Source organism: Perognathus longimembris, chromosome 6 (assembly GCF_023159225.1).
Source record: "Perognathus longimembris pacificus isolate PPM17 chromosome 6, ASM2315922v1, whole genome shotgun sequence".
Lineage (NCBI taxonomy): Eukaryota > Metazoa > Chordata > Mammalia > Rodentia > Heteromyidae > Perognathus > Perognathus longimembris.
In genome coordinates, this window is record NC_063166.1 from 15,079,961 (window position 1) to 15,138,727 (window position 58,767).

Sequence of the window (58,767 nt, forward strand, 5' to 3'; positions counted from 1 at the left end):
CTTCAGCTTCTTCCTCCAGTGTTTATAACTTTCACTGTAGAGGTCTTTTGTTTCCTTGGTTACATTAACTTCCAGGTTTAAAAATAATCGAGTGCGAATGAGATTGCTTTATTTCTTTTTCAGCAAGTTTATTATTAGTGTAAAAAAATTACTAATTTTTCAGCCTAGATGTTTCTCAGTGGGCAAATGGACCAAGAAAATGTGGTATATGTACACAATGGAATTTTACTCATCCATTGGAAAGGATGATATTGCACCATTTGTAAAGAAATCAAAAGACCTGGAAAAATTACGTTAAGTGAAGTAAATCAGGCTCTGAGAGATGAAGGATGCATGTTTCCCTTCTATGTGGAAGCTAGATTTAGTTTATAAACTTGTAAGTAAATACATTGGGTGGTATGCAAGCATATGCTAATGTATTAACTGAAATATGGCAGATTCAAAGGAGAACTCAAATAATATAATTCCTTAGAAAGGCAAAGTCAAAATTCAACAAAATAAACACCAGGAAGTGGGTACTTGAAAGAGATGGGGTGGGGTCAAGGGAAAAAGGGTAGACAAATGAAGAGAAGAGGGGGAGAATGCAGTCAAGATTTTAGTGTATATCCTACAAAATTAAGGGTGAGAGAAGGGTGGAGAGGGGAGGGATGGGTGAGAATGTTGAAAGCGGTGGCATTAATCAAGATACATTGTATTTATAAACCGCTTTGTTAAATGGCAACTCCTTTATAGAATTACTTATCGGTAATAAAGAAAATCAGCAAAAACACAGCTGTTTTTTGTGTACTGGTTTTGTTTTCTATAACGTTATTGAATTCATTCATCAGTTTGAGCACTCTGGTGAGGTTTTTAGGTTATTCCATGTATAGGATCTTACCATATGAAAATGAAGAATTTGATTTCTTTCCTTTATTATTTTTATGTTTTTTTGTTTCTTTCTCTTGTCTAGAACTTTCACTATAACGCTGATCAAGTTTTAGCATGTGGCCAGAAAAAAGTATGGCTATTAAGTAGCCATATCAGGGATCTGGCTGTTTCCTTCTTGTATGAGATCTCAGAAGTACAGTGAAGTAGATGCTGAACAGAATTGTCACTACAGGGACTTGTATTTACAGTTGTTATTTCCTTTTATTAATAATGATGAGCTTAAGTAATTGAGACTCCTGGAAGTAACAGAAGTATTCAATAGCCTCCTTTTAGTGGGTTAAGTGGGTGAACGTCTATAGGTGGTCATCCTCCTCCTAGTTCAGGTGTTGATGTTAGTCTTGAGCATCAGAAGGCTCACAAGAACCCCAGGAAAAGAATTCCTCAGAAAGAATAAGGAGCATCATTTCATATTATAATCCCCTTTGAACAATAGAAGTGTGATGTTCTTGGAAATGACGTCTTATCCTACATCTCATCATCATTAAAGCAGAATCAAATTACTTGCCAGCTGTGCAAATGAGCTACTGCCAGTTGTCATGGGCTTGGATTCATTGATGGTCGTATGAGATTGGTTGGTCATAGAGTGTTCTTGTGGAGATACAGGCTGATTAGGAGGGTGCACAAACAGGTAATAGTAAGTAGAGTGACAGCCTTGAATGAAAAATCCAAGTGAGAGTGTTAAGACCCTGAGTTCAAGCCCCAGGACCAACACAAAAAAACAGAATATTAATAAAACCATACCAAATAAACTAATCAAGTGGTAACAAGGCTATTGATGCAAAGATTAGAGCTTTATTTCCAGGTGGAACAAATAGCCTATTAGGATATTTGGGCTGTGCTTTACAATGCTTGAGGGAAAGATGCAGTGTAGGTACTGCCCTTAGTCAAGTTGTGGGTTAGAAACAAATTCTCAAACTATTTCGAAAAAGCTTCTCAAGCTTTGTTTGTTCTGAAAGGGAAAACTACATGCTCTCCTCCCCAATCAGAATCTACAAATCATGAAAATGTAAGTTGAGCATCGTTAAGGAAAATAGACTCAATTGGTAGAGGACTTCACTATTGTTATGGAAATTAGCAATTTGTTTTAATTAATATTACAACAATGAGTCTTCAATAGAGTATCATAAGGGACAAATAATTATGTGCTCACATCCCCAAAGTCATTAAAAATTCAGAACAAGCTGGCTGATTAGTAGAATACTATCAATATTTTAATTCATTTAATTCAATTGCAAAATATGAGTAACAATAACTTTCTAGAAATGTATCTTTTCATTATGTCTAACTGTAAGGTAAATAGAATTTGAATACTCACAATAAATTATTTTGGGTACTCAAAATAAATTATTACAAGCAAGCAATGAAATTAGTGAAAATTCTGAAATTTTATATTGAAGTTTAAAAACTATAATGCAAAAATGTATTGCACAAGTCAACAAGATGAATAATCAATAGGAAGAGCTGGGCAAAAAATATCAATAGCTAACTTACAGAAAACAATATTTGAATTCAGAATAGACATGCAAAAATGCTCTTATCAGAAAACCCAGATATACAAATATAAGCAATAAAATATCTGTCTTTGCCTATCAGAACTGCCATTGAACTAGAATAGAAAACACCATTAGTAGTGTTGATTAAAGCATAGAGGGGCAAGATCTTGTTCAGGGGAATTCTTTCTGTCAAGCAATTTTATTACACCAATTAAAACACTGAAGATGCATATACTTTAATTTAGCAATTCTGTTTTTATAAATGAATATTGCACAAATATTTTCTAAAACAGGTGAAGATGAATATGCAAGAGTATTAATTGCAGCAAGCATAGTAGCAACATAAAGAAAAGCAAGTTTGGGGCTGGGAGTATGGCCTAGTGGCAAGAGTGCTTGCCCCCTACACATGAAGCTCTCAGTTTGATTCCCCAGCACCACATATATGGAAAACGGTCAGAGGGGGCGCTGTGGCTCAGGTGGCAGAGTGCTAGCCTTGAGCAAGAAGAGGCCAGGGACAGTGCTCAGGCCCTGAGTCCAAGGCCCAGGACTGGCAAAAAAAAAAAAAAAAAAAAAAAAAAGAAAGAAAAGCAAGTTTTGCGTTTCCATTAATAAAGAGATATGTTAAATTAATGAAAACCATTGGAATATTAAATGACAATACACATGTTATGTGTCTTTTTTCCTCTTTCTCTGTCTCTCCTATATATTTTCCTGAGAAAGAAATGTTAAAATATACAGAAGTACACTGGCCATAAAAGAAATGCAAATCAAAACAGCATTGAGATTCCATCTCACCCCAGTAAGAATGTCCTATATCAAGAAAACTAACAATAACAACTGTTGGAGGGGATATGGCCAAAAGGGAACCCTACTTCATTGTTGGTGGGAATGTAAACTGGTTCAGCCACTCTGGCAAGCAGTATGGAGACTCCTCAGAAGGCTAAATATAGAACTCCCCTATGAGCCAGCAACCCCACTTTTGGGTATCTATCTGAAAAACCACAAACAAAATCACAGTAAAGCCACCAGCACAACAATGTTCATTGCAGTGCAATTTGTCATAGCGAGAATCTGGAACCAACCCAGATGCCCCTCAGTAGACGAATGGATCAGGAAAATGGGGTACATATACACAATGGAATTTTATGCCTCTATCAGAAAGAATGACATTGCCCCATTTGTAAGGAAATGGAAGGACTTGAAAAAAATTATACTAAGTGAAGTGAGCCAGACCCAAAGAAACATGGACTCTATGGTCTCCCTTATTGGGAATAATTAGTACAGGTTTAGGCAAGTCACAGCAGAGGATCACAAGAGCCCAATAGCTATACCCTTATGATCACATAAGATGATGCTAAGTGAAATGAACTCCATTTTATGGAAATGATTGTTGTATCACAGTTGTAACTACTTTCAACATCCCATGTGTATCTGTAGCTTCTACTATTGATGATGTTCTTGTATCACCTTCTTGTGATTCTATCCACACTATTGATGTAATCTTATCTGAGTATGTTGGAAACCGTGTATACAGGTATTAGAACTAGGAAGTTCAAAGGGAACACTAAATTGAGAGACACAGGGTAAAAAAGAGAAACAACTAAAAAAGCAATACTTGCAAAACTGTTTGGTGTAAGTGAACTGAACACCTCAGGGGGGGAAAGTGAAAGGGGGAGGTGGGAGGGGGGTATTAGGGACAAGGTAACAAAAGTACAAGAAATGTATCCAATGCCTAACGTATGAAACTGTAACCTCTCTGTACATCAGTTTTATAATAAAAACTTTAAAAAAAAAAGAAATCTTAAAATATACAGAAGTACACTGGCCATAAAAGAAATGCAAATCAAAACAGCATTGAGATTCCATCTCACTCCAGTAAGAAGGTCCTATATCAAGAAAACTAACAATAACAACTGTTGGAGGGGATATGGCCAAAAGGGAACCCTACTTCATTGTTGGTGGGAATGTAAACTGGTTCAGCCACTCTGGCAAGCAGTATGGAGATTCCTCAGAAGACTAAATATAGAACTTCCCTATGACCCAGCAGCCCCACTTTTGGGTATCTATCCAAAAGACCACAAACAAAATCACAGTAAAGCCACCAGCACAACAATGTTCATTGCAGTGCATTTTGTCATAGCGAGAATCTGGAACCAACCCAGATGCCCCTCAGTAGACGAATGGATCAGGAAAATGTGGTACTTATACACAACGGAATTTTATGCCTCTATCAGAGAGAATGACATTGCCCCATTTGTAAGGAAATGGAAGCACTTGGAAAAAATTATACTAAGTGAAGTGAGCCAGACCCAAAGAAACATGGACTCTATGGTCTCCCTTATTGGGAATAATTAGTACAGGTTTAGGCAAGTCACAGCAGAGGATCACAAGAGCCCAATAGCTATACCCTTATGAACACATAAGATGATGCTGAGTGAAATGAACTCCATGTTATGGAAACGATTGTTATATCACAGTTGTAACTACTTTCAACGTCCCATGTGTATCTGTAGCTTCTATTAGTGATGATGTTCTTGTATCACCTTCCTGTGGTTGTACCTACACTATCTCTCTAATCTTGAGTATATTGGAAACCATGTATACTTGTATTAGAACTAGGAAATTGAAAGGGAATACCAAAATTGAGAGACGCAGGGTAAAAAAAGACAAACAACTACAAAAGCAATACTTGCAAAACTGTTTGGTGTAAGTGAACTGAACAACTCATGGGGGGAAAGTGAAAGGGGGAGGAGGGAGGGAGGTATGAGGGACGAGGTAACACAGTACAAGAAAGGTATCCAATGCCTAATGTATGAAACTGTAACCTCTCTGTACATCAGTTTGATAATAAAAATTTGAAAAAAAAATACAGATGTAGTATAAAATATATGTTGAATATATTTAGTGTGATAGTGTTGGTTTTTTTTTTTTTTTCCAGTTGTGGAGCTTGAACTCAGGGCCTGAGTACTGACCCTGGCTTCTTTTTGCTCAAGGCTAGCACTCTACCACTTGAGCCACAGTGCTACTTCTGGCTTTTTACATATTTGTGGTGCTGAGGAATCAAACCCAGCGCTTCATGTAGAGGAGGCCACATTCCCAGTCCCTGCATTGTTGTTTTAATTTTATAGACATTTAGAAGGATAGACAGAGACTAATCTTACTTGTTTGTTTTGAGACAAGGTCTCATTCTGTAACCTATACTTCCCTGAAACTTTCTATATAGCCCTGAGTGGTCTTGAACTCATAATCCTCTTGTCTCAGCTTCTGAGTGCTAGGATTATAAATCTGTGTCGCCATACTCACCTAAATACACTAAACCGTACCCAAGGATTGATGTCAATGTTAACAGAAATCAAATTGTGGAAATAGAGTCTCACTTTGTGTTGTGGCTCATGTGTCCTTTATTTAGCTTCCTATGTATTAAAATAGTAGAGATGACAATAAATACTAACAAAGCAAAGGAAAAACCATTCACTGTAGTGAGGTACCAAAAGAAAAGAAATTTTGTATTAGGATGAAGCTAAATTATGTCTGCAAAGGATATGCTTTCTGTGGTAGTCAAACTTTTTGTTGATGGAACAAAATGCTTGAGCAAAACAATTTATGTGAGGTAAGATTAATTTTGCTCATAGGATTCAGTTCAGCCAGGATAGAGAGCAAGTGGTGGAACAGAGTTCTCACTTCATTGTGGACAGGAAGCAGAAAGAGATGGGGTCAGGGACCAGGTATAGCTTTCAGAAACAAGCCTCCAGTGACTCACATCCCCCAGCTACGCCCTGTCTCTTAAATCTATTATAAAGTCTAATGCAATTTACTCTGTAATGTGTATTCTTATCAATTCCAGAAGCACAAGAATTGCATATATCAGATTTTTTTTTAAACCTCAGAGGTGTTCTTGGTTTTTTCTTTTTTTTTTCCCCCCCAGATATGGGGCTTGAACTCAGGGTCTAAGCACTGTCCCTGGCTTCATTTTGCTCAAGGCTAGCACTCTACCACTTGAGGCACAGCACCACTTCTGGCTTTTTTCTATATGTGGTGCTGAGGAATTGAACCCAGGGCTTCATGTATGTTAAGTGAGCACTTTACCACTAGGCCATGTATGTTCCCAGCCTTCAGAGGTGTTCTTTATGTCTCTCTGAGGCATAGCTTCCTTTTGATGAACCTGTTTAAGGCACCCTTCACTTCCTTGTTCCTCAAAGTGTAGATCAGTGGATTTAGCACAGGAGTCACCACACTGTACATGAGGGCAATGATCCGGTCCTGGTCCATGGAGCTCCCTGAGGCAGGTCGGATGTAGGTGATGACAACAGGAGCAAAGAAAAGAATAACTACCATGAAGTGGGAGGCACATGTGGACAATGCTTTGTGCAGCATGCTGCAAGAGTGGGTCTTGAGGAAGAGATACATGATGATGTAGAAGTAGGAGAGCAGTGTCAGAAAGAAAGGGACTGAAGCAATGGTCCCTGTGACAGTATTGAGCAGCCACAGGTTGAACTCTGTGTTCTGACAGGCCAGCTCCAGCAAGGGTTTCACATCACAGAAGAAGTGACGGATCTGGTTGGAAGCACAGAAGTTCAAGCGAGACGTCATTACGGAGTGCAGCAGAGCATGGAGAAAAGCAATGGTCCAGGCAGTGACAGCCATCAGGGCACAGCGCTGAGGATTCATGATGACAGGGTAACGAAGCGGTATACAGATAGCTACAAAGCGGTCAAATGCCATCACAGCCAGCAGGAGGGACTCTGTGGTACCCAGGAAATGGAAGAAATGGAGCTGGCTTATGCATCCCAAGAAAGAAATGGCTTTGTCTGTAGAGATTAAGTTCTCCAGCATCTTTGGCAGTGTCACTGTGGAGTAGCAGATATCTAGACAAGCCAGGTTTCCCAGGAAGAAATACATAGGTAAGTGAAGTCTTGAATCAGAAATGACGACTGTCAAGATGGCTCCATTCCCAGCCACATTGACAAAGTAGATAGTGAGGAAAATTACAAAGAGAAAAGGCTGAGGCTCTTGTATGTCTGTTACTCCAAGGAGGATAAATTCAGTCACTGAGGTTTGATTCACCATCACTTGAGTCAAAATAATTTGTGCAACACTATCCTTCATGAAGGTCAATCTTTCTAGCCTGAGATTATTTTTTACACAATGAACCTCAGATCATATGTGATATTTGAGTGTCTACATTATTATTATTATCAGTTTTGACTCAACCACTTAAAAATCTGCTTCATCATGAATATTTCACTTTCTTTTAGGATTTAAAAGCAGTTGTCCATGTACTCTGTTCTTTGCCTATGACAATTTATATTCTCATATAACTTTTCTTTCATTTCATGAGACAATTTTATGAGGTGGTAATGTTTTTTACTTATTCCATCCCATTGTTATTTATTTTCCTAGTGGGAAATTACCTGAAGAATTTTAGCTTCAGAAAAATAATCTGGTATGAAGTCATTACATTGTAAAGTCCTTAAAAATATACAAACCCTAAGATAGTGTGAGTAGCTTTTCCTTAGAATGTATGTGCTTACTCATCTCTCCGCATCCTCATTAGTGGAAAAGTCAGGAAACCTATTTGGGTAGAAAATGAGACTACGTTAATCTGTATTAATCTGAAGTATTAGATGTTTTATCACTGCTATATTTAATGATAGGTTTAGTTTTTTCCTTTTAATCTAAGCCTTAAATGTTTCACAAATAGGATTTATCATTTAATGATAAATGCTATTGTGTCTAGTTGGTCTGGGAATATGTCTTTTCTTAGACCCCCAAATTCCTGGATCAGAAAATTTCTCCCTCCATTGAGTTCAAGTTGCTCCCTTATGTTACCAAATACTTACATATCTACGCCTTCCATCGTTTGAAATTTCTCTTATGACATATTTCAGGTCATTTTAGTGTCCAGAAAATAAATGCATTCCACAGCAATTAAGAAATGTTCTAGTGCTATATGAAAGGAGAAGGTCAGCATTTCCCTTGATAAGAATGGAAAGGCCCCAGGCCTGACAGCACACCTGCAGAGAAGGCATTGCCACCTACTTGGTGGCCTGTAACCACTGCTTTTTGTCCCTCAGTGGATGAATGGATCATGAAAATGTGGTATATATACACAATAGCATTCTACTCTTCCATCAGAAAAAATAATATTGTACCACTAGTAAGGAAATGGAAAGAAAGACTTGGAAAAAATTACATTAAACGAAGTAAGCTAGACCCCAGGAAACACAGGTTGTATGGTTTCCCTCATTTGTGGTAACTAGACTGTGCTTATAAATCTATAAGTAAACATACTGATGGTATCAGACAAAAAAATATACTGGGACATTCACACAGTGAGACCAAAAGAGGATATTTTTGGGGGAGAATCACAAAGGTTCAATAGCTATATGCATATGATCACATAAAATAATATTTATTGAAATGGATTCCCTGAAATGAAAACAGAGTCTTTTTTTCCCCCCAAAAGAAATGTTCTATCTTAAGAAAAATCTAGCTTCTGCACTTAGTGTTCTCTTAAAGTGTCACTGGGTGGTATGTCTTTTATGGTCAGTGGCTTGTCAGCTTCATGCCTCCAAAGTTGCTACAAGTTTCTATGTCTTCAGCTGTAAAATGCATTTTGTATACTTGGGTTTCATTTTCATTATACACATTCAAGTTTTTTTTAATGAAATAAGCAATAATTTTTATTTCTTTCATAGAATTGAAATTATGTTTTTGTTCAGTGAAAGTTAAATCTCTTGAGACATTGCAAATGAATTAATTACAATAAAATTTGACACTTGGCCAAAGGGTAAATTCTTTTGAATCTTTTTCTCCAACATTATTTGAAAAGTAAATGATATTTCTTCTTTTAGTGACACTGAAAGAAAAAGACACAATGGCAACAAATAACTTGCTTTGTATCCCTTTTACTAATAGAGGTAGTGGATTGCCTTTTGTACTTTAGCAGGGAAGAAATAAAAGCTTTGTGGGAAATTGTGAAAGTGAGAATTGCTGAGATATAATAAGAAGTGTAAGGAAATCTCTGAAGAGAGACAGACATAAAGGTGTTCTAAAAGTAACCTGTGGAATCATTGACGGTTTCAGCATTCATGAAAGAGAGAGAAATCAATTTCATATAATTTGAGTAAAAATATTCAATAAACAAAGGGAATCTTCTAATGAGCCATTGGGAATTTTGGCTTTATTGCTGGTGAAGATACTGAGAAATTAACCTTTACCTCCTGTCCAGGAGAACTACCATTAAGTAATTCAGAATATTCTTTGATAACCACAGACAGTATATTTAAGAAATCCATTTCCACTTGAAAAAATACAGATAATAAGCCGAATATTTTTATTCTTCTGCTCCAAATAAGAAAATTGTACCAGAACTCTATTTTGTAAAATATGCAACACTCCAAACAATAAATTAAAGAACACTTTCTCATGTTCCTCTGTGTGATGTGACTTTTTTTTAATCTGAACTTTTAATATTTGTTGGTTATAGATTGTTTCCTTAGAGAATGATGAAAGAACCAGTTAGACTTAATTGTGAATGAATATGGCAAATACAATATGAGAAGTAAAATGTTTTCATCATTGACTAGCACAATGAGAAGTCCGTTATAACACAGCAAACTGGACATGTACATTTGGGACATGTAGGTCATTCACTAGCAAGAAAAGTATGAGCAATTGCTGACCTGTGTCCAATTTCATCCTCTTACCTGTGTTTGTTTGTGTTCAGAATCACAGAGGAGGTCAGGTTACTTTTCAGGCTTAACCTCCTAGTGATTCTCAATAATAGGAACAATATTTGAGATGGTTGCTCATGTTAGGATTTCAGGTTGAGCTCTTCATCTTCCCTCAGCTTCTGAAAATCTGCTGCCTCTTAATGACTTGTATTTCCGTAGTCATAAAATCCTGAGAGAGGTTGTCCCTGGTGCCAAAAAGCATTGTTGTGAGAATAAACAGGGTATCTTTCCAGGAAGTAATCTTATAAAATTCCTCTGTGGAATCTCTTTGTTTCTTTTCTTATTACATTCTTATTTTCTTAGTACATCTTATTGCATTCTTATTTTCTTATTACATCTTATTACATTTTTATTTTCTCATTACACCTTATCATATCTGGTTTTTAATTTGAGAATCATGGGCAGAATAAGGTACAATACCTACTGTATTTCCTTACATAGTTTCCCTTTTAATCCTTAGGAAAATAGAGCTTTTATAGACTAGAGCTGGGTGCCAGTTGCTCATGCTTATAATCCTAGCTAATGAGGAGGCTGAGACCTGAGGATTGTGGTTCAAAGCCAGTGATGGGACTCATCTACAATTAAAAATCACCAGAAAAGTTGGAAATGGAGTTGTGGCTCAAGTGGTAGAGCCCTAGTCTTGAGCACAAAAGCTGAGGGATAGATAGCACGTGGGCCCTGAATTTAAGCCCCAGGACTGGCCAAAAAACAAAACAAAACAAAAAACAATAAAAAGTGACATAGATCTGTTTTCTTTTCTCCATTGTAAAATAATTTGAAGTTTAAAGTGGAAAAGAAAATTGGTGATGAAAAGTGGAAGCAGTATGCCTTTTTGATCATCACCAAAACAATTCTAATGCTCTACTTATTTATTACTATGGGTTTTAATGGATACCAAACAAAGAAGAATAAAGAGAATGTTTACTTTTTTTTTAAACTCTGAATTATTTTCTCTACTTTTAGGTGCAAAAGTAATATTATTCTGTTTAGGAGCATGATTATTTAAAAAATGTATACCCTTAATTCTTTCTATAGCCTTTAGATAAAAATTTTCTGTTTCACTGGACACTATGTTGAAACAGAACTAGACAACTTGGGGGAGAATGAGGTCAGAGGGAAAAACTGGGAGAAAAAGAGGGAAGAAGTGACACTGTTCAAAAGGAAATATACCTGACTTATGTAGCTGTAATCTCTCTGTACATCACTTTTACAATTAACAATTAAAAAATTGTCTGTCTGATAAACCCTTGTGGTAACTTTGTGGACCTTCCATCGGTGAAACGATTACAATAAAATAATATAATATATTTTGTTCATATTTTATTGAATTCTAATTCTTATTGTTTATGCTTTCATTTCATATGGATCACATTAACCACTCCTTGTTATTGTCTATGCAAACACAATACAAATCAATAACATTTGTTACATGTTGCTAATGTGTAGATTATTGTTCCAAGTTCCTAACATTTAATTCTCAGATAGCCCAATGACAATTTCTTTGCTCCAGTTCTACCGTATGAAAACTGAAGCTAGGAGGATTTAAATACATTTTGCTTTGTCTTGTGATGAATTATGAAACTACCATTCAAACTTTGTTTAGTTCTAGAAACTACTGAAATGCTTTCTTTCAACATATCACTCATCTAATTTCTCTCTTCTCACCTTCTGTTTCTCCCTCTCTTCAGCCCTTCCCTTTTTTCTCCCTTCTTTCCTAAACTGGTATAATAGACAATTGTCAATCAAGAAAAGGATAGAGATTACAAAGTAACCTAAGTTATCAGTTAAAAAAATACCTCGTATCTTCTGATAAGGTACAGCAGCACATATGAAAGAGTTTTCATTGCTTTTAAATAGACATAAAAGTGCCAAGATCCTGAGGAGACAGTAAGATTGCATGTTTTCTGTGATAATCACTACTTACATCTTGTTTGTTCTTTTGTGTTCCCCAGTTCTGGGGCTTGAACTCAGGGTCTGAGCACTGTCTCTGGCTTCTTTTTGCTCAAGCCCAGCACTCTACCACTTGAGCCACAGCGCCATTTCTGGCTTTTTTCTGTATATGTGGTGCTGAGGAATCCAACCCAGGGCTTCATGCATGCTAGGCAAGCACTCTACCACTAGGCCACATTCCCAGCCCCTCTTGTTTGTTCTTGACTCACTTAAAATAAATTTTTGTGCCACAGTCAGATTTATCTCTGAAGGCCTTTGTGAGTCACCATTAATCTTTCATCTTCCTTATTCAGTATTTAACCTTTTGTGCTTATCTCTTCCTTTGGCCTAAAAAATATGCCACAGTTGATCCTTTTCTTTCCTTTTAGTGTTTTTAACTCAGGTCCTTACAAGTATTAGGTAGGTACTCTACCACTTGAGTCATACTCCAACATTCCCATTGTTCCTTGAATCTGTTTTTCAGATATAGTCTTGTGCTTTTGCCTGTTTTGGCCTTGGGCTGTGATCCTCTTACCTCCAGCACTGACGGAATTATAGGCATCCATAAGTCTTAGGTTGGTTTTTTTTTGAAAGGTAGAAATGGGAGTCTTTATTGAAAAACCGGCCACTGTAGGTTGACTCTTGTCACAAAGACCTATAGCACCTTGAATACACTTAACACTGTTAGAAAACTGAGCCATGACAGAAGTAAAGCAAAGAAAGCAGAGAAACAATACTAACAAACCAGATCCACTCCAATGGAGAGCTGAAGTGGGATGACATGGTGACCAGAGGAGAGCCAGAAAACATAAGACATGAGTAATGGTGCCTGACCTGGTTTGGGCCTAAATAGCATCAGGGTCAGGGGGAAGGGTTCCAGGAAACTCAAGAGTCTCATGAGTCAGAAGCACAGGACTGAATGGTCCAGTAATTAGGTTGATTTTTGAGATAGGGCCTTGAATAAACATTTTTGCCTGGTGTGGCATTGAATCAAACTCTGATCCTTTTATCTCTGTCTTCTGAATAGTTGTGATTACAGGCACATGCTACTATGCCTGACATTTTAACTTTCATCCTTTCCTTTTCCTTGTCACTCTTTCTGCACCCCAAATTAAGCTCACTTTCTGTTCAAATGATACCATTGCTTTAACTTCTGAATGATTTTTTTTTTTTGCCTCTAGAAGAAGTTTCCAAGGAAGTTTTTGGATTAACTTTTCTAAAAAATAGCTCTATTTTTTTCTGTGTATACATACCCTCTTAAGTTAAATCCCTTAGCCATCATAATCTATATTCATACAAAGATGGTTGAATATTTACTGAATAAGCACAAGAACAATTTTAAAAATTGTTGGACAACAATTGTGCATGTTCATGGACATAATGTGAGTTTTCAATGTATGTATGGAAAGTGCAAGGGTCAGATCAGAGGAATATGCATATGAACAGATGTATCATTTCAGACATTCATTGTTTCTTTGTATTAGGAATATTGAAAAAAACCTCCACAATTTTGAAAAATGTAGTAAGTTAATATTAATTACATTCACCCTACTGTGAACATTGTACACAGTGTTCTTTTACTTATTTCACTCTGTTTTTGAACTTATTAACCAATCCTTTCCTACTTCATCTTACCTTTGACTTTCTCAGACTGTAGTAGCCACTATTCCTCTGTCTACTCATAAAGGTCAACTTCTTTATTTATGACATATAAGCAAGAACATGAAATATTTGGCTTGTTTAATTTTACATCACATCCTCTAATATCACAAATGACAGAATTTTGCCCCTTTCCATGGCTAAATCAAAATATTCCATTATCTAAATATGACACATTTTTCTTTTTTCTCCTTTTTAAATTATATACATTGATGAGTTTTAGTATGAAATTTTTATTCATGTACATAAAGCATTCATCTCTTGATGGACACTTAGGTTGATTCCATAACATAGCTCTTGAGAATAGCACTATAATAATCAGAGTACAGAAACCTCTTCATACAGATTTCCTTTCCTTTCAGTATATACATAATAATTAAATAATGGATTGTGTTTATTGGTTGACTAATATCCTCCATACTTAGGTAAATGCCACTGAATTATGAGGTGGACTTTTTTTTTGATGTGCTATTAGATACAGTTTTTTAGAGCAAAAGAGCTTTCTAATTAGTATGTGAGATTAGGGCAGACTTCTCTCTGACTAATAGATGTTTCTCACCCTATGTGAACATGAAGTGCTTCAAGTTTTAGGGAGGACTTATTTTGTTTATGTTAGCAGTTGGATGGAGGTATCAAGAAAAACATGATTAAAAGAGGACTGAATACAGGATTATAGGACCTCCATGAAGTAACCATGAGGAATCATTGAGGCCACTTGAGATTTTTTTTTCAACTCCCTGAAGCAGTGTGTCCTGGTCTCCAACTCTCAGAGCATAGCTAGGGATTTCTAGCTTTCATTAAGTATTTCTGATAGTATAAAAACGGCAAGGATAATGATTCTACCTCTCCATAAAACAAAATGGCCCAGAAAATAGCTCCTTATCAGGCTCCGAGAATTCAAAATCTATTGTCTATCCCTGTGCTCTCATTTCTATAATAGGCAAGTTGTTCTTTTTTCTTCCTCCTCTCCCTTGCTCCTCTTCTTGTGCTTTATCTTTTCAATTTACGATAGTCTTCAACTATGTTTTGGAAATTGTAAGATATGGTTGGGAAGAAAGTAAGCTCTGATGGAACTCTGGGAAATGGAAGCATTCAAAATGTCTGCTGTGGCTCTGGATATGTGGATCAGGCCACGTGTGTGTAAACTGTCCTTCAATGTGCTAACTTTTTGTTATAAGAAAGATGTCTGGCTTTCCAACATATTAGCTTCATCTGCTCTGATAATTATTTGAATGTTTAAAAACAGGAACAAAACTTTCAGTTTGTGGCAATGGAAGGTTAAAAAAGTTCCCCTGGATAATAGCATGTTGTGATATGCTTTGGTATAATGACAGCTATCTGTGTGTATGAGGAAAAATTAAAAATCAATGTATCTGTGTAGTTTGGAGAGTCAGCACTTCACAAAGTCAAATCTATTATGGTAAAGTGGGAGCAAATATTACTTACAGTAGGAGACCAAATGTATGAAGCAATTACAATGACAACCATTTTGTTGTTATTATGTACCACACACAAGGCTAAGTAGTCAGTGACCCCATCTGACAGTCACATTATTTTAATTTAGGGAGGAGGAGTTTTGCAGTTTGTTAGTGGCCACTAAGTAACAGTTGGAGTGGGTGGAGAAATTGTAGGTTTTTTAGTGTTGATATGGCTAGTAGATAGAAGAGTTCTGAGTTTAACCATCCTTCCAGCAGTTAAGATTAAGTGTTCTAACTCTTGGACTCATCTAAAGATGGAATGATCTATTTTTGCAGGGTTTGTGCTATCTGTTCACAGAGCACTCAGAGATGGACTGAAATGCCAGCAGAGCAACTGCATGGGGGAATTTTAGTGGCTGGTCTAGATTTTTTTTTGGCAAGATTCTTCCAAATTGCAATAGTCAGTTCCTCAAGTTTAAGTTCTATGAGCGATGGTGTGATGAACAATGTCGGGCAGGCAATCTATGCCATAAACACCCATGGCTAGTATTGCATCAGAATTCAGATGCTGGAGATTGGGAAAGAGATGAAAGCCTTAAAGGCAGGGTCTTTAGGTTTTCTGTCTCATCTATGATTGTTTTCTTCAATTTGCATGTGTAATATTGTTAATTCTAGAGAATTCACTGAGAATGGGAAGTACTTTGTCACAGACTTTTGTTTACCTGTTAGTCTGAATATTCTGTGAAATCACAGTGGGTCAGACAACCAAAGTAGAACCACTCTCAGGAATGGGGCTTCAGTATTCATATATACGAGTTGAATTAAATTTCTCCTTTTCGTGTTGGTTTTCTGGAGGCCAGTTTACGCTTTGTTTTAGTATTTGGTGTAAACTTTTGGATATACTATTTCTTTGGAATTTCCATAAATTCTCCACCAAAATAGAATTCAGGTAAGAACTAAAGCTTAAATGAACTCAGGAGGGTTTTCCTTCATGGAAAGCTTTATACATGGCTACTGCAAAGTTATTCAAACTGCTGTGAAGTTACCCTGCAATCTTAAAAATTGTCATTCTTAGTCTTAATATTTCCTCCATTGTTCTTCTTGCATTTGACCATTTGTAGGTAATTGGTTTTGTATGTGTAATACAAAACCCAACAAGTATTCTGACTAAGTTAGAAAGTAGTTTTAATTAAAAACACGATCTTACCCAACTCAACAAACTGATAATTAGTTTGCAGGAACACTAAGTACCCTGGAAACTTGGAGTATGGAGGAAGGCTATCAACTATAGATGACTTGATGCCCATTTCATGAAGATTACGGAGGTTGTTATGTAATTAAGAGTTTGAGTCAGCACAAATCTTCTATTGTTTTGACTGGTTTTGTTTGCCACTGATGGTTTTGCACTCCTCATTGGGAAGGAGGCAAATAGTTTTGAATGGAGGGGGAAGTAATGTGGGGTGGCGATTTGGAATACCTGGTTTGAGTTGGGCCTACGCTCTTGAAAGAAGTATTTTTGAAGGAGTTCAAGTATATATAGTGAAGAACTAGAGAAGGATTTTCAAAAGGTAGAAATTTACTGGCCACATAATCAGCATCCAGAGGCCAAAGTAGGCACTGGTAACCTTGACTTTAAAACAATTTCCTCTGATATATTTATTCCTAGATGTAAAATAGCATCTGATGCTGCATAAAGTTGTGGCATACATTTGTACTGGCTTTGTGCACTCTCTTTTCCTAAGCGAATCTATAGCCTTACTATTTTTTTTTTTTTTAGCACTGTTTCAGGTAGCTCTGCCCTTTGATCATACCTTGCATTTTTGATGAAATTTGCTTTCCATATTAGATAATAGAAAGAACACAGGGTGGGGAAGGCTGCTTGGGCTAAGATGAAACAATCTTTAATATGTGATGTCACCAAACCTGGAAGTTAAATATGTGACTTTTCTTAAGCGTTCTCTCCCTGACAGAAGTGGTTGCATCAAAAAATCCCATTGATGGTATCCTCAGTACCAAGTTCAAAATCACGCAAGGCAGGCATGTGTGTCCCACGACATGTACTGGCATTTATTTTATTAAGTCTGTTGAAGGCTATGGTTCCACATTCTGGCATTACATTGCTTTTCACATGTTTCCTTTCTCCTCAACCATCTTCTCCACAATGCCTAATAGATGATATTAAAATACAAAAAGTAATCATTAAGAAGAGAGATTCAAATAACTATGAATTTTACTATTGTGATCTTTATCCATCATCTCTGAGACACAATGGGCGTGAAGGGAGGGCCCATCACTGCATTTTACACACATTTCTGACATTGCATGTGAACTCACTAGTCACGTTTCCCCATGAAGTTTCTCGTATTTCTTATAAGTTGTATCCCATAGGAAATATTAAAAATACTTAAATGTGAAGATTGTTGCATTCTGCCAGGATTTGTCATGGAGGATAAAAGCTATAGATAATGGCCATGTTACTTACAATAGTTATATTTTCTTTTTGTATTAGCTTAAATTTGCTCTACAAGATTTCATGTTGGCATGTCCAAATGTGCAATACACCTTTATTGGACTCATCCCCTCTATCCTTTTCCCTTGTTCCATACTTCTCTAATTGATCTCAGTAAGCTCACTGTTATATTTTTGCATATATGACAGCTGCATTTTCTTGTGTTTTTTAGAGTATTATTCTGCTAGCCTATGAATACTGCAATTGGTGCTGCTTCTTTCTTAGTCTTCAAGATTAAACATCATGGAAGGAGAAAACCAAACCTCTTTCTCTGCCTTCATCATCATGGGGTTCTCCAATCTAAATAATTTGCAATTTTTACTCTTTACCACTTTTCTTATGATCTATCTCTGTACCCTTGGAGGAAATATCTTCATTATTTTGATGACACTGATTGACTCTCGACTACATACCCCCATGTATTTTTTCCTGAGGAATTTGGCTTTTCTAGACATTTGCTATACCACCACCAATGTCCCCCAAATGATGGTGCATCTCCTCTCAGAGAAGAAAAGCATTTCCTTTGGGAGCTGTGTAACTCAGTTTTTTGCATTCCTTTCCTTGGTGGGCGTAGAGTGCCTTTTGCTGGCAGCAATGGCCTATGACCGTTACATTGCAATCTGCAAACCCTTGCGGTATTCGGTCATCATGCACAAGGCCCTGTACAGCCAGCTGGCGGCCTCCTGCTGGGTTTGTGGTTTCCTGAACTCGGTGGTACACACAGTAATGACATTCCGTCTGCCCTTTTGTGGCAACAACAGGATCAATTATTTCTTTTGTGACATCCCACCACTGTTGGTCTTGTCTTGTGGGGACACTTCTATCAATGAGTTGGTAATACTCTTCCTTGGAGTTTTCATTGGATGGGCTCCTTTCCTGGGCATCATCCTTTCCTACCTCTACATCATCTCTACCATCTTGAAAATTCGTTCTTCCAAAGGGAGGAAAAAGGCTTTTTCTACATGTGCCTCCCACCTGCTCATTGTCCTTCTCTACTTTGGCAGCGCCATCTTCACCTATGGAAGACCCATCTCATCTTACTCACTGGCTAAAGACAGGCTGATCTCAGTATTGTACAGTGTTGTCACCCCCATGCTAAACCCCATCATTTATACTCTGAGGAATAAGGACATCAGAAAGGCATTGAGAACTGTGACAGAAAAAATTGCTACCTTCAAATCTAATTTCCCTTGAAATGTAGTATCAGGAAAGTTTGTTTATGGTTGGATAAATAATATAATAAAATTATTTAGTTTATTAATACTACCTAGTTGATTATAGCAACAAATTCCTATGAATTAAAAGTTAATTTCAATGACAAAATAAATGTGGCAAAACATTAATGATAGATGAATTTAGGTGAAGACTACCTAGTACCATTGCTGTTTTATTCTTGAGATTCTGTATGTTTTCAAATATTTCTAAAAGATAAAGTTAAAAAATGAATCAGAAACTTAAGTATATATGATACTCTTGTTTCTGCATGTGCTGAAGGCATTGGTTAACTTATCTGTTTTTCTTAATATTGCTTCTTCTATGGTGAACTATGTACTAAACGTATCTACTTAAGGAGATAAGAATGATTTTTGAATGAGCAAGTCATATTTAAGAATGATTTTAAATAAACAAAACAATAAGAGAGAGCTATGGTTGATTTGATTTTTGGTGGAATTAGTCTTTCTCTGTCAAAATCAATTGCACTATTTTCTTGAGTGCAACATGCAAAAGCTTTGCAATTACCATTAAGATATGACTCTTAGCTGGGCGCCAGAGGCCCATTCCTGTAATCCTAGCTGCTCAGGAGGTTGAGATTTGAGGACTGCAATTCAAAGCCAGCCAGGGCAAGAAAATCTGTGAGACTTTCATCACAACTTGGAGAAGAGGGTATTCAGGGAGGGGGTGAAATGGGAGAAAATGAAGGAGGGGCTAACACTATTCAAAAAGAAATGCACACTTTACTTTACTTATGTAACTAACTCCTCTGTACATTACCTTTATAATAAAATTTAAGTCTAAAAAAAGAAACAGGCAGAAACAGTGCTGTGGCTTAAGTGGTAGAGCGCTAGACTTGAGCAAAAAGAAGCTCAGAGACAGTGCCCAGGCCCAGAGGTTAAGCCACAGGACAGGCAAAAAAAAAAAAAAAAAAAAAAAAAAAAAAATATATATATATATATATATGACTCTTTCTCATTTTTTTCTTTTTTCTGTGTGTGTGTGTGTGTGTGTGTGTGTGTGTGTGTGTGTGTGTGTGTTTATGATGGTCCTGGCTCTTGATTGAATTTAGAACCTGGGCTGCGCTCAAAGTCAGCTCTCTACCACTGAGCCTTAGGTCCACTTCTGGCTTTTTGGTGTTACCTAACCACTTCCCACAGCTGAGCCCACTTCTTATTTTTCACTTACCACCTTCTACTTCTACAACCATAGGTAACTTACTTCATTCTATCATGTTTTTCTCTCTTCCCATTGAGTCTTCCAACATATTTCTCTCTTTTCTTCTCCCCATGAATTTTTTTTTTTTTTTTTGCCAGTCCTGGGCCTTGAACTCAGGGCCTGAGCACTGTCCCTGGCTTCTTCCCGCTCAAGGCTAGCACTCTGCCACTTGAGCCACAGCGTCGCTTCTGGCCGTTTTCTGTATATGTGGTGCTGGGGAATCGAACCTAGGGCCTCGTGTATCCGAGGCAGGCACTCTTGCCACTAGGCCATATCCCCAACCCCCCATGAATATTTTTAAAAATACTTTAGATGTAAATTTAAAAATCATTTCTTAAAGAAAGTCTTGATCTAGGTATATCACTGTTGTAGTTATTGTCAAACATGCCACGTGAAACCATACGCTTTCTTTTCTTCTTGGGTTTTTTTTTTTTTTTTCCTATTCCCTTCCCATGGTTTTACCCCTGATATCCTTGTAACTCATTTTAGTATCCTGGATACTGTATATACGTGTATTGGAACAAAGGAAGGGAAAGGGAATACCAAAATAGAGAGACAAAGGATAAAAAGACAAGCCAATGCAACAGTAATATCTACAAAACTATATGGTGTAAACCAACTGTACAACTCCTGAAGGGGGAGATGGAAATGTGGAGGGGAAAGGTGGGGGAGGGGGGAAATGAGGAAGAGGTAACAAGTTGGATAAGAAATGTACTCACTCCCTTACATATGAAACTGTAACCCCTCTGTACTTCGCTTTGACAATAAAAATTAAAAAAAACAAAACAAAAACAAACAACAAAAAGAATAACTGCTTTATTGTTATTGTCTGCTAATTCTTTCTGTGTGAGTGTGTGGTGATCCTGAGACATAAACTCAGGGCCTGAGCACTGTCCCTAAGCTTTTTTTTGCTCAAGGCTAGCACTCTACCTCTTGAGCCACAGCTCTACTCCAGCTGTTTTTGTGGTTAGTGGGACAAAAGAGTCTCATGGATGGTCCTTCCTTGACTAGCTTTGAACCATGATCCTCAGATGTCAGCCTCCTGAGTAGTTGGAATTACTGGCATGAGCTACTAGTGACCATTGGATATAACAATATTTCTGAAGCTAACTTTTGCAAATGGCATCAACAATTTACATACACTTGTATTTTGATGCAGACTTATTCTCTAGGAATTTATTCTAGGTAGGTAATACACATGCTTTCAAAAATATATTTTCAAGGATTAAAAAATATGACTTATAAAAGCAAAAGAATGGCAGCCATCTAAATGCTACAACAAATGTAATATTGGTAGCTATGGATGATAAAGCTATGGATGATGAGTCAGGTAATAATGCCATGGGTTGTAAGGGGAGAAGAAAATGTAACCCCCGAGGCAAAGCTAGGAGGAACCCAGTAAGGATTCTTTGTACACATAGAGAAAAGGTGACTAAGCAAGGTTTAGGAGAGTATGGGATGGGACCAGGGAATTTTTCTTCCTGGGCCATGTTGACTCATCTTCTACTGATTCTCTGTGGTGGTTATGACTCTGAATCCCACTAAATGCAAAGGACCTTATTTCACTATCCCAGAACTCTATGAGATGAAGCTCCTAAGATCAGAGCTCAGAAGGACATCAAGGGGTCAAGGGATTTCAGCGTCCCAACCAAAATGATAGCCCATCATTCAGCACGATCTGATAATCATCCAGCCTAACTAGACACTGAAGAACTAGTAAAGAGTGCAAATAAGATCCTGCTAGTGAGACCCTTGCACTATCTTGAGGGAGAGGCACATTCAGTAGAAGTCACAACTACTGAGCTAAGTGCTGTGAGAACAACTTTATCAAAATCATGAAAGCAGAGAACCAGGAGAACTTACAGCTCCATCGACCTATATTCTCAGTATCTAAAACATGTGCAAAAGATAAGAAATAAAAGGAGAAAGATAGAAGCAGAATCTTATAAAATTATATATCAGAATAACAAAAATAACTCTTGGAAATTTAAGAAATCAAGAATTCAATAGATAAGTTGGAAGACTCAAATCATATTATCATGGAGGTGTACACATGAATAAAATTAGAAAGCAAATTGGAGGAATAGTAAGGACACAAGTCCCCTCCCCCTAAAAATGCTCTTTGTTGTTACTGTTTTTAGTGGACTATGTGAAGTTATTTCCCCCCCCCCCCATGGTTTATTCCTTGTCACTGTATTTGATTTTGGTACCCTGTGTCTTGTATATATGTTTATTTGGGGAAGGGAAGGAGAACAATGAAATGATGAAACGGAGGACAAAGAGTGAACCAATGCAACAGTGATACCCACAAGACACTATGTTGGAATTGAATTTTACATCTTGGGGAGGGGTTTGTGGGGGAGGGAAAGTGGGAGAAAAAGGAGGGAGGGGGTAACAATGTTTGACAAGAAATATACTCACTACCTTACATATGTAACTGTAACCCCTCTGTACCTCACCCTGACAATAATATTGAACTAAAAAACAATGATTTGAAAAATCTCAAAAAATTTGTGAGTTAACTTACAAAAATGTACATTTTTTAATGGCCTGAACCAGGCATTTAATGCTCTTACCATGGTAGATGCAGAAAACAGATCCACATCAAGACATATTACAATGAAATTTGAGGAAGTGAAGGGGAAAGAGAGGCCTTTGAGACCCCAAAGGCAGAAAAATAGCTTTGGAAGCTGGCAAACAAACCTAGTATGGAAGGCAAAACTTTGGCAGCAATTCTATTTTTATTTTATTTATTTATTTATTTATTTATTGCCAGTCCTGGGCCGTGAACTCAGGGCCTGAGCACTGTCCCTGGCTTCTTTTTTGCTCAAGGCTAGCACTCTGCCACTTGAGCCACAGCACCACTTCTGGCCATTTTCTGTATATGTGGTGCTGAGAAATCGAACCCAGGGCTTCATGTATACGAGGCAAGCACTCTTGCCACTAGGCCATATTCCCAGCCCTGGCAGCAATTCTAACAAAACATAAAATTGATTTTGTTAGTTGTTGATGAAGTGGCATACCTATGTAGGGAAATAATTTCTCTATTTAAATTTAGAAACACTACTAATCATAATAGTACAAGCACTGACTTTAGTCAGATGCTTTGCCAGATTCCAGTAGCCTTATTACAGTGCATTAATACATATATGAAGTTGCTTCTGCAGTCTCTAAATACCAATTCTGTATATGTAAGTTAAGAAAACTTATTTCCACTGTTAAGTCTTCTGTTTTATCGTAATTTGTCCAAATCTATCCACTTAAAAAGTTTGTAATTGATTATTTCAAGTTTTTTTAATGTTGCTCTAAATTATCTTTTTGCATTCACTAAACAGATTTCTCGCAAGTACAAAATGTGGTTTCTCCATATGCTCTCTTCTCATTTCTGACAAAGCACTCTGCCAAGACTGATTATTTTTAATAGCTCTGTAATGCCTTAACAAGAACAAAAAAAGAAAGGAATACATAAAATGATACTTATGGGAAGAGAAATAGGGAAAGAATAAAGCCTTGGGGAGGAAAATCCCAAGATCACAATGCCCATCATGCCTCTTGGGAGATTTTCTGCCTGTTTCTTCTCTCTGTCCAAAATAAGAAATGAGATTTTCTGAGGTTCAATATTACACATAGATATAAGCTACTTGCAACCAAGACACATATGGGGCTTTGAGCATTCAGAACTCTGTTAATTTTGTTCAAGGAGACAAAAAAATAAATTGGGTCTCAGATTTTTGGATAACCATTTTGTGTGGAAAGTTATGCTCATTTCTAAGGTATGTGCAGAGAAGAGTGAAGGCCAAATTAAACAGACAAAAATGATCTATCATAGTAAGTTTTTTTCTAATGAAATGGTATTGAGATCACAGGATTGAATGAGTTAGGCACCATTTGTTTTAAAGACACAGTTTTGATAGGGATAAGGTCAAAACTAGCCTTGGAATGCCATTGTTTTTGCCTTAGCCTCTGGAATGATAAGATCAAAGGCATGTGCCACAATACTCAGTTGCTGGGGAACTTTTTTGAATTAATTCTGTGAAAAGGAGGATGGGATTGAATAATATATGGGCTCAGGGTACAACTCATTAGTTCAGAAAGCCTCCAATTTGATAATGCATTAATGTTTTTGAGAGTTTTGGGCTAGTTGTCTGTGAGATTAGGTATATATGTATGTTGTAATTAAATATCTGATTGTGTCTGAGTCTTCAGAGGAGAAAATGATGGATTGAGAATGAGTGGGTTGTGTTACAAAGAGAGAAAAGGTAAAGGGAAGAGGGAAGTGAAGTGATGAGAAAACAGGTAAGATATTATTTATTTATTTGTTTATTTATTTAGTGTCAATCCCGAGCTTGAATTTAGATCTCAGGCACTGTCCCTCAGCTTTTTAGCTCAAAGCCAGCGCTCTACCACTTGAGTTACTGCTCTACTTCTGGCTTTTCTTTCTTTCTTTCTTTTTTTTTTTTTGTGGTTAGTTGGAGATAAGAATCTCACAGTTTCCTGCCTGGGCTGGCTTTGAACTATCCTCAGATCTCCGCCTCCTCAGTAGTGAATATTATGGGTGTGAGACACCAGAGCCTGTCCAGAGGGAAAACTTTTATGATTTAAGATAGGGAGGAGAGTATGAGGGACAAGGTAACAAACAGTACAAGAAATGTATCCAATGCCTAACGTATGAAACTGTAACCTCTCTGTACACTAGTTTGATAATAAAAATTTGAAAAAAAAAAGATAGGGAGGAGATAACAATTGGAGAGTTGTTCACAACTCAAGTGGAAGAGTAATCTTCATATGTAATATGTATTTAATATAATTGGCATAGTAGCAGGAAAACCTATCAGCAGAAAATACGTAGATATTCTCTTCTGTCTGACATTATTAATATTTATTTTTTATTTTTTATATTTTGGCCAGTCCTGGGGCTTGGACTCAGGGCCTGAGCACTGTCCCTGGCTTCTTCTTGCTCAAGGCTAGCACTCTGCCACTTGAGCCACAGCGCCCCTTCTGGCCATTTTGTGTATATGTGGTGCTGGGGAATCGAACCCAGGGCCTCATGTATACGAGGCAAGCACTCTTGCCACTAGGCCATATCCCCAGCCCCTGACATTATTATTTTAAGATTTTAAGAAGTCATGTGGGGTTGGGAATATGGCCTAGTGGTAAAAGTGCTTGCCTCGTGTACAAGAAGCCCTAGGTTCAATTCCCCAGCACCACATATATAGAAAATGGCCAGAAGTGGCGCTGTGGCTAAAAGTGGCAGAGTGCTAGCCTTGAGCAAAAAGAAGCCAAGGACAGTGCTCAGGGCCCGAGTCCAAGGCTCAGGACTGGAAAAAAAAAAAAAAAAGAGAGAAGTCATGTGATGCCTAAGAGAGAAAAGGAATGAAGAGAGACATGGGCTAAAAAGACAGTGAAAAACATAGTTGTTTGAAATTCCCAAGATTCCCACGATCTTTCTAGCTTCATCAGGATCTATGTATTTGGAGAAATAGGCATTTAATTTAACATTTGAAGATTGGCTCTCACATGGAAACATCTTCAGTCGGGTCATCCAGGGATTTTTGGCAAGCAATGTGTTGTGTCCTGCTATGTCTTGCTGCTAGCCTTCCCAGACAGGCCTGTTTGGGGTCTGAGTGAGCAGGTGATTCGCCTGGTACCTCAGTCCATAATATCTCCAAAATTTCACTGCAGATGAGAATGAATGAATTTAAATCTGAACGAATGTGCATATATACTTCCCTTTACTCATGCTTATCAGTGAAGTATAGATGCACATTAAGTAGTCTTTATTTATTTTTTAAAGGATTTTCCAGGTGAGGACATGAAGCACAAATTGGCCTAGGGAATGGAAGGACGCATTCCAAGAGCTATCTTTCTTCTTTTTTTTTTTTTTTCAAATTTTTATTATCAAACTGATGTACAGAGAGGTTACAGTTTCATACGTTAGGCATTGGATACATTTCTTGTACTGTTTGTTACCTCGTCCCTCATACCCCCCTCCCTCCTCTCCCTTTCCCTTTCCCCCCATGAGGTGTTCAGTTCACTTACACCAAACAGTTTTGCAAGTATTGCTTTTGTAGTTGTTTGTCTTTTTTTACCCTGTGTCTCTCAATTTTGATATTCCCTTTCAATTTCCTAGTTCTAATACCAGTATACACGGTTTCCAATATACTCAGATAAGATTACAGAGATAGTGTAGGTACAACCACAGGAAGGTGATACAAGAACCTCATCAATAATAGAAGCTACAGATATACATGGGATGTTGAAAGTAGTTACAACTGTGATATAACAATCGTTTCCATAACATGGAGTTCATTTCACTTAGCATCATCTTATGTGTTCATAAGGCTTTTTAAAAATATTTTGGGGCTGGGGATATAGCCTAGTGGCAAGAGTGCCTGCCTCGGTATACCCGAGGCCCTAGGTTCGATTCCCCAGCACCACATATACAGAAAACGGCCAGAAGCGGCGCTGTGGCTCAAGTGGCAGAGTGCTAGCCTTGAGCGGGAAGAAGCCAGGGACAGTGCTTAAGCCCTGAGTCCAAGGCCCAGGTCTGGCCAAAAAAAAAAAAAAAATTTTTATTTATATGATACTGAGGAATTGAACCAAGGGCTTCATGTATGCTAGGAAAACAATCTACCACTAAGCCACATTCCCGGACTGCAAGAGAGCTGTCTTAACCCTTATTGTTCATGGGGCTTGAGAAGAGTAGGGGAAATGGCAGTGCATGACAATAGTGAGGGATAAATAAAAAGGTTACTTGATTATAGAAGCTGAAGATTTAAGAGCTACAGTGTCGGAAAGAGAAAGATAGAAAGTCACCTGATGGTAGTTTGAATCTCAGATGTGTGGTATTGATGTTATCGAGTCTTAAAATTATTTCTTTGAGGGTACAAGGTTGAATAAAGGGCCTTACACCTTTGATTGGCTTTCTTGCTCCTCAGTGGATTGTTACCAGTGGTAACACTTTGATGATTAACTAGAGATAAGAGTCTTTCAGTCTTTTCTGCTTGGGGTTGTCTTCAAACCTAACTCCTTCAAATGTTAGCCTCTTGGGTGACTAGGATTACAGATGACCTATTTGCATCCAGAGACTTAAAATGATTAATAATGACAAAGTTCAAGGTAAGAATTGGAGAAAGTGGCTAAGGAAAAATGGGTCCTAACACTCTGAGATAACCTTAGACTAAAAGGACAAGCAGTGTGTGTGTGTGTGTGTGTGTGTGTGTGTGTGTGTGTGTGTGTGACATTCTTAGGGCTTGAACTAGGGCCTGGGTACTGTCCCTGAGCTTTTTTGCTCAAGGCTAGTGTTCTACCACTTGAGCCACGGCGCCACTTCTGGCCTCGGAAATAATAGTCTCACAGATATTCCTGCCTGGGCTTGCTTTGAACCATGATCCTCAGAACTTAGCCCTTTTAGTAGCAAGGATAACAGGTGTGAGCCATGGGTGCCTGGCTCTAATAAGTATATATTATATTAATTACCTTTCAAATATTAAATTAACTTTTGTCCTAAAATACATTTCATTTTGTTGTGACTTTCCTTTTAGATATTGCTTGTTCTTATTCATTTATATTTATGTTGTGTATGTATGTATGAATATATATTTCCTATATTTAAGGATTTTTTGCATGTACTTCATGAGATAAATTAGACTGATTTTTCTTCCTGGTAAGTACTTTCTTAAGAGTAGATGTAAAGACCATGCTAGCCTTACACGAGAAATGAAGAAATGTGTACTTCTTTCTTTGGAGAAGTTTTATGTAAGTTATGGTTGTTTTCTGGTAGACTTCACCATGAAAACCTGTAACCATTGATTTTTGTGTGTCTTTTTTCCCCTTCAGGCTTTAGGGATTGAACTCAGGGCCTTCTACTTTCACTCAGCTTGTCTGCTCACTGCTGGATTACCCTGCCACTTGAGCCATACCTCCAGCCTGGCTTTTTGTTAATTAACCACATGTTGGCTTCAGACAGTGACCCTCCGATCTCAGCTTCCTAAGGAACTAGGATTACAGGCATCAGCTACCAGCATCCAGACCTTTTTTTTGAGAAAGTTTTAAATAATGGCTTTAGTTTTTATACAAATATCAAATAATTCAAATTTTCTTTCTCTAACCCAGAGATTTTTAAGAGTTGCTTGGGATTGAGGTAATTTTTAAATTTAATTATCAAATTCATTGACAAAAATAGTTTCTAATGATGTTACAATTTTTGACATTGATAGAATCTGATATTATCTTTAATTTGGTAATGTATATTTTACTGCATTTATCACTTTTGTAAACTTTTTCAGTACATGTTTTAACTTGAACTTTATTGCAGTTTTGTATTCTATTTAATGATTCCAATTATTTTCATCATTTACATCTGGCTTTTTAAGTAAAAATAGTAATTTACCTATTTATGAGGTATATGATGTGTTGATAAATGTATATATTGTGAATGATAGAATTTAGGTAATTAGCATATCTGTCACTTAAATATATATTTGTCATTTCTTTGTGGTTTTCCATGTCCTCTTTTCTAACATAGGTCAATGAATATGGTCTATAATTTTCCTGTTTATTCCTTTGGCTATGTGTCAAAAGTTTTAGTGTGTTTTATATTTTTAATCATTCAACATATGTTCTAATTTGTATTTAGATTTATGCTGTTATCCAGGAATTATAAAAGTGTGCACTGCCTGAAGGATTTAGTGAGTTTTAAGGAAGACATCTTTTTCTTATTCTTTTCTAAATCTGTTGTGGCAAAAGAATACTGTTTGAATGATTCAACCCTTTGAAACTTTTAAAAAAGACTCACTTTATTTTTGATTTTGTGTTTATTGGGTAATTGGCAATATCAGGAATTCTTTTCATGTTGAGTTTGATGTTCTTTATATATTAAACAAATTTGTGAAATAGCTTCAGGTTTTTAGATCATTACTGATTTTCTGGCTGATACTAGTTATAAAGGGATATGTTAAAATTTCTCATTATGATTGCAAATTTGACCATTCTTCCTTTCAACTATAAAACTGGCCACAACTTATTACTAGTTCAGAGTTCTCTCAACTAAACCCAAATAGTCCCACTGCCATCTAATGCAAATTTTACTATATCTTCCCTCTATTTACACAATATTTGAAATTTGTGGGTTTTATGTCTCTGAGTTTCCTCAATGTTTTAGGTTGTCAATATGAATGTGTGGCTTTCCTGTTGAGTCTTAACATCTCAAGAAAAATGATAAAAATTAAGGATTCGCCAGGACTACATCTGTATTACTATCAGAGTCTAAAAACCACAAGTTGGCTAACCATTCCCTTTGTATGTTTTGGAGTTGTCTAAACCCTAATCCTAATGCCATATTTGAAAGTTATGCTCAGGTCCAACTATTCTACCTATAAAAATTACTCTTTACCTATACACACTGCTTTCATTAATTGAATGCCATTTTACTGACTCAGAATTGATCAATACATTGGTTTTCCTTGATTTTGTCAAGAGTAAATTAACTTTACTGTTCCTAAACATTCTTTATATTACAGCTCACCCTTAAACTGCTCTAAATAGTAAACTTGTTTCACTTAATACCAAGGTGAAAGAAAAAAAATCAGAAAATACACCTCATTGCTATTTTTACATTTGCTCCTCAAAATGATGGAGAACGTTACCATGGTGAATGAATTTTTTTTACTTGGCCTGACCAGCATTCAGGAGTTACAGTCGGTCTTCTTTGTGATATTCTTGATTATTTACCTGATAAATATGGTTGGAAATGCAGCTATATTAATAATTGTTATTTTGGAACCCAAACTCCATTCCCCTATGTATTTTTTCCTGGGAAACCTTTCATGCCTGGATATTTGTTATTCTTCTGTAACCTTGCCCAAGGTGCTTGTAAACCTCCTCTCCCAACACAAGACCATATCTTTCCTAGGCTGCATCACTCAGCTACATTTCTTCCATTTTCTGGGAAGTACAGAAGCCATCTTGCTGGCTATCATGGCCTTCGATCGCTTCGTGGCCATTTGCAACCCTCTGCGCTACACTATCATCATGAACCCTCAGCTGTGCGTTCTGTTGGCAGCTGTGGCCTGGATCACGAGCTTCTTTTATGCTCTGATGCATTCTGTCATGACAGCACGCCTGAACTTCTGTCACTCGTGGAAGCTCAATCACTTCTTCTGTGATGTCAAGCCCCTCTTGGAACTTGCCTGTAACAACACAGAACTCAATCAGTGGCTTCTTTCTGTTGTCACAGGCAGCATATCCATGGGAGCTTTCTTCCTCACGCTCCTCTCCTACTTCTATATTATTAGCTACCTTCTCTTCAAGAACCGGTCCTGCAGAATACTTCAGAAAGCTCTCTCCACTTGTGCCTCACATTTCATGGTGGTATGTCTTTTCTATGGACCTGTGGGTTTTACATACATTCGTCCTGCCTCAGCCACATCCATGAGTGAGGACCGGATGGTGGCCATCATATATAGTGCAGTCACCCCAGTGCTGAATCCACTAATATACACACTTAGGAATAAAGAAGTGATGTTGGCGCTGAAGAAATATTTGATAAAATTCATTAAAGGCTGCTTACAGCACCAAGAGGACAAAGGAGACATCGCTGCATTGCATTAACACATTCATTTACTTTAGTGTAATAAATGATTCGTTTACATGAGTTCTATTTTTTTCTCTTAGAAATTTTGAGCCTATCAGGTTGTGCAGTGGTTCAAGAAATGCAGGAACGAGGGAAACAAATTCCATAGTCTCATAAAACTTAAAGTTTAGTATGGTGGTGGGGTACACAATAAATAAACCCCTAGTGTATATATACACACACATATATATGTGTCCGGGTAATATATGTATCAGGGTAATAAACTTTTATGGAGAGCAGAAAGAAGGTAGAGATTATTGACAGAGATGAAAGAACTTAATACACAGTAAAAACTCATCATGTTTTTGTCTTAGTTTCCTGGCGGGGAGCTGCTATGATCATCAAAATTTCTCAAATGACCAAAGTATTTTGGTAATTCATGAACCATTTAGATAATGCTTGAGTCTATGTTCATGACAAGAACCATATGGGCTCCAAAATGTCATAAAGAGGTTAGGGGCTTTGAGCCTTGGTGATAGTTGCCTGACCTTCATGAAGGGAAGGAGGCTAGAGATTGATTTCAACTACTTAACCAATAATTAAAATCAGCTATACTTATGTAAGGAAGCCTCAGCTTAAGCTTGATGTCAAAGCTCCGGTAGGCTTCCTCAGTTGGCAAAACTGCCCATATTTCCTGAATGTCAGTGTTCTGGATGATTATATATCTTGAAGACAAAAGAGCTTTGTGTTCAGGCCCTCACAGAACTTGCTTATATATCTTTCCACTTGACTCAAGTGTGTATGATTTTCTATGACCAAGCTTAATCATACCACTTCCCTGAGTTTTGAGTCATTCTCACAAAACATAAAATTTCAGAGGTTACCTGGAATCCTTACATTCGTAGCCAGATGTTCAAGATTGAGGTTGAGTACTTCTGGCTTCCAAACTTGCAGATGACATATGGAATGAGAGCTATCTTGTGAAAGACTAAGCATGTATCCTGTGAAACTTAGTTTAATTCCAAGTAGTTGATGTCAGAAGTCATGATACTCTTGTCTACACACACACACACACACACACACTCTTCTCCAACTTCAACCCTAAACCATTTTGATAATATAAAGATTGTGCCTTATTGGCACTAGAGACATTATTTCCTCAGGTATGTGATTATGTCTTATCTGTCAGCAATAGAGTGAATAAAATTATTGCAACAGGAAGCAAAATTGTAATGCCAATCAGGGAATCTTGATCTAGGCCTATGCTAATGGAAAATTGGCCATGGCCCAAGAACAATATAAACACATACAGATATTGATTTCTTGGTATGTATCAGAACTGGATGAACTGAAATCTAGTAAGCTGCCTTGTTCAGTTTTCAGAACTGAGCTAAGATTTAAATAATAAAATTAGAGAAAAGAGGTGATATTAAAATAACCATCAGCGGTTGGGAATATGATGGCCTAGTGGCAAGAGTGCTTGCCTCGTATACACGAAGCCCTGGGTTCAATTCCCCAGCACCATGTATATAGAAAATGGCTGGAAGTGGTGCTGTGGCTCAAGTGGCAGAGTGCTAGCCTTGAGCACAGAGAAGCCAGGGACAGTGCTCAGGCCCTGAGTCCAAGCCCCAGGACTGGCAAAAAACCCAAACCCAAACCCAAACCAAAAACAAACCATCAATGAACTACAGATAATCATGAGTGAATACTTTGAAAACATACTCAAATAAGTTGGAAAATCTATAAGAAATGACTAAATTTCTGGATGCATTTGATTTATCAAAATTGAAGAATGTAAGTCATATAAATGGATCCATAATAAGCAATAAGATTGAAGCAGTAATAAAAATTTCTCCAACAAAGAAAAGCCTAGGATTTGATGGGATGACTACCAAATTCTATCAGATATTCTAAGAAGAATTAGCACCATTATTTCTCAAACTTTTCCATGAAATAGAAATTGAAGGAACACTAACAAATTTATTCTATGAAGCCCTTTATTACATTCATTCTAAAACCTGATAAGAACACAACAAATGAAGAGAGCTATAAACAGGATGAACAAAGTTCTTTCAAGCTGAATACTACATGATTAAAGGATCAAACTACAAAAAGGTCCATAGCACAAGTTTTGTTCTAGTAATGCAAAGATGTTTGACATACATAAACTAATTATAGCACATAAACAGAATCAAGGAAAAATGATGTAATCATTTCAACGGATACACAAAAATCATTTGATAAAAATTCATAATCTTTATGATAAAAGCTCTGATGAACAAAGGAGGAATAGAAGCAATGGACCTTGCTATAATAAAGACTATATATAACAAACCTGCCATATAGCCAACATCTGGAATGGGAAAAAGTTTATACTCTCCTTACGCTTACTCCATATACAGTAGTGCTGGAATTCCTAGCCAAAGCAATAAGACAAGACAAACAAAAGGAATTCAAATCAAAAAGGAAAAATTGAAATTATCCTTATTTGCAGATGATTGTAGTGATTATGTGCTTAGAAGACCATGATTCTGATCTTATACCTGATAAACAGTTGACAATGTAGCAGGGTATAAGATCAACATATAAAAATCAGTAGCTTTCCTATATATCAACAATGACTAATAAGTTGAGAAAGAAATCAGAACAATTCCATTCATACTAGCTAGGTAAAGACTGAACCCCTGAGATTTAAGGCCTTTATAATGAAAAGTACAAAGCTTTGAAGAAACAAACTGAAGACTCCAGAAAAGGCATTTTTGAATTTTAGAAATTTTCTCCGTGATTTTTAAATTTTTATTTTGTGATAGAGAAGTTTGTTACCTTTGCCCAGGCAGATCTCAAACTCATGATCCTCTTGCCTCTATGTCCTTAGCTGGAACTACAGGTTTAGATGACCACACTAATTAAATCATACAATTTTTATGTGCCTAGAAACTTCAGAGTAAAGGTATCTCTTTTTGGTTTTCCCTGTTTCTGTAAGTGATGATCTATTGTGTAAGTACCAACTGTTATATTCCCCAAGGGGAGGTAAGATCCTTTCCTTTATGCACATTCTCTTCCCATGTACTTTCAGAGAACAGCAACAAAAAAAGGCTGTGCACAAGTAATTAAATATAACAAAGTCTTCTGGTAAGTATAAGATTAAAACAAATATTTATGATGACAGAAATGTAGAACTAACGAGACCTTTGAGAGAAGATCCCAAGATAGCCATGCCTGGGACACCATCATGAAGAGTCACAAGGGATTCAGTGTGTTTATTTCCCAGTCAGAATAGAAACAAAGGCAAGTCTTCTGTCATTCGTTCTTACACTTAGATATATGAAGGTTGTTCTATGAGGCTTTACATGACACAAAGTCTCTATTAATTTTATTAAAAGAGATAACCAATGTATCAAAACTTAATTCTTCAACGTTTCTATGAAAATAGATATATTCCTTCCAAGGTATACAAGGATAAAATCAGTAGGATAAATTGCCATAGATAGCAGCAGATAGATAAAAAAGAGATTAGATTAAAAACAGTTTTCATGGGAAATGTTGTTTGTTGGAAACAGAAGTACCTGAAAAATGTCTTTGACTATAAATTGTGAAAATTATAGGATGGAAGAACAAGTTGGCTTATGGAATATTCATTAGCTGGAAAAAACTTGGAATTTCCTAGTCTAGTGAATATATTTTTAAAAGTAACCTAAATAGTATAATAATAATCTAAATAGTATAATCTAAATAAGTAGTTGCATTTACATATGTGTTTGTAAGTTAAATATCATAAATGTGCTACGTAACATATACATAATTGTACCATTCATTTGAACACTTTGTGTGACATTTAAATGAGGTTAACATATTTATCTCCTAAAGTATTCACAGTTCTTTAAGGCAGAACTTTAAAGATACCTTCGTTTATCTTTTTGAAATGTATAGAATGTAATTGTTATCTATAGTTATTCTAGTGTATAATAATAATAATACACCTGACCTTCATGTTCCTGTGACTTTGTGCCCTTGCATCCCTATCTTTCATTTCTTTGTGTGTATGTGTGTGCATGTGCATGAGTGCGTGTGTGTGTGTGTTTTCTTAAAATTTGCTTTTAATCTGTAAGACTTTAATTTTAGGTTGAACACAGTATGTGTATCCTTTTTACTTTGATGTGTTAAATATCAAACTGGTCCAGAATTTAACATATATTATTGTTTTCTTTAATCATGCTGTAAATAAATTTAATTCTGCCATTCCTAATCATGCTGTTTACCATAGATCATCCTTCTACCATTTGAGATGCACTTGCTTCATTTCATGTTTTTTTAAAAAAATTTTTATTGTCAAACTGATGTACAGAGATGTTACAGTTTCATACGTTAGGCATTGGATACATTTCTTTATATATACTTTTTTATTATCAAACTGAATTACAGAGAGGTTACAGTTTTATACATTAGGCATTGGATACATTTCTTGTACTGTTTGTTACCTTGTCCCTCATTCCTCCCTCCTCCCTCCCCCTTTCCCTCCCCCCATGAGTTGTTCAGTTCATTTACACCAAACAGTTTTGCAAGCATTGCTTTTGTAGTTGTTTGTCTTTTTTTACCCTGTGTCTCTCAATTTTGGGATTCCCTTTCAATTTCCTAGTTCTAATACCAGTATACACGGTTTCCAATATACTCAGATAAGATACAGAGATAGTGTAGGTACAACCACAGGAAGGTGATACAAGAAGATCATCACTAATAGAAGCTACAGATACACATGGGATGTTGAAAGTAGTTACAACTGTGATATAACAATCGTTTCCATAACATGGAGTTTATTTCACTTAGCATTGTCTTATGTGTTCATAAGGGTATAGGTATTGGGCTCCTGTGATCCTCTGCTGTGACTTGCCTAAACCTGGGCTAATTATTCCCTATAAGGAGACTATAGAGTCCATGTTTCTTTGGGTCTGGCTCACTTCACTTAGTATAACTTTTTTGGATACATTTCTTTTTTTTTTTTTGGCCAGTCCTAGGCGGTGAACTCAGGGCCTGAGCACTGTCCCTGGCTTCTTTTTTGCTCAAGGCTAGCACTCTGCCACTTGAGCCACAGCGCCACTTCTGGCCATTTTCTGTATATGTGGTGCTGAGGAATCGAACCCAGGGCCTCATGTATACTACACAAGCACTCTTGCCACTAGGCCATATTCCCAGCCCTGGATACATTTCTTGTACTGTTTGTTACCTCCTTGCTTCATTTTATCTTATATCATATACCAGAACATATTTACTACCTGTGATAGTCAATAATTTTATTAATTTTAGTAAACAGTAGATTTCAATGTGACATTTTCATACTTGTATATTTATCTTACATAATTCTTGCATATTCACCTCCCTATTAATCTTTTGTTCTATTCTTCCTTCTCTCTGGAATAACCTCCTTTCTGCTTTCATGTCTTTTTTTTTTTTGGTTAAAATTCTAGATTATACATTTAAGACAATTTTTGTTACTTTTCTTTCTGAGCTGGGCTTATTTTGCTTAATGTGATAATCTTTAGTTGCATCCATTTCTCGTAATTTTGCTTTTCTTTAGGACTAATATACCATTGTGCATGTATCACATATATGTGATATATATCTACATACTTATATCATGTTTTATTTTATTTTATTTTTTTATTTTATTTATTTTTTTGCCAGTCCTGGGCCTTGGACTCAGGGCCTGAGCACTGTCCCTGGCTTCTTTTTGCTCAAGGCTAGCACTCTGCCACTTGAGCCACAGCGCCACTTCTGGCCGTTTTCTGTATATGTGGTGCTGGGGAATCGAACCCAGGGCCTCATGTATATGAGGCAGGCACTCTTGCCACTAGGCCATATCCCCAGCCCTCATGTTTTATTTTTTTTATACATTTGTTGTTAGGTCTCTAGGTCGACATGACTTGCCTGTTGTGAATAGTGTTTCAATAAGTATATGTGTTCAGATACTTGTATTTGCAAGCTGAATTGCAATCTGATTACTCTTGACTGCCAATTAAGTAGATTGAGAAGTATCTAGGATAGCAAAGCTACCTCTGGATATGTCTGTGAAGGTGTTTACTGAGAGAATTAATTAAGGGGGAAGACTTAACCTGACTGTCACAAGAGTGATTCTATAGGTCTGCGGTCCCAGATAGTATAAAAGTAGAAAATAAGTCTATTCTTTTTTTCTATGCAGTTAGTGCATAGGTGTATTTCTTTGCTTTCTCCCTGCCAGTATGGACTAAAACTTTGGAAGCAATGAGACAAAATCAATCTTTCTTTCATAAGTTGATTATGCCAAGTGTTTTGTTGTAGGGATACAAAGTCTGCTGAAAACATTAACTGTCCCCATTTTCTTTTCTCCCCAAATCAAAGGAGAATCTAACCACAGTGAATGAATTTCTTTTGCTGGGATTGACCTACATTCAAGAGCTACAGCCTGTAATCTTTATGGTTTTCTTCATTTTATATGTGATAAATCTACTTGGAAATGGGGCCATTGTAGTCGTTGTCATCTCAGAGCCAAGACTGCACTCCCCCATGTACTTCTTCTTGGGCAATCTTTCTTGTCTGGATATTTGCTATGCTTCAGTGATACTGCCCAAGCTAATGTCCACCATCCTTTCTAGTCACAGGACCATATCTTTCCTAGGCTGCATCACTCAGCTACACTTCTTTCATTTTCTGGGCTGTACCGAGTCCCTTTTACTAGCCATTATGGGATTTGATCGCTTCATAGCCATCTGCAACCCACTTCGCTACCCTCTCATCATGAACTTCCAGCTCTGCATTCTGTTGGCAGTTGTGGCCTGGATCACCAGCTTTTTCTATGCTCTGATGCATTCTGTGATGACTGCACGTCTGTCTTTCTGTCACTCTCGGAAACTCAATTACTACTTCTGTGATGTCAAACCCCTCTTAGAATTGGCATGTGGTGACATAAGGATCAATCAATGGCTCATTTCCATTGTCACTTGCATCATAGCCATGGCGGCATGTTTACTCACTTTCCTTTCCTACTTCTATATTATCGGCTTTCTTCTGTTGAAGAACCGGTCCTGTAATGCTCTCCGGAAGGCGATGTCCACGTGTGCATCCCATTTTATGGTAGTATCTCTCTTTTATGGCACTGTGGGGCTCACCTACATACCTCCTACTGCTGCTGCCTCTTTTATAGAGCAACGGTTAGTGGGCATTGTCCACACAACTATCACTCCAGTGCTGAATCCTCTAATCTATACCCTTAGAAATAAAGAAGTGATGTTGGCTCTGGACAGAGTCTTTAGGAGGAAGCTGAAACTGTTTGCCTAAAGCAAATCATTCATAACACTCAAACGAAAAAAACAGGTACCATGTCATGTTATGATTTATTTTCTTATAAATACATCTCTTATATTTTATTATAGCAATTTTGTTGTTAACTAGGTTTTCACTCATCTGACTCCAGTTAAGACTTTATCACTATTCATTCACTGAGAAATTATCTATCAATCAATTAATCAATCTATCTACCTATCTATCTATCATCTATATTATCTATTGAGAAAATAGTAAGTTGTAGAATATACAACAGTATAAAGAATCCCTGAGGCCATTCATAAGGATGTGATTCAGATAAGAGGTCAGATAATAAACAGATGAATAATTAAATACCTCTTGCTGAGGTAATACATATCATGGAAGATAAAAATAGGCAGTGTGAGCAATATTTATATGATTTTATTAGAAAAAGGGGTTTCCACCAAGTGGCACTTGACCAGGACAAGGAAGGAAATGCGGGAAATGTGAGATATAGCATATATTTGCAGAAACAATATCAGGTAATGAGCAACAAGAGAGAATGCTTGCCCAGAGAGAAAAAGGATGCATGTTTCCCCTTATATGTGGAAGCTAGATTTAGATGATAAATTTATAAGTATATATGTTGAGTGGTCTACAAGTATGTGCACATGTATTAACTGAAATATGGTAGAGTCAAGGAAGAACAAAGGCAAAGTCAAGGTTCAGCAAGAGAAAACACCAGGAAGCAGGTACTCAAAAGGGGTGGAGGAGGTCAAGGGGGAAAGGGTAGATGAATGAAAAGAGAAAAATAAAGAAAAGGAGAAGGGTGGGGGGAGAATGCAGTCAAGAATTCAATAAATATCTTACAGCTTAGGAAGAATAAGGAAAGGGGTGGGTAAAGAAGGGATGGGTGAGAGTATTGAAAGGGGTGACATTGATTAAGCTATATTGTCTTTGTAAACTGCTTTGTTAAATGACAACTCCTTTGTACATTTACTAAGATAATAAAAAATAAAAAAATCAGAGAGTGTACTTGTTGTTCATTACTGAAGCAAGATTGTCTATATATCTTGAGTTCATTGGCTAATGGAGAGAATGGCAGATGAGTGCAGAGAATGGGGAAGGCTGAGGCATGACTTCTTGGCCTTTCATATATAGAAAACGGCCAGAAGTGGTGCTGTGGCTCAAGTGGTAGAGTGCTAGCCTTGAGCAAAAAGAAGCCAGGGACAGTGCTCAGGCCCTGAGTCCAAGGCCCAGGACTGGCATAAAAACAAACAAACAAAAAAACCAAAAAAAAACTTTGGGATTTACTCTGCTTGGGAATGATAGGAGATAAATTGTCTTGTCGTTTGTTCTGTGCTGAAAGGAACACAGTGAGTTCCATGTTGCAAATAGAGAGTAGGGGAGAGAGATTGAAAATAGGATCCCCCTAATTTTTTTAGGTAAGAATTGAAGATGACTCAGGCCAAGATGACAATGACAGAAATACAATTAAGGACATTCTTGAATTTTGATCAGAGAACTTAAAAAATTTGCTAAGAGCTTAGATATGTGGTATGAAAATAAGATACAACATAGACCATTTTCCTTTATTAACTCCAGAGAAATAGCTATGGTGTGAAGGTAGTGGGCTGTTACCATATCAAAAGTGTGATACAGATTTGAATATTTCTTCATAATGAGGATAATTTGTAATAAATCTTACCTTCTGTTAATGAATTCCCTTTGTGTCAAAATCAGCATATATGTAAGATAATAAATTCAAGATTAATGTAAAGTTTAATTCCTTTAAAACATCAAGTCTTTACTATCAAATTGTCAATTTAAGGAAATTATCTTTTCTGAGCATAATGTAATTCAATTTTAAGGTAATAAGTAAAAATAACATTCAGTTTTCAATTCTGAGGAGTTTATAATTTACTAAGGTGAATAAAGTAAGAACAGAAATAACTACCCAAAATAAAAGAGAACATAACAGGAGATTATATCATAGAGAACAGTAGGAAAAAAATCTAGAATAATTTGAATTTTTTTCATCGGCAGTAGAAGCAATAGTCTATTTTATCTTTGACATTATTTGCCACAAAATTATAACAGCCTAATAATGCAAGCCCACATTATTAATGATGTGAAAGTCACCAGTAAATCAGGAATAATGGAAAATCTCCAAACGTCTTGTCTTCAAGCAGTTCTTAGATACATGATTACATATTTATACATATTCACACAGTTAAGTACTTCATGTCAATATAGCAGTTCTTTGTATCTAGTACAAAATTACAAGGTGAGCTGATATTTTTCCAGTATATTTATTGTTGTGCATAAGTATGTGGCCATCACGAATATCATGGTCTTCTGATGTCTTGTTTTGATTCTAACTTCTCCCTCTCTTTCTCATTGACCTCATTTATTTTCACAAGTTACAATCTTAATTTCTGTTAATAGTTTTATGTAGATATTTGTCAATCCATAGAAATATAATTTGTAGACACATGTGGAGGCTTGCATAGTTTTATATACATAAGCTGCAGTGGTAAGGAAAAGTTCAAATCCAGTATTGAACATAAGAAATAATAATGCTAAGAACTTGACCTTTAAATGGGCAAGGACTTTTTAGGGAACTTTGAAATGCATAACCCACAGTCTGAGAAATTGCAGATTTTCTTTCACAACAAAGATAAATGATTTTCTTGTCATAGTCAACCCATCTCCAATAGTACAAAAATTACGTTATAAGAATGTGTTTGCAAAAACTAAAACTGACTAATAAAGTCTAATACAAATAAGAAATATCCTGTGAGTGTATTAGGAAAAGGACAGATTTTGGAGGTGTTCAAAATTGCTAGCAATCTGAGTAATGTAAAACAAAGTACTACTTTGTGCTAATGCAAAACAAAGTTTCTACTTTGTATATGTCAGACAAAACTTCAGAAAGCCAAATTGTGTCAAATTAACAAGGAAATATGCACACTCCACTGTTGGTAGCACAGGTACAATTGGGGAAGATGTGATGTTTTGATTATATTTATACATTTTAAAATATGCTGAACTCTGGTGCTTCTTTCTCTTCACATTATTATTATTATTTTTAGAAAGGCTTTTCTGAGTTTCATCCCTTCCAGCCCTGGCAGTAGTCACGGAAATCAAGGTCACCGAGTTATGCATAGCTTACAAAGACATATATTTAGGAGAATGATTCCGTGGATGATGAAGTTTTCTTTGGTAAGAATGAGTGTACTAGAATGATGGGTAGGAAAATCCAGTCATTGTATTCAATGTATATTATGTAAAAATTGAACTACATATCTTTTTTTTTTTTTTTTTGGCCAGTCCTGGTGCTTGGACTCAGGGCCTGAGCACTGTCCCTGGCTTCTTTTTGCTCAAGGCTAGCACTCTGCCACTTGAGCCACAGCACCACATCTGGCCGTTTTCTGTATATGTGGTGCTGGGGAATCGAACCCAGGGCCTCATGTATACGAGGCAAGCACTCTTGCCACTAGGCCATATCCCCAGCCCCTGAACTACATATCTTGAGGGTAGGGATTGTGTGGTTTGCCAAAAGGAGACTGTCACACGCTTGTTAAGGCTTAAGAGTTTATTAGCAGAACTGAACGACTGGTTTGTATGAGATGGAATGTGCAGACTTATGGCAGGGAGAAAGGTTCTACAGGGAGAGGGCATGGAGATGTCTGGCTGTAGTGAAGGGTGGGAGGTGTGGCCACAAGAAATGTGGAAATGACCTCAGAGTTTGGGGGGACCTCCCACCTCTCCCAGGTGTGGCCAGTTACCTGGGTTACAGGTGCTAAGTGGGGGACATCTAGAGAGGAACATGTGTGCACAGGGGAGAGCAAAGAGTAGAACCTACTCTGGGAAAAGCATGGAAGGGGTAACATGAATCAAGATGCACTGTATTCATAATCTGACTCTGGGAATTGAAGCCCTTTTGTAGAACTACTCAACAACAACATCAACAACAACAACTGCACTGTTTAAGTTTCCTCACCTCCAGAAGGCAAAAAGATACTTCCCATTGATTTAATTTGAGACAGAACTATAAAGCATTAAAAAGAGCATGACTTTCAGCCCCAGAATTTTAGAATCTGAAGAATATGGAGAAACTGGAGAGTGACATTTCCTGCCTGTAGCATTGAAGAAAGGATGTAGATTGTTTTCTTCAGTCAGTGGTAGGCCCAGTGATCATGGTCCACATGGAGTAATTTTGATCCATGGGAATCATTATGGTGCTAGAGGAGCTGGAGGACACCCAAAAGCTCAACAGAAACTAGAAGGATCAAGGTCAGAACCATTGAGCTCAGAGACCACAGAAGTGTGTCTCCAGGGGCTTGGAAAGTTTCCCACAAGATGTCTGCAGTGAAAGGGCATTGTCCTTGCCCACTGCAATCTCACACAAGCCTTCATTAAGTGAGGAGACTCTTAGCCTTCAGATATTGAGTTTGCCAACACAAATTCTCCAGGGAGCATTCCTTTGCACTTCTTCATAAGAGCAGGTTCTAGGCATCAGTGTGGTAATCTTAGCTATACTGTTTTGACCACAGGTAAGTGAGTAAATAATTTTTTAAATTGCTTAGTGATGTATTCACTATTCTCAGATACAAACCCTTCAGCCCTTCTCTTTGGATGAGAGATTAAGGATGTAAATAATGAATGTGTAAGGACAGGAGTGGTTGCCAAGGAAGAAGTGGCCTGAGTAGCTTTAGTATAAGTGGAGAAGGGAACTCCCTTCATTTCAGTTCATTTCTATAGCACTCAAAATGGACCTCTCCCCACTAGTAATTCTTCATTTAATAAAAGACAGTGCCTTTATTGCATAAAGAAGAGAACCACCACAGAGTTGCAGAAAATAGCCTCAGGACAATACCTCATATGACTTTCTCATTAGAAACTATCTTGTGCTGTTCTAAAATTGCTGCATGCTAGCTCATGTTTTTAGTACCTTTAAAAAAATACAGTTGCTGTGTGATGTCAGTGAAAAATGAGGGATGTGGCAATGTATTTCTGACAATCCTTTCTAGTTCATGATTTGGAATTGCTAAGGTCCTGTTTTGAGAATATTCTTTAATAAAGAGCAACTGGATTCAACAGAAGTAAACCCCAAGATGAGCTTCCTGGTGACATTTCCTTGTGGCATCTAGCTTTCTTAATGTCTTCTTACTGTGATGCAATGCCTGAAAACATTTTCTTTTTCTACCATGTATACGATTTCAGGTTCTTTGATCTTGCATAAGGGAATAGAGAGCTATTTTCCTGTACTAGTATATGAAATAGCTGCACTTCCTATAGTGAATTATGACACATTGGCTCTTTAGTGCTTGAGCCAATATAGTTCCATAACATAGAAAGCTATATAAAAATTTCAGTGCCACATATAGAATATTGTTCCAGGTATAGAAGTGGAATTTTTTTCTTTAGTTTTAGTTATACTACTTGCTATGTGTGTGACCTTATGAATAATCCTTTGTAGAGCTGTGTGTAATGGCTGATGTCTGTAATCCCAGGTACTAGGAAGATAGTGCTTCAAGGCCTGCCCTGGCAAAGTAAAAGTTTTATCTTAATAAATATACTAGATATAGTGGTGGACACCTGTAATTCTATATGTGTGGCAGGTATTCTTATGAGGATGGTCTTTGGCTGACACTGAGTCAAAATGTGATCCCTTATCCAAATAATAACTAAGATTAAAAATAACTGGTTCCTTGCTCAGCAATTGCAAGGCTCAGAATTTAAACCTCAGCACTGCTCCTCTAACCAAAAGTAACAATCCTTTGTAACCTTTAGCTACCGAACTATTCACCATATTCCTGTTATGGAAGTAATAACATGGCAGGCATGAAGTTTTTCCTAAAATTTGTAGCATTATGAATATGTGCAAAAGAAAAGTGTAAGTTTTTTCCTTAACAAAAACATGTGATGTTCCAACAGGAATGAACTGAGATGTTAAACTACAAATATTTATTATTTCACTTAGGAATACTTAAAGAAGGAAGAGCTAAAATTTTATGGCAAAGTATGTGATTAAATAAATATGTGGCATATACATGCTACCATTGAAATAAAAACAAAGGACCCTAGAGTTCCCAAGAAGAGACATCATTTTCAATTGAAGAGAAAAGTGGCATTAAATTTGAGCTTGGGCCAAATAAGGACTGGCAGACAGAAATGGCAACAGGAAGAAAAACATTTATACAGGTCAAGTGGGTATAAGTAACTAAAATCAAGAAGCATATTCTGAAACAAAAATGTATTCTTGTTTCAAGGCAAATAAAATTTAGTGTGGAATAAGACACTAATTGCTTAAATTATTTATCATTTGGCAGCTTCTTCATGGATGGGGACATGGGAAAGGCATGATTGGAGTGAGGAAAAGTGATCTCAAAGCATAGAGACCTGGGTGGGATATTAGGTGGTGAATCAAAAGCACCAGCCTATTCCTGGGAGAAAGAGACTTACAAGGGTGATGGAGCTGAAAAACCCAGTGTTTCCTTTATCCCTAATGTGATAGTTGGACTGTCAACATGACTTAATGCTTTTGTTCATGATGGAGACATTTATCAGCAGGTTTAGTCTTATGAGGAATAATGGAACAAGACAATTGGGCATGCTTGTGTTTATAAATAACTATGTTTGCACCACATTCTATTTTTAAATTTATTTTTATTGTAAAGGTGATGTGTAGAGAGGTTACAGTTACTTGAGTCAGGTAATGAGTACATTTCTTTTTGAACAGTGTCACCTCTTCCCTTGTTTTCTCCCAGTTTTTCCCTCCTGACCCTCTGTCCCCCATAAATTGTACAGTTCATTTTCAATATAGTGTCTAGTGAGTACTACTGCTGCATATGTTTATTCCTTGTCCCACCATTTCTGAGCTTCCCTTACCCTCCCACAACAGATAAACTTAGATACAAGACAAAAGGTGCAGATTTTAAAAACAGTGACAAAAGAGGAAAACAAAATAAAAACAAAAAGCAAAATAACAAAAATCCTGTTGTTTCCATTTCTTGGAGTTCATTTTGATAAACATCATTTTATTTTATGATAGACACATAGCTTTGAGCCTTTGTGATCCTCTCCTAAGAATGTTCACCTTTTGTCTCACTGTGTGAATGTTTATAGAGTCTTGTTTAATTTATCTTGTCCAAGTGTATTTTTTGTCTTTTATCATCCATTGTATTTACTTGTAGATTTATAGGCACATTCTACAAATGAGGGAAAAACATACCACCTATGTTTCTTTGGTTCTGACTTACTTGATTAATATATATATATATATATATATATATATATTTAACCAAGTCTTTCCATTTCCTTACAAATGGGTTGCACCACATTTATACCATAACTGTGATTTAGTGCTTCTTTCATTTAGTCTCGCTATTATTTTGACTCCTCTAAGTCTTTTTCCAACTATTCATGTGAAAACTTAATTCTTGAGATCTTAAAAATAAAGCTTAGGTCTGATCCTTTTATGTCAATTGGTTATCTTTAATTTGCCCCTATTCCTTATTCTACACGAAAAGTTTAAAGATCACATTTCCTAATGTCATTATCCTGAGTAGCTAGTATTATTGGTGTGAGCTACTGGTACCCATTAAAAATCCTGTATTCTTAAACCATTTCTTTTTTTTTTCTTAAACCATTTCTAATCTTGAAAAAGAAGAGTAATTAGAGTATTAAATGTAGATAACATGGGGTAAAAAGCGTTTTTGTTTGGTTTTGTTCTTTTACCAGTCCTGGTGCTTGAACTTAGGGCCTGAGCACTGTCCCTGGCTTCTTTTTGCTCAAGGCTAGCACTCTGCCACTTGAGCCATAGTGCCACTTCTGGCTTTTTCTATATATGTGGTGCCGAGGAATCGAACCCAGGGCTTCATGTATATGAGATGAACACTTTACCACTAGGCCATCCTCCAAGCTCCTAAAAAGAGTTTTTTTTAGTATCCCTAGACCTATATATCTCTATACATATCTCTATACATATATATGTATATACACATTATATTATATATGTATATATACAACTTTCATGTTTCAGAATTTTATTAGCACAGGAAATTATTAAAATTTGATGCTTAAACTAACTATATATACATGCTTCCTCATTCAGATTTTGAATACCTATGCATAGAAAAATTGATTAGAGTTACATACATAAAGCCATTAGCACAAGTTTTTTTGCTCTGGTGAATACCAACAATTATTATCATTTGAACTTTTTTCTTTTCCCCCACATGTTCTAAAATAAAAGAAAATATTACTGTAATAAAAAATAAATAAAAATTAAAGATAATAAGGAGAAAATAATGGCCTTAAGCCTCATCATAGAATGAGAGATTGTTACGGAAATGCTATTCTGCAATGCTCATCCACACATCACCAAGAGAACCCAGCCCTTGGTGACAGGGAATCTTAGCATTCATGGTACTCTTTGGGGGAACTTTTTAACTAAAAATGGTCAGATATTTGGCTTTTGAGTGAAGTATTTGTACATGCCTTGGGCTGTAGGTATGGCCTGGGGTTTTGCAAAAACAATTCTCTCACACTTTGGTAACTGATATAGATTTTTATGATTTTATTTGTAAAACGTTTGTTTTCTTGTTTTGCAGACCATTGCTACATTAGCATACAATTATTACAACCTATGCTTATCCTTGCCCAATTCCCAAGAGGAAATCAGGCCACAACATGGAAGGAAAGAATCAAACAGCTCTATCGGAATTCATTATCTTGGGATTCGCCAACCTAAATGAATTACAGTTTTTATTATTCACTGTCTTCTTTCTGACTTATATATGTACACTGGGAGGAAATACTTTCATCATTTTGGTGACTATAGCTGATCCACATCTGCATACGCCCATGTATTATTTCTTAGGGAACTTGGCTTTTCTTGATATCTGCTACACCACCACCAATGTCCCCCAAATGATGGTGCATCTTCTTTCAGAGAAGAAAAGCATTTCTTATGGAGGCTGTGTGGCGCAGCTTTTTGCATTCATTTTCTTTGTAGGATCAGAGTGCCTTTTGCTGGCAGCAATGGCCTATGACCGTTACATTGCAATCTGCAAACCCTTGCGGTATTCGGTCATCATGCACAAGGCCCTGTATAGCCAGCTGGCGGCCTCCTGTTGGACAGGTGGTTTGCTCAACTCGGTGGTGCACACAGTGTTGACATTCCGTCTTCCCTTCTGTGGCAATAACAAGATCAATTATTTCTTCTGTGATATCCCACCTCTGCTGGTCTTGTCTTGTGGGGACACGTCTGTCAATGAGCTAGCATTGCTGTGCATTGGAGTCTTCATTGGTTGGACTCCTTTTCTGTGCATTGTCCTTTCCTACCTCTACATCATCTCTACCATCTTGAGGATCCGCTCCTCAGAGGGGAGACGCAAAGCCTTTTCTACATGTGCCTCCCACCTGCTCATTGTCCTCCTCTATTATGGCAGTGCCATCTTCACATATGTCCGGCCCATCTCCTCTTACTCATTGGAGAAAGATAGGCTGATCTCGGTATTGTACAGTGTTGTCACCCCTATGCTAAACCCCATCATTTATACTCTGAGGAACAAGGACATCAAGGAGGCTGCAAAGACTATTGGAAGAAAGTGGTAGACACCAATTCTCTCTTTTAACATGTAGTTTGACTTACCTCAATAACCTTGTTAGATTAAGAACCAGTGAGCTGTTTCTAGTGATATTCAACTTAAAATCCTCAATGTTGGGACAGAGTCTGGGCTGCTTGCATGCTCTACTCAAGGTGTGCATCTTATTGAGGTCTTGCTTTTTCTGTGTCAGAGACATCAATGTTACTCTCTTTAGATGGTGTATCCTTATTGATCCTGATCCATTCATGAATGCTTCCTCTGGAGATGGTGTTTGCTTTTGTGTAATATTTGCCGGATAGACTTATCACTTGGTACCTTATTTTCTAGGTGTTAAAAAAACTGTGAAAGGTGATCTCCCTGGGTTTATTATGATTCTTTATTCTCACTACTTAGATCATGCTTTTGGACTTTCTTTATTATGTTCTTCTTAATAAAACGTTATCACCAGTAAATTAAATCCACATTATTTTGTAAAGAAATATAGTCATTTAATTGGCTTAATTGTTCTATTTTCAAATATGTGTATGAAGTACTTCAGTTATATTCAACTCTAATTCACCTTCCCTTTTCACTGGTTGTCTCACCCAGATAGTTCCTGTTTTATCCTTCATGTTACTCCTTTCTTTTGTTCTAGAAAATCATATTAGAGAATATATGTGTGGTCTTTCTTAGTCTGGTATATTTCACTTAATGTGGTGGTTTTCAGTTCCATTTAGTGGTGCACACACACATATACAAACACACACCCACACAATACACACAGAAGAGGAAGAAAGATGTCTATAAGCATGAGAGATAGCAAATGATAAATCTCATCAGAAGAACTGACAGATAAATTGGGAAAGTTATAACTTGTAAATATATATATATGCACCAAAAGTTAGAGCTACCAGTTTCATCAAACTAACACTACTGATGAATGCTCATGAGTTGCCTTAGTTAACCAGTATCATGGAAGGTTGTTATTGTTCAATTTTAAAGGATAACTAATGGAGGTAGTAATTGATTGGTAAGTTATTTTGTTCCAGAGCTTTCTGGTCTTTGAAGATTCTATTGAGAGGTCTGCTGTTTATAGAGCTGTCTTTGTAAGTACCTTAGCATTTATCTCTTTCAGCTTCTAGGGGCTCTTCTAGTTACCTATCCATTACATTGAGAAAGAGAAGTCAAATTCCATTTTTAAAAACATTAGTCAATAGACTAAAATAGCCTAGTGAAATATTTTACAAACTTATCAGTCCCTCATTTTTTAAATTACTTTTTTCAGGGGGAGGGAGGCAAGGAATAAAATTTTATTAATTGTGCCAGGTAAGACCTCAAAGCTGTAATTTTGTTGCTTCTGTCTCCTGAATTATTGGAATTATATAGATGTACCACCACCTCCTGCTAAAGGATACTTTTATGTGCCAGAAAACTTAAGCTTATATTTGTTACCATTCAGTTTTTCAAAATTTCTGTATGTTATGATGTATTTTGCATTCAGCAACAGTTTGACTTCCTAAAGGCAAAGGCTGTATCTTCTCTTTAGTTCACAGTCCCCTTTACACTTAGATGTTAGTGAACAATACAGTCTTAAGATGACTATTATTTACTTTGAGTTAACAAAATGTTGTCCTAAGTTTACCATCAAATGAAAATAGAAGCTTATAAAATGAGAAAAGTGGAGCTATCAAGACCTTTGAGGGGAGATCCTAAGGCATCTATGCCTGAAACACCATTGTGGACAGTCAAAAGGGATTCAGCATGCTTATTTCTGGTCATAATACAAAAGCAAGTCTTCTGGCTTTTGTTGTTACACTTAAATATACGGTTGTCCTATAAGGCTTTGAGCAAGACAAGATCTCGTATCAAAGAGATAATCAATGTATTGTAGTCTGATTACTGAAATTTCTTATGCAAAAAGATGTATTTATTCCATGGTATGTAAAGAGAGAATTAATCAATTTGGTAAAATGACATAGGTAGTATGTAGAAGAAAAGAGATAAGATGAGATAAAAATCCCCTAATCTACTTTAATCAATCCTTTGTTAAATGTAAGTATAGTTGAGTATGTGCATTTATATGTATGTGTTTATAAATTAAAAGTGCAATTATTGAATTTCACCTGATATTTATTTGGTTTGTAATCTTTTTGTTGTTGTTGTTGTTGTTGGTGGTGGTCTTGGGCTTGAATTCAGCCCTAGTGCACTGTCCCTGAGTTTCTTTTGCTCAAAGCTACAGCTCTACCACTTGAGCCACAGCACTACTTCTGGCTTTTTCTGAGTGGTTTATTAGAGATAAGAGTTTCATGGATTTTCCTATCTGGATTACCTTTGAACCATGATACTCAGATCACAGCCTTCTGAGTATCCAGGAGTACAGAGGTGAGCCACAGCGTTTAGCTGTTTGTAATGTTTTAAGTGCAATGATTAATACCTTGCATTAATAATGGCATGTACAAATACATTTGAAGAACATGTTCTCAGAAGTGGCATTGCTAATGTTCATCGCAGCACAATTTGTCATAGTTAGAATCTGGAACCAACCCAGATGCCCCTCAGTAGACGAATGGATCAGGAAAATGTGGTACATATACACAATGGAATTTTATGCCTCTATCAGAAAGAATGACATTGCTCCATTTGTAAGGAAATGGAAGGACTTGGAAAAAATTATACTAAGTGAAGTGAGCCAGACCCAAAGAAACATGGACTCTATGGTCTCCTTCATAGGGAATAATTAGCACAGGTTTAGGCTGGTCACAGCAGAGGATCACAAGAGCCCAATAGCTATACCCTTATGAACACATAAGATGATGCTGAGTGAAATGAACTCCATGTTATGGAAACGATTGTTATATCACTGTTGTAACTACTGTCAACGTGCTATGTGTAACTGTAGCTTCTATTATTGATGATCCTCTTGTATCACCTTCCTGTGGTTGTACCTACACTATCTCTGTATCTTATCTGAGTATATTAGAAACCATGTATAGTGGTAAACAGTGGTATATAGGGTAAAACAATACAAACAACTACAAAAGCAATACTTGCAAAACTGGTGTAAATGAACTGAACAACTCATGGGGGGGGGAAGGAAAAGGGGGAGGGGGGAATGAGGGACGAGGTAACAAACAGTACAAGAAATGTATCCAATGCCTAAGGTATGAAACTGTAACCTCTCGGTACATCAGTTTGATAATAAAAAATTTAAAAAGAAAAAAAAAGAAGTGGCATTGCTAGTTCAAAGGCTGTGACCATTTCCTTTTGGATATTCATGATAAATTACTCTTCAGAGATCAAATCAATTTATATCAGCAACAGTGCATATCACCTACTCCTTTGACAAACATAACGATTTGTGTCAAAATGGTATTAAATCATATTTAATTTGCTATTTCTTTTTAAAAATATTTCATACTCTGCTAAAAGTTATAGCTTCTGTTTGGAATATTTTATGAGTGTTGAGTCATTTTCCTATGCTTCCTTACAAATCTTTTTTCAGTTGAGGATAACTCCATTGAGAAACTATGATTATTTTCTTTACATATTTTCATGTTCATTGTTTAAATATTAATAGGCTAGTTATTGTGGGTTAATTTAGCAGAAGGTTTATATGGGCAGACAGGAATAAGAATATTCCCATGTCTTGATTCATTTAGTTGTTATGCCTTTCACCTCTTAGAATAACATGATTTTCCTTCATCAGAGCCTGTGCAATGCCTTAACCTTTATTAATATTCCTAAGAAATTCACATTTACCACGAGGCACTCTATCTCTGATGGAGTGTACTGATTATTTTGTTGTGTGTCCAAAGTTTTCTTGCTGCTAATATTTCTACATGTGTGGTTTCTTTCCTCCCCAGGAGCAGGCTGGCTGATATGGTTTTGTCTTGTGACTCTTCAGACCAATTTTGCTGATTTTTATTCTTTCTGTGTGCATATTATTTGATATTTGTAAATTCTGAGAAACATGAGTTCAATAAAGATTTAGATTATAGGTAACTTATTCTCTGCTGTAAGAAGTTTTGATTAACATGTATCAGTTGTGCATGAGAATGGAATTGCTTGTAATATTTCACACCTGCATAGTGAGTACTCTCCATATCCAATATCCCCGTTACCACCCTCAGCCCCCGCTTTCCAATCACTGTTCTGCATTCTATTACTATTTTTCTTTATTAGTGCCCATCCTGGGGCTTGAACTCAGGACCTGCGTTGTTGTCCCTGAGTTTTTGTGCTCAAGGCTATCTATCACTTGATCATTTGAGCAACAGCTTCACTTCCATCTTTTTTTTTTTTTTTTGGTAGTTTGTTAGAGATAAGAGTGACATAGACTTTCCTTTTTAGTCTGTCTTCAGATCCTAATCCTCAGACCTCTGCCTCTTGAGTAGCTAGGATTCCAGATGTGAAACACCAGCACTTGGCTTCAGCTCTGTTTTTGAGAAGAAATAAGGAGATTTTCATCTAAGTTCTTACCATCACCCAACATAGCACACTAGTTGCTTCTACTTACTAATTACTATAAATTTCACAATCACATCTTTGTCAGACCATGGCTAGATGTATCAATTGTAAGATGAGCCCATAGATGAGGCTAGAACATAATAATCCTACTTTTTAACTTTTCCCCCTGAATATGAAGCATTTAACCTACATGAGCTGCCTTTTAACTTTAATCCAGCGTTCTGGTTGTATGTTTTACTTTTAAGTATCAAGCATTATATTGACTGAAATAATCTCATTTACTGTCATCTCATTTAATTATGTTACCAAGATTTAACTGTAGTGTTCCTAATTGAGTTATTTGCCATGGACTGTGCAGATGACAACATGCACCAGTTAAACAGCATATTGCAATATGGTTACTGATTGTTAGAGGTAATCACTTTTTAGTTAACTATATAAAACAGTGGGTTTCAACGTGACATTTTAGAACCAGAATATGATGTATTTTGATCATATCCACTACCCATCACTACTGCTTTTTTCCATGTCTCTTTATTCTAACCCAACCTGAAACAATCTTCCTTCAGATTTCTTTTGCTGAAATATCTAGACTCATATAGGCTAAAAAGCATTGCATTTGTCTTTCAAATTTAAACTTAATTTTCTTTCAACATGAAAATCTCCAGTTCCTTCTATTTCCCTTCAAATGACATAATTTCATTTTATTTCAGCCTGAATAACATTCCACTGTGTACAAATCCCGTGTTTTCTTTATGCACTCATATCCTGATGTGCATTGAGGCTAATACTCATAACCCAGGCATTGTGAATAGTACTGCAATTAATTCAGGTGGGCAGGTAGTTCTATTGTAAATGAATCTTGATTCCTCAGGTATATGTGTGATGATTAATCTTGACTGTCAAGGGGACTGGAGAATAGTGCAGTATACTTCTGTATATGTTGGTGAGGGTATTTTTAGGAAGATTAAATAAATGGAAAGGCCTGCTCCAAATACGAGAGCGACTCTCCTATAGCCCGAGGGACCAGATAGGATAGAAGAAGAGAGTCAGCCAGTGTAAGTATCTTTCTTGCTGTTTTCCTGGTTGTCATCATATGAAGTACTTGGCTCAGCCACAGTGACAGAAATCTCTGAGACAGTGAGCCAAATAAACTCACCTTTCAGTAAGTTTCTATATGAGCTATTTGTTACAAAAGCACAAAATCTGATTAGCATTAACTGCCACATTCAAGATGCAGGGGCTACCATGGTAAAATAAGGCTTTTCTGGGATAAAGACAGAGTATTCTTCAAAATGAACAAGAAGCCATCAAGCAAAATCTCTCAACATATTTAGTAGATTACAAGGTATGGCTACCTCAATTGCCACAAACATCACCTGATAAAGACTAGCACATATTTGTAACTATAAAAGCATCTAGTAAAGAAGAAATGAAATGAAATGAAACTACTTACTGTTATCTACCAAAAAGTTATAGAAATGACAGGCTCCCTGAGAACAGCAAGTAGGGTAAGAATTCCACTGTCACTCTTCTTTCTCACTATACTTTGCTAGTATTGGTCCATAGCACCTGAAAAGACATGGAAACATGTATTAGAGATTGAAAAGTAATTTCTAAAACTTCTTTGTTAGGTGGCTGTGACGCATGCCAGTAACCCTAGCTACTCAGAAGGCTGAGTTCTGAGGATGGTAGTTCAAAGCCAACCAGGGTGAGAAACTCCATGAGACGACCAATTAACACCAAAAAAGCCAGAAAGTAGCTATGACTCAAATGATCGAGTGGTAGCCTTGAGCAAAAGAGCTCGGAAAGATGTCCAGACTCTGATTTCAAGTCCCACGGCTGACAAAAACAAACCATAACCCAACCCCACAAAACTTCATTTACACATGCCTGTGAATTTTTATATAGAAAGACAAAGACAAACAGATCAACAAATCACACAACTAAAGAGAGAACTTGACAAATTTGCCAAATGGATAGTAAAGAAGTTCCAATTTGCTGGGTGCCTGTGGCTCATGCCGGTAATTCTAGCTACTCATGAGGCTGAGATCTGAGGATCACAGTTCAAAGCCAGCCTGGCCAGGAAAGTCTGTGAGACTCTTATCTCCAATGAACTACTGTTTTCTCATTATTGGCATCTGTTGATTACCTTTTACAATTTGAATGGAAATATTGTGTGGTTCTTGGAAAACGATTTCAAATTGTATCCTAATTGTTTATTGTTTACAATATTTTACTATAAGATGGTCAGCTCTGAATGTCTGGTTTTTTAAAGTTCTATAGATAATATTGATGCATTTGTTTCATTCTGTAATTAATCTGGCTAATATCAGTCATCAGTTTCCTGCCTATCTCTTATTGACTGTGGTAATAAAATTACTTCAATATTAAAATACTTTTATGATATTTTTACCATCTGTTCTATTTGCCAGTCAGTTGGTGACATGCAAATTCTTTTCTCAAGTTTTTTGCTATGCTGCTTAGGATCTTGATATATATAATCTGCATGTATGTATCTAGATCTTATTATCTGCATTATCTTCCTGTCATATCTGGTTTTGCCCCTATCATATGTGAAATCTACAAAAAGAAAGATATGGAAGTAAAATCTGACAATAATAAGACCATGCATGGGATATATTATATATAATATATGTACATAAGATACTTTGCTCATACTTATTCCCCATTGTTTACATATATGTATATCCTCCATTGTATGGATATGGACAATAGGGGATAAATATGAGCAAAGGACCTCATGTATATGTGTTACAATGTACTCAAAATGTCATAATGATATCCAGTACTTTGTACTCTTAAAATATGCTAATAAAATAACTCATTTATTAATAATGGAAATTTAGCTGATTATCAGTATTTTTTTCTTAACAACATTATAAATACTGTAACATGGATTGGGAGAAGACCTAACTTAATAAAATTGAAAAGAGAAAGGGCATTTCTGCAAGTATCAGTGGAATTCTGAGGATTACTGGGAATACGTCATAGCCTACATTCTAGTAACCTGGAAAATGTAGAAAAATAGATGAATTTCTAGGTACATGTAGCTTAAAAATTAAACAAAAGGATTTAAATCAGCTAAATGGATCTATAATAAGCAATGAAACTGTAGCAGTGTTCGACAACAGAGGAAAGTCCAGCCCTTGATGGATTCACTGGTAATTTCTCTCAGATCTTTAAACACCAACAGTCTTCACACTAGTCTATAAAATAGAAAGGGAAGAAAAGCTCATTCTATGAAGCAAATATTGCCCTGGTTTCAAAACCAGATAAAGATGAGACAAAAAAATATAGACTGATTTCTTTGGTGACCATAAATCCAAAAATTTTGAGTAAAATACAAACTGATTTCCACTACACATTGAAAAGATCACTGAAGTTCAAGCATATATCAGCGTGGGTTTTTTTTTTTTTTTTGGTCTCACAGGTGTTTCTGTGATGTAGTTGATGGGTGTGGAGCCTATAGATTTTTCTGGATCACTTTCAAGATGGTGCAAAGAAAGGTGTCTGCTTAGATGTGGCCTGAAGTCAGCTAATAAGTGCCTGTTTACTGCTTCTGGAAAGTTCTGGGATACTGATAGAATATAATTTGACCGAATTTACTCCATCTGTATGACTCGTTCTTAACCCGACTCCATTTCCTTTCAATTTCCCTTCTTTTAACAGTTTTTAGTGAGTATCACTATGCAATTTTCATATATTTATTGATGTATATATACAGGTGTGTATAAATGTGTGAATACATGTTTATGTGTATACAGTGTAATTTGACCATATTCTTCCTTATCATTCTCTCTTTCCCTCATTTTTACTCTACCTGCTTTTCTAGAAGTATTCCATTTACAATCACTACATGTCGCATTTTTTAGGTTTAGGTTCCACATATGAGCAAAAATATATTTGACTTTCTGAGATTTACTTACCTTGCTTAACATCATGTTCTACATTTATAGTCATCTTACTGAAAAATGACTTACTTGCTCTGTTGCTGAATAATTGCATATTAAGTCAGTAGTTTTGTTGAGCGCCTAGGCCTATTCCATAGTTTGGTCATTTTAAATAATGCAGCTATAATCAGAGGTGTGAAGGTACATGTGTGTTCATGTTGTTTATATTCCCAAGAGTATTATAGACAAATCATATGGGCAATTTTATTTTTAGTTTCTTGGCTTTCTTGATTTCTGCTTTATTGTGACATGTTTCTCAAGTTAAATCCTATATGTCTTAGTGTATGTGTGTGTGTGTTGTGTTACTGATTATTAAATTTGGTAACTTGCTGATTGGACATTATCCTACCTCTTTAAACCTTTACCCAATTCCCTTTCTTTTTTTTTCTTTATGGGATCCAAGGCGATAGAGACTTATTAATGCACCACCACTACCTCTAGCTAAAGAACACTTCTGTATGCCAGAAAGCTTAAACTAAATTTATTGCCATTCATTAATTTTTTTCTATAAGATCTGATATATTTAGCATCCACAAACCATTTGATTTCCTAAAGGCAAAAAACGGTGTCTGTGTCTTCTCTTTAGTTTATATATTCTTTTTACTTAGATTTTAGTGAACAATGCACTCCCAGGATAACTATTATTTAATTAGAGTTAACAAAATATTCTCATAAAATTACCATAAGATGAGGATAAAAGCATGTGAGGTGATAAAAATGAGCTAACAAGATCTTTGACGGGAGATCCTGTGATACCCACGCCTGGGACCTCACTGTGGAGAGTCACAGGGGATTCAGTGTGTTTATTTCCTCATTCGCATAGGAGCAAAATGCAAGTCTTCGGTTATCTGTTGTTACACTTAGATATAAGAAGGTTGTATTATGAAGCTTTGAATAACACAAAATCTCTCCCTATTAGAATCAATGTGTCGCAGTCTGATTCTCGAAATTACTTAGGCAAAAAGATATATTTATTTCAAGGTATGTAAGGACAGAATTAATCAATTCGGTAAATTGACCCAGGTAGCAGATAGACCAGATTAGACCAGAAATAAAGATTAAGCCAGAAATAAAACTTCCTAATCTACTTGAATCAATCCTTTTTTTTTTTGTTTAATGTAAGTATAGTTGAATATGTGAACTTAAATGTCTTTGTTTATAAGTGGAAAGTTATAAAGTTGCATGTAAATGGTAAAGTTAAAAATTCATAGTATCCAATGGCCTAATATATGAAACTGTAACCTCTCTGTAATTCAATTTGATTATTAAAAAATATATAAATAAATAAAATGATTATATATTAAAAAAAACCTCATAGAGCTACATCACTTACTTTAATATTTGCCTTCCCTTTTTATTTGAGAAAATTATTGAATAGCATTTTATGGTTAGTTAGTGTGTTTGTAATTTTTTTTTTAGCCTGGTCCTGGGGCTTGAACACAGGGCCTGAGCTCTGTCCCTGAGCTTCTTTTGCTCAAGTCTAGTGTTCTACCACTTGAACCACAGCACCACTTCCAGCCTTTTCTGAGTGGTTAATTGGAGATAAGACTCTCATGGACTTTCTTGCCAGGACTGGCTTTGAACCCCAATCCTTAGATCCCAGTCTTCCGAGTAGCTAGGATTACAGGCTTGAGCCACTAGCATCCAGCTGTTTGTAATCTTTTGAGTATAATGCTTCATACCATGGTACATATATTATATTTTGCTATGTACAAATACATTTGAAGAATCAGTTTCCAGAAGTGGCTATGCCAGTTCAAAGCCTGTGAGTATTTCCTTTTGGATAATCATTGCCAAATTACTCCTCAGAAATTAAACAAATGTGTATCAACACTGATGTGTATCACCTGTTTCTTCAGCAAATACATTGATTTGTGTCAAAACAATATTTAACTGCATATGCTTAGATTTTTTTGTATATTTTTATACTTAATTATAGTTTCTGTTTGGGATGTTGTATAATATTGAATAGTTTTCCTATAAATCTTTTTTTTTTTTTTTTTAGGTAAGGGCCACTCCATTGAGAAATTATGATTTTTTTTGTGTGTGTTCAGTTGTGGGGCTTGAATGCTGCATAGGTGTTGTCCCTGAGCTTTTTGGCCAAAGATAGCAATCTACCATTTTGAGCCACAGCTCCACTTCTAGTTTTTGAGTGGTTAATTGGAGATAAGAGTCTCACAGAAGCTTTTCTACCCAGGCTGGTATTGAACCGTGATCCTCAGATTTCAAGCACTTGTGTAGTTAGGATTACAGGAGTGAGCCACTGGTGTATGGCGAAATTATGATTTCTTAAATGATTTTTTTAATGTGTTTCCATGTGTCTTGCTTATGTTTGAATAAGCTGGAGCATTGTGTACTAATTTAAGGTTCATATGGACAGACAGGGAAAAGCTCCTTCCCAGGTGCTTGACAATTTTGTTGCTGTGTCTACCATCTTTTCAAATAACTTGATTTTTCTGTCATCAGAGCCCATGTAATGCCTTGAGCGTTACTAATATTTCTAAGAAATTCACACTTTCCATGAGTGTGAAAAATTTTAGTTTTTTACTTTTCTAGTTAAATCTATCAGTGATGGAGTGGACTGATTATTTTGTTGTCTGTCTGCAGTTCTCTTGCTGCTAATATTTCTCCAGTTTCTTTGGTCTGCATGAGCAGGTTGGATGGTGTGGTGCTATCTTGTGACTCTTCATACCAATTCTGCTGATTTGTATTCCTTCTGCCTACATATTATTTGAAATTTGTGAATTTTAAGAAATATGGATTCAATAAGGATTTAGTATA

At 36.5% G+C, this 58,767-nt stretch overlaps 5 protein-coding genes and 1 non-coding gene across 6 annotated transcripts; 5 read left to right on the plus strand and 1 right to left on the minus strand.

Annotated features, from left to right (window-relative positions):
- Positions 1 to 6,545: 6,545 nt before the first annotated feature.
- Positions 6,546 to 7,487, minus strand: LOC125353539 (olfactory receptor 12D2-like). Its single transcript, XM_048349237.1, has one exon. The coding sequence runs from the start codon at positions 7,485 to 7,487 to the stop codon at positions 6,546 to 6,548; it is 942 nt and encodes a 313-aa protein (XP_048205194.1).
- Positions 7,488 to 8,363: 876 nt separating this feature from the next.
- On the plus strand, positions 8,364 to 8,485 carry LOC125354035. Its single transcript, XR_007211425.1, has one exon. It is a non-coding gene; the product is annotated as a U6atac minor spliceosomal RNA (small nuclear RNA).
- A 9,429-nt stretch (positions 8,486 to 17,914) lies between these two features.
- LOC125353540 (olfactory receptor 5V1-like) lies at positions 17,915 to 18,865 on the plus strand. The gene has a single exon (XM_048349238.1). The coding sequence runs from the start codon at positions 17,915 to 17,917 to the stop codon at positions 18,863 to 18,865; it is 951 nt and encodes a 316-aa protein (XP_048205195.1).
- Positions 18,866 to 29,734: 10,869 nt separating this feature from the next.
- LOC125353541 (olfactory receptor 12D3) lies at positions 29,735 to 30,712 on the plus strand. The gene has a single exon (XM_048349239.1). It carries the CDS (start codon positions 29,735 to 29,737, stop codon positions 30,710 to 30,712), a length of 978 nt encoding a protein of 325 aa, XP_048205196.1.
- Positions 30,713 to 32,423: 1,711 nt separating this feature from the next.
- LOC125353542 (olfactory receptor 12D3-like) lies at positions 32,424 to 37,982 on the plus strand. Its single transcript, XM_048349240.1, has 2 exons — positions 32,424 to 32,468; positions 37,047 to 37,982. The coding sequence occupies exons 1-2, from the start codon at positions 32,424 to 32,426 to the stop codon at positions 37,980 to 37,982; spliced, it is 981 nt and encodes a 326-aa protein (XP_048205197.1).
- Positions 37,983 to 46,649: 8,667 nt separating this feature from the next.
- On the plus strand, positions 46,650 to 47,576 carry LOC125352200 (olfactory receptor 5V1). Its single transcript, XM_048347329.1, has one exon. It carries the CDS (start codon positions 46,650 to 46,652, stop codon positions 47,574 to 47,576), a length of 927 nt encoding a protein of 308 aa, XP_048203286.1.
- The last annotated feature ends 11,191 nt before the right edge of the window (positions 47,577 to 58,767 follow it).

Coding starts and splice junctions, on each gene's coding strand:
- LOC125352200 (XM_048347329.1), top strand. CDS start 46,650: ATGGAAGGAAAGAATCAAACAGCTCTATCGGAATTCATTATCTTGGGA.
- LOC125353539 (XM_048349237.1), bottom strand. CDS start 7,487: ATGGTGAATCAAACCTCAGTGACTGAATTTATCCTCCTTGGAGTAACA.
- LOC125353541 (XM_048349239.1), top strand. CDS start 29,735: ATGGAGAACGTTACCATGGTGAATGAATTTTTTTTACTTGGCCTGACC.
- LOC125353540 (XM_048349238.1), top strand. CDS start 17,915: ATGGAAGGAGAAAACCAAACCTCTTTCTCTGCCTTCATCATCATGGGG.
- LOC125353542 (XM_048349240.1), top strand. CDS start 32,424: ATGACTAAATTTCTGGATGCATTTGATTTATCAAAATTGAAGAAT. Junction 32,469..37,046: donor ATTTATCAAAATTGAAGAAT/GTAAGTCATATA, acceptor CCCAAATCAAAG/GAGAATCTAACCACAGTGAA.